Here is a 61,508-nt window from a genome sequence, read left to right on the forward strand (position 1 = left end):
TGGTGTAACATGTGCACAATTATTATGCAACTAAATGAAAAACAAAGATTTTTGCATCTCACTTGTTTATTTTTACCTGTTAAATTGAGAATAATAAAAAAAACCCTCAAAATTAACAAATAAACATTTCAGAAATGAAAAAAATAAAAAAATAAATAATAATAATGATGAGAGCAGGCCTTCGCTGAGGCTCAGTCCCGAATATTAATAATAAAAAAAACCCCAGTCACCAGTATAGCCACCCTTCTTTTCAATAACATTAACAAGCCTTCCATTCGCGGAGTTAGTCAGTTTCTTGATCTGGTCAGAATCAACTTGTTGTGCAGCCGCCGAAACACTGTTCAGAGAGGTGTACTGTTTACCTTTACTGTAAATTTCCTGCTTAAGAAGGGCCCAAAAGTTCTCAATAGGGTTTAAGTCGGGTGAAAAGGGGGGCCATGTCATTAGCTTTTCATCTTTAAGGCCTTTACTGGCCAGCCACACAGTGGAATACTTTGATGCATGTGATGGAGCATTGTCTTGCATAAAATCAAAGTCCTCTTGAAAGATTCAGACTTTTTACTGTACCACTGCTTGAAGAAAGTGTCTTCTAAAAATTGGCAATAGGTCTGAGAGTTGATTTTGAGTCCATTTTCAACCCAAAAAGGTCCAACTAGCTCATTTTTAACAACACCTGCCCATACCAGTACTCCACCCCCACCTTACTGGGATCTGAGTCCAAGTGGAGCTCTGTAGCCATTACTGATCCAACCACGGGCCCATCCATCTGGTCCATCAAGAGTCACTCTCATCTCATCAGTCCACAAAACCTTTGAAGAATCTGTCTCCAGATATTTCTTGGCCCATTCTTGACGTTTCAACTTATGTGTCTTGTTCAGAGGTGGTCGGGTTTCAGCCTTTCTTACCTTGGCCATGTCAAAAACACAATTTTTTATGTTTATTATTCGTGATTTCAATTGAAAATATTTGGAGAATTCCTAACTGTCACTCCATTATTACACTTCGGGGTTCTAGTGCATCACGCCAGGAACCCCAATGCCCACCCCCACCGAATTTCAGAAGATTACATTTTGGGTTATTGTTTGTGTTATTTTATAATAAAGCTAATGCAAGAATTGTCACCCTTTAATTGTATTTTCCTTGATTTCTGAAAATTAAATAATTTCATAGGCTTCAAAACACATCTACTTGTCATTTATTTTGTTCAGAGCTTATCAACTGTATTTTCACACATCGAAAATAAAAAATAGCAACAAGCATTATTTAACCTAAAAGTTGCAATGACAAATTAATAAAACAACAAACCAAAAACAGTGAACAATAGTCAACTTTAATACACAATAACACTATAAATATCTTTTGTATTCCACAAACTATTTACATGAACCGCAAATTTTTCACAAAGTCAAATAAATAACACATATATAAATATGAAAGAAAGTCAAACGTTAAACATCTCAATGACAGAGAGCACAATTCCATTCACTTTTTTTGAAGTTTTGTGTCTGACATTCCGAAAATCTTTTTCTCTGTCGTGTCCAGAAGGATGGTCAGCTTCCAATGGGAAAACTGCTACATCGACACAAGTTGTCAAAAAGGCGGGCTGCCAGGTTTCCCGGGTTGCGTCGAGCACGCATCCGTGATCTGGGAGCAGATACAGCGCGCTGAAAGAGAGAAGAGCGACCTACACGTGGTATGGCTCAACCTGGAAAACGCCTACGACTCAGTTCCACACAAGCTAGTAGAGTTTGCGCTGGATTTTTTCAACGTTCCTGGGTGCATCAGAGACATCATCGGCAAGTATTTTGACAACCTCCATATGTGCTTCGCAGCAGATGACATCATGACAGGATGGCAGCGATTGGAGGTCGGAATCGCCATGGGCTGCTCAATATCGCCCATTCTCTTCGTGGCAGCATTCGAAATGCTACTCATCGGAGCGAGGCAGATGGCCAGAGGCCTGAAATCTCCAACAGGAGGGAGACTCCCCCCTCTCAGAGGGTACATGGACGACGTAACAAGCATCTTACAAACAGCTCCATGTACAGCACGACTGCTGAAGCGCTTCGATGAACTGACAGCCTGGGCAAGGATGAAGATCAAGCCAGCCAAGTCCAGGAGCCTTTCAATCAGGAAAGGGGTGAGGGACGACAGGACTGTCTTCACAGCAGGAGGAGAGAAGATCCCACTCCTAGCAGAGCAGCCCATCCGAAGTCTCGGGAGGGAGTACACATCAGAGCTCTCGGACAGGCAGATGGGGAGGACGGTGCAGAAACAACTAAGAGAGGGCCTTGCCAAGATTGACAGCAGCCAACTGCCTGGGAAGCTAAAGGTGTGGTGCTACCAGGTCACAATCTTCCATTGGGTGATGTGGCCACTGAAAGTGGGAGAAATACCATCCTCCACGACCAGTAAGCTGGATGGCATCGCAAACAGTTACATCAGGAAGTGGTTTGGGCCTGCCCCGCTGTTTCTCAGACACCGGCTTCTTTGGCAAGAACGTCCTGCAACTCCCTCTGAAGTCCATCAGCACAGGATACAGGCAGGAGAAGGTTTGCCTCGTCCTCAAGCTGAGGGAGTCCAGAGACGAAGCAGTGAAGGGCGCAGCGGTGACCGTCCGTACTGGGTGGAAGTGGAGGGCCCAGGAGGAAGTGGACCAAGCTGTCTCCAGGCTGCAACACAAGGAGATCATGGGAAGAGCCCAAGTCAGCCGGGCAGGGTTGGGCTGGGGGCAACCAGTCCAGTTGTGGTCCGAAGCCACAAGGGAGCAGAGGAAGACCATGGTTGTGGAAGAGGTCTCGCAAGTGATGCAGGACCACTAGCTCATCAAGGCCGTGTCCCAGGGGAAACAGGGAGCTTGGACTCGGTGGGAGGATACTATCCACAGAGTCGTAACGTGGGCCGACATCTGGCGGACTCCTCAGTCACGGCTCAGTTTCCTCCTGAGGGCAGCGTACGACACCCTTCCATGCCCTCGGAACCTTGCCCAATGGTTCGGAAGCGAGGGAAAGTGCCCCCTGTGCAGCAAAGACAACGCAGGTCTCCAGCACATCCTGTCAGGGTGCAACGTTGCCCTAACGCAGGGGCGGTTCCGGTGGAGACACAATCAGGTGCTGAGGAAGTTGGCTTAGCTGTTGGAGAAGTGCAGGGTCGGGGCGAACAACTCCTCAGATCTCCAATGGCCAAACATTGCCTTCATCAAGCCAGGAGAGGTAGGGCAGAAGACGGCGGCAGGAAGATCAGCACGCCTGCTTAGCCCTGGAAAGAGCTGGGAAATGCGTGTCGACCTGGAAAAAAAGCTCATCTTCCCAACGGAGATCACACTGACAACGCAAAGACCTGACGTTGTCATGTGGTCCACGGCGGCCAAGAAAGTCCTCATCATAGAACTGACTGTGCCCTGGGAGGAGGGAATTCCAGTAGCACATGAGCTCAAGCGGTCCAAGTACAGCGGTCTGCAGAGGTGGAGGCTGGTCCACGACAATTCACCCCGTGGAGATCAGATGCAGGGGCTTCGTGGGGGGGGTCTGCAGTCCGACTTCTCCGCATGCTGGAAATGACCGGAGCAAGCTTGAAGAGGGCAACCAAGGAGCTGGCAGAAGAGGCCGAGGAAGCAAGTTTCTGGATGTGGCTACGGAGGAAGGACAACAGCTGGGGCTCAACACCCCAGTGAGGTCAGTTGCAGGGAGTGGTGTGGGGAGACGTCCCCACAAAAGCCACTGCCCCCCCACCGCGAGGTGTCCTGGCTAGGGGGCGAAATATCAGTGAACGGTGGCACCAGCTGACGACCCTGCAGCTGACCTCAAAGTGCACTGGAGGAGGTGCAACAGGCAGAGATGCCAAGCAGAGAAACCTGTACTATTCAAAATTTCTTTAATTCAAATAGTATTTGTCACCATTAAACAGCTATCACACAACATTTTCTTTGTTTGGCTATGAAGAGTTCGTGAATTATTATTCCTTGAATAAAAATTATCCATTTTTACAAACTATTCTATTGATCTACTTTACATAAACCATGATTGGTCAAAAAATTCTTATCAGGAAAAATCCTGTCATACAGTTTGTGAATTCAAAGTAATTCATCAAAATGAAACGTATTTCTAAAGCAATCGTTTTGATATGCAGATGAATTAAAAACACCAATACCTTATCTTTTTCGCTGCCAGGTCTGACACCTGTTTCTCAAGCGAATTTGCTGAGGGGTCCACCAAAAACACAGTGAATGTGACTGCGTTTATGTACTGGAACATATTTTAAAAGTACATGATTACAAGTTAGACATATGCTTTTAGATTCTAAACATGTTTTATATTAAAAAGCTGTGATACTGACCAAAAATTTCCGGGGGACATTGTTCACGTTGACAAAGGACACAATCCCCTTGTATTGCTCAAAATTGATCTATAAGGATGACATGCATAGACTCAGAAAAATATTTTATTTGGGTCCATTTGTTTGTAAAATGCACTATGTAATACACGCATTTCTGATATGACATTACATATACTACATTCATTATAAGTTAAATTTTAATATTACAATGGCCATTGCACTCAAGGACATATGTGATGTTGCTACAAAAATACTTCAATGTTGTGTTTCTTTGTCTTTGAAAAATATTTAGTGCCTTTATTGTGTTCTAACATTTTAACTTATCACTGATCACTTGAATTCAATTTACCTTTGCTTATGGTAATTGTTCCACAACATAGTCAAATTGAAAAAAAAAAACACAAAAAAATCCATTACGTTGCATTATGGTGTTCTTTACCCATCAGTTCAGTTGTTTACCTTGGAAAGACTCTGTCGGGCAACCTGCGTCCTGTCACCAAATAGAATCACACCTGCCGTGTAGTGATTCAGGACATACAGTGTGGTTTCCATGCCTAGTTGGGACACTGCGAGTTGGAAAAGACCTTCAATGACCTAGAAATAACAACAGTGAAAGTCAGACAAACTGGTGAAATGGGGACCCTAAAAAAAAACACAGTATCCACAGATTTCACGTGAAGGTCAAAAGCGGTTAAAATTTGGATGACATTGCCACGGCTGCACCAGTGGATTTAAGTATATTTTAAGTGATCATTTCATTGTATTACTTTGCACTCATTTCTGTATGTGAGTAAAATACCAGGCACTGTTAAGTGTCAGAACTGAATTTCTCCTCTCTGAAGACCTCATGAGGTGTGAATGACACAAGATATAGAAGTATGTATTTCACACAGGTACTCAGATGATTTAATTTGTACAATCTATAAATGTGTTTTTGTGTTTAAGCATTAAAATCATCACATCACAAAACAACACCTAAAATCTGAAACAAAAAAACTAAGTGGATGTGGTACGTGCAAAATGTCTTCACTGTTTCGTTCTTTCTTTTATACAATCATGCAATCTTTGTAGATATGCTACTTTTATTGTATGGCTGCTAGTTATCACAGTGCTCATCAGGTAAAACAACCGGAACTCAACTTCATCAACTCGTACTAGATGTCTCTACTTATTGCATGGACCTTGGCTGCCATCTAGTGGTTAACTCTCGTAACATCTCTTTTAACATATGGAAATAAAGCAGTTGAAAATGGACAATAGTGACCGGATGAGAGTTACTTGGCCAGCAACAACAACAGCTGGCTACAGGTTAAACAGAAATTACTAGTTCACTCTCCTAAACATTAGAAAAAAATGAACAGTCCTCATGAACAAAGTGGCACAGAAATAAACAAGAGATGACATTCCTTCTTCAGAAAGTTTAAACAACAAAGTCTTTGCGGTACCTCTCAGGAGGTTTTATGTTGGATCTGGTTCTGGTCTGCTTGAGGCCTAAATGTCCAGATTGGGGTACACTTGGCACATCAGTCAACACTGGAGCCCGTTCTGGTTCTGAAGCCCCTACCCTCCTGTCACCAACTATGTGCTTGAGTCTGCTGTCTGTTTGACTGTTGTCCCAGTCATCTTTCACCAGGGGACTATCAGATGGCATGATGAGACTTTCATCCACCGGGCGAATGTGCCTCCTGTTGCGCCTGTATACCTTGTTCTGTACAAGCACTTCATATGACCTGTTACGCAATTGGTTGGTGCAAATCCCATGTGACCAGGAGCGAGAGGGCCCATTTGGTTGTAGGAGGACCCGAACTGTGTCGCCTTGCATTATCATGGGCTTGTCGTGAGCATGTTGGTCATATCGCCACTTCGATGCAGTGACCCATGCCAGCTTACGAGGAAGTACCCCCTGTATTACAAGCTTCAGCAGAGATGGATGAGAGGGTAACAATATGCGTGTGTGTCTGGACAGGAGTCGCTGAACAGGAGAGCTATTGAGTCCCTCTGTGGGAGTGTTCCTCCATGCTAGTATGGCCTTCCATCTGTTATCACCAGTATGCACTGCCTTTCTCAGCAGGGTCTTGGCAATTTTGACAGTCGACTCAGCTTTACAATTACTCTGGCTGTGGTATGGTGAGGATGTGAGGTGTTTGAAGTCCCATACTGTTGAAAAAGTTTGAAAGTCCATGCTGGAGAACAGTGGTCCGTTGTCTGTGATGACAATATTTGGTATTCTATGCCGTCTAAACTGACGCTTGAAGCATTCTATGACAGTGGAAGCCGTTGTGTCTGAAAGTTCATCTAGTTCCCAGTAGTCAGAGTAGTAATCCACACTTATGAGTCCCATTCAGTGCAAACAAATCAATACCCAGCTTGGACCAGGGAATCCTGGGTATTTGGTGAGCTGTGAGTGTTTCTTTTGGCTGTTTCCATCGCAGGGTGTTGCAGGTATCGCAGTTGCTTACATAGGTCTGCACGTCACGAGTTAAACCTGGCCAGAAGACTGTTTCACATGCTTTTCTGAGACTGCCCTCAAGTCCTGAGTGCCCCGAGTGGATTTTTTGCAGGAACTCATGCTTCAAGGCATCAGGAATTAAAACTCTGTTGGCTTTGAAAATCAGGTTGGTGTCTGTGGTGAGCTCCTCCTTGTACGTCCAGAAAGGTCGCAGTTCCGGTGGTGAGGCCCATGGCATAGATGGTGGCAGGTGTATTTGGGCATACTGTGTGTTTGGCTGTGCAGTCCTCGACAGAAAATCTGCCACATGAAGATCCTTCCCTTGCTTGTACACCACCCTTAAGTGATATCTTTGGAGTCGCAGTAGCATTCTCTGAAGTTGTTTTGGGGCTGTGAGGAGGGGTTTTTTAAGATCACTTCCAGGGGTTTATGGTCACTATGTACAGCGATATAGTCTCTCCCGTGCAGATATTGATCAAACTTGTCACATGCAAAAACAATAGCGAGACACTCTTTCTCGATTTGCGCATATCTCTGTTCAGTAGGTGTTAGAGTTCTGGATGCGAATGCAACAGGTTGCCCATTCTGGAGAAGAGCTGCACCTAGGCCTGTCTCGCTGGCGTCACACTGCAGTGTGACTTCTTCCTGCAGGTTGTAGTACTTGAGTACTGGGTGGCATGTGACTAATTGCTTCACAGTGTCAACGGCAGATTCATGTTGTGATAGCCATGTCCACTCCACATCCTTATCTGTCAGGCGTCGGAGAGGCTCGCACACATCTGAGAGATGAGGAAGAAATTTGGCAAGATAATTTACAAACCCCAGGAATCTCTGTAGCGATTTAACATCAGTGGGTGTTTGCATGTGTTGCACCGCTGCCACCTTCTCTGGGTCTGGGCGAAGGCCCTCTGTGGTGAGAAGATGTCTCATGTATGGGACACTGGATAATTTTAGTTTCAGCTTCTTTTTGTTGAGCTTTAGATTGACCTCCCTGGCCCTCTGCAGCAAAGCAGTCAGGTTTCTGTCATGGTCAGTTAGTGCCTCTTCTAAAGTGTCTCCACAGCCGTAGAGAAGAATGTCGTCTGCAATGACACTTACACCGGTCAGGCCTTGCAACACCTCATGTTGCCTGCGTTGATTTTCTTCTGCAGCTGGTTTTATGCCGAAAGGCATCCTTAGCCACCTGAATCTGCCAAGCGGGGTCCAAAAGGTGGTCAGAAAACTGCTCTCTTCTTCAAGTTTAACTTGCCAGTAGCCGTCTTTGGCATCAAGCACGGAGAATACGTTTGCTTTTGCAATGTCTGGGAGTATCTCCTCTATTGTTGGCATCTGGTAGTGTGACCGCCGTAGAGCTTTATTGAGTGCGCTGGGATCAATGCAGGTGCGCAGCTTTCCTGGCTTTTCTATGACAACCATGTTGCTGATCCATTGTGTTGGCTCTGTGACTTTTTTGATGATGCCATTCTTCTCCATGGATCGTATGGCTTCAGTGACTTTGTGTTTGAGCGGAATGGGAATTCGTCGTGGCACCTGTTGCACAGGTCTAATGTCGGGGTCCACCTCGAGGTGTCGTTCACCAGGAAGACAGCCAAGGCCTTCAAACACGTTGTTGTATTTTGAGATGATGTCCTCTGTGGTGGTTGTGAAAAGCATATCTGTCCCTGTTGTACTGTGTGAGACCGCTGTAGATGACATATCTGTGTGGTGTATGACATATTTTTTATTTACTTTTAGCAAGTTGAGTCTTTTGCATGTTTTTGCAGAAAGCAGAGGCATTTGTGACGTGTCTATAACTTGAAACTTCAAGTCGTGTGTTTGTCCATCATGGTCAGCTTTGAGGTGACACAACCCAGCTGGTTTCACTTGTGACCCATCATACAGTTTAATGGTGGCTTCGCTGGCTGGTATGTCTGGATTACCATCTTGTGTGATGAGCTGTAGATCTCTGAAGCTTATGCCGTTGGTTGTGGCTCCTGTGTCCAATTGACATGTGATTGTATGGCTAGGGTCATATGATACTGGTTCAGTCATGTACGGTGTTACTTTGAGGTTGACAAGCCATTTCTCATTTCCCTGTTCCATAGCGTTTATGTTTGATAGGAACCACACCTCTTCCATTTCTTCTTCCTCCTGTACTCCGTCTTCTCCAAGAAAGTTCACCCGTGTCTTGTGCTGGGCTTGTTTGCACACTCTTGCAAAGTGTTTTTTCTTTCCACAGGCTTTGCAGATGACGCCAAATGCAGGGCATTTCATTCTGTCATGCACTGCTCCACAATAACGGCAGAGGTTATTATTTGGGCGTTTATCTTTGTTTGCATGTCCCATATGCTCTTTGTAATTATGCTGAGGTGCAAATGAGGGGTGCATCTCTGAGCGTTTGTCACGTGCAAAGTGTACATTCTCCTGTTCCACAGCAGTTATTATCTTATTTTGAACTTGTGCTTGTTCGCTGACTCTACACATGTCTATTGCTTTGGCGAGTGTGAGTTCTGATTCACGCAGCATGCGTGCTCGTGTACTTGCATTTTTAGTCCCAAGCACTAATCTGTCACAGATCAATTCATCTCGCAGGGGACCAAATTCACATTTGTCTGCTAGCTTTCTCAGGTTTGCAACATATTGCTCTGTTGATTCATGTTGACTCTGCTGTGCAGTGTTAAATACGTAGCGCTTGTAGATTACATTTCTGGAAGGGTCAAAGTGTTTTTGTAGTGCATCCAGAATCTTTTGTGGATTGTCTCTGTCCTCCGCTGACATGTGAAGATGTCTTTGTATTATGTGACATTCTTTGCCCATTACTGTAAGCAGGGTGGCTACTCTTACTTTTGCTTCTTTTTTGTCCAGTTCCGTTGCAATCTCATAGTTTTCCCATTGTGCTCTAAAGAATGTCCAGTTGTTATATACGTCGCCCTTCATGTCCATTGCGTCTGGGACAGGAATCGAAAAAGCCATGGTTCGTCAGGTATTAGCTTAGCAGTTCAGCTCCGTTGAAAAAACGTTCAGCCTTTATAGCGCCTTGTTGTTCTGTCTTCAGCCGGGGCGTTAAGTTTCCGCTTCTGACACCATGTTTCGTTCTTTCTTTTATACAATCATGCAATCTTTGTAGATACGTTACATTTATTGTATGGCTAGTTATCACAGTGCTCATCAGGTAAAACAACCGGAACTACACTTCATCAACTCGCACTAGATGTCTCTACTTATTGCATGGACCTTGGCTGCCATCTAGTGGTTAACTCTCGTAACATTCACAAATGCCAGTATTTACTGCTCTGCTCTTTTTTTGTGGATCTAGCCTGATGTGCACAAAAAATAGAATGAACACTTTTTGAAGCATTCACTACTTTATCTGGTGTCACTTTTCATGTAAAGCTCAGCAATAACCAAGTATTATGCACAAACATAACACTATTATTTAGTTATTTTCGTTTTAACTCGCCAATCAACCATTTGTGAGGTTGAAGAGTTTTCAACTCTGAATGGTGAATGACCGGTGAGTTTCCTCTCGTCTGGGTGGGGATGACGAACACCACGACCTCCGTGCTTTCTTTGCTTCACAAAGAAGTTAGCTGTGGTGCACAATTGTTCTGAGAAACATGGTGATTAAACACAAAATAAATGGAAAATTCCTTTTTAAATGTATTCATTGGGTGTCCTTGATGTGGATATTTCATAAACATGTCTCATGTTTCTGTCACTGATGAAACAACAGTTTACAGTTTTTCATATGTTTTACTTTTATGGCCTCTCTGACTCTGTTCCATTGTCATTCAGTATGTCAGTTTACCTGTACATTACGGAATGAAGTAATACATTATACTGCATTTTATTTTCTCTATGACTCTGAATATGAATTCAAGAATATGAGTAAATCTTACTGTTAAATATGTTTTGTGAGCATTTACAATTATATACGTTTAAAACAGGATTGTCAAACTCATTTTGGTTCGGGGCCGGACCGGTAAAATCATGGCATGGTAATAATAACGTACAAATAACAACAACTTCCAGTTGTTTTCTTTGTCTTACTTTGTTCGTGTTCTTTGAGCACTCTGCATCAATGTTGCCAACTCCTCAGTAAGGAAAGCCGCTATTGGCTGTCCTGAAAGTCACTCGGAGTCGCCAAATGACGTCATCGTCTTATTTGATAATTGACAATTTGTAGTTGATCGCAACGTAATAACACCAGGAAAAGTCGCTAGAGTTGTCGCTAGTCGCTTTTGACAAAAAAAAAGTTGCTATGGGGAGAATAGCGACTTTTTGGGGGGAGAAAGTCGCCAAGTTGGCAACACTGCTCTGCATCAACTTTGTCTGTTTTGACAGAGACATTTTGGGGCAATGAGGGTAGCCAATAGAGGACGTTCTGGGGCAATGAGGGTAAACAACAGGAGACGTGAGTGGCTGTACTTTTGCCAATTAGCTCAACCTCAGTATTGAGTTTGTTTGCGAAGCAGAAACGATATCGCGACACCAAGTGGACACATTTAGAACAGCACTTTCTTTCATTGAAAAACTGCAATTTTTATATATTGCAAAATCATCCGGATGCTACTTCTCTCTCTATTCAAAAATGAGTTGAAGCTGCAGTATGTCTAACTCCTCATAGGCAAACTCTAAATATTTATCATACCTCAAGAAGTAGGCCCTTAATTTGCCTGATCCTTGCTCCTCAAGCTCCTCCTCTTGATGAAACCCCATCCGTTAGTTTCTTGGTGCACTGATCAAGTTTGGGCATGAAAGTCGCCTCCAGGTTTACCGTAGTCATTCTTTTGAACTCATCATTTATCTGTGGAACATAACATGAAGAAATTAGCTACAGTATTTCCAATAGCGTTAATGAGGACCAAATAATTTTTTGTTCAAATAATAGGGAGTGAGTGAGTTTTTAACAAACATTTGTTCTTACCTGATGTAGAAGTTTCAAATCTACAAAGTTTGAACTCGCAACCCATCTTTCAAAACAATTACACATTTAACAAAATGTAAATCTGATTAAAGTCATTTCAGTTTACATCATTGCATTTACATGACTAAAATTTCCACCAGATTTTAAACAGGTTGACGAAATAAAATAAAGAATTTACTTACCACTTCGATTTCTCTCACAGAAACATGAGACCACCATTTGGGGGAAGAACACAGATGCACATGTGAATGAACAAACTATTTTTTGGCTGTGGCACTTGGGTAACAGTGCTGTAGCTAGCAGTTACACGGTTAAACTAGCTCAGGGGAAGAACACAACTAACATGTGGTTACAGTGCTATAGGCTAGCTATAGAGTCACACGGTTAAACAATAAAAGTCACTTGTGACAAATTTGAACCCATTACCACAAATTCAGAGCAAATAGAGCAAATAGAAATACATTTTCCTCACCATGAAATGTTGCTCCAGCCTCCTGCACTGTCTAATTAAGTTGTTTGGGTAGGAGATGGAACTTCAAATGGAAAAGTCAATGTTGAGAAAAAGTTATCAAGCTAAGTTTATTATTTTATTATTATTATTATATTAAGTTATAGCAACTTGAATTTTGTTTTAAGCTTACCAACAATGAAATTTGAGTGTACATGACATGCTAAATTAAGTTTGTGTAATTACCAACATTATTATTTGATCACAACAAACAAAAACACAAACAAAACACAACAAAATAAAGTTAGCAACTTAGAAAGTTTATCTAAATCAATTAATTACATTTTTTTTAAATTGCATGTATGTATTAAATCAAGTGGTGTCAACAGTTCCTCCGAGTTACTTTTTAGAGTGTATATAATATATATAAAATGGAGAATAGGACCAACTGACAGTCGTAATTTTACGTTCATACAGAATATTTAAAAATTAATCACTGCAATCGGTCACTCTTATTTAGACCACTATAAACACTACTAATAAAAAAAACATCTTGATTGATCGTGCTTCCCAATTTTTGTAGATAATGGTGAAGTCCCTCAGCGATTTTATTTCACCCCGTCGTTTTTGAATATTGCAGAAGTTCAACTTGCGCATGATTTGAGTCTAACTTTGTTCATTTTAAAATGATTTGGCTGTGCGTTATCTGCCTCGTTTTTATAACCTTTTCACTGAAACTGTTACTGAGCCACATCAATCAATTGCACAGCCGCAGTCCGGATTTCTGGTTGTTGTGTGGTATTGACGGGTGTACGGAGGAATATTGAGTGTATAACTCATTCTATCATCATGTAAAGAGAAGACACTCCAAACACCTTCAAAGCACTAGTCTAGGAGTTGACAACCACGCAACGCAACAGACACAAGAGGGAAGCCAAGAACTACTGCAGGTACAGTTGACTATTAGCACATTTTTTCTTAATAATTTATGGTATCCTTTTAGTTTTAGAAAATATATTCTTTGGCTTTAGGACCCTCTGACTGACTGATGACTTGTTGCTTGTGACAAAGAGATGATTTACAATCGGAAGTTTGTCCATTTTCATTTGGAAATTTACCGGGTACCCTGTGCTCTTGACTTTCTGCGTCAAGATAATCCTAGAGCGATTATGACTGGTTTGTCCGTGAAGTCAAACGCACAGAGCATTTTCAACATTAAATACAACGGAAACGCTCCCGATGGTGTTAAGTTATCATCGCTTTGTCAACATCAGTTTCAGTTGCTGGCACAAACTACCATCGTCAATCAGTCAGAGGGTTCTACAGGTAACAGAACGTCATGAACAAAGAAAAAATTATTATATGTATGCTTGATTTATCCAAAAATGTGGTGCTTGGTTTGCTTGGAAATATTTAAATATTAACATAAATGAAATACACCTGTGACTTTAAGTAAAATGACATGTCATTGGTTGCTTGTATGATACAGCACAACATTCAACCTGATTAACTTTTACAGGATTGCAGCAGCAGCTCCCCACTGCTCCCTACAACTGACACAGATGAAGGGCAAATGGACAATAACCAAGACAAAGTTGTGCAACAAGTAAGTCCTGGTGATAGTCCACTGAAATTGGCCATAAAAGAATTACAATGGATATTGAGTCCAATAAATTCTTAGCAATTTCATATCAGGTTGAGATCCCACAGGTTGTTGTTTGTTTTAGTATTACTTGGCACCTCATGAAAAGAAAAAATGTTATTTGACAGCTAAAACATGCTAAATGTAGCGAGCAAAGATAATTTGACATTTATCAGGACTATTCTGTGATCAACATTGTGCTTAACATGTAAATGTCCGATAAAATCAGGAAACTCAATACAATTTCAACTTTTTTAGAATCTTACTACACAAGCCACTGCCTTTGTGATAAATGCCCGGGCCAAGCAACGTCTCTCACAGGTAAAAGATTTTTTCAAAACAGACTACAATTATTAATTGCTCATTTACAGTTACACACAGTTAAGTATAGATTGTTGAAAAGGTCCTGTTATGGTTGGTGATCAGTCTGCCTGCCGTGTTCTTCTATTCACAACAGTCATTCACCTATGATAATGTCCTTTAGTCCGTCATAAGGAAAACTGTTTGTTACAAGCATCATGAAGTTGTGTTACTCTTCTCATTTTCAGAGAGGCATGAATGACATTGTTGCTGGAGTGCAGCAGTACCAGTCATCACTGGTGAGCAACCTGAGGAGCCAGATAGAGGTGGTGCTAAAGAAGCATTTGGAAAACACATCAGGACATCTCCAAAAAGAAGTAATGGATGTATTTGACAGTTTTGTTGACCCATTCACAAGTGTTACCACAACATTTCGACTGAACAGTGCTATGAGGAAGCAGTTAAGCATTTTGGATGCAGACGAAATTCAAATTTCTCAAACTTTAAAGAGGAAACGTGCAGCATTAAAAGATTATTTAATTAAAGACAAAGTCTTCCATTACGTACCATTGGTCAAAAGTCTCGAGCAATTCTTATCACACCCGAAGATATTCTCTATGATTGAGAAGGGACCACAGAGGTGCAAAGAGGGATTTTTTCAGGACATTGTTGATGACTTCTTTTTCAAAACACATCCATTCTTTTCAGAGAAACCAAATGCATTGCAAATTATTCTGTACACAGATGAAATAGAGATTTGTAATCCACTTGGATCCTTCACGTCAAAAAATAAGATGTGTTATATTGATGGTATATTACACCCTAGCAAACATTAATCCAAAATACAGGTCTAAACTGGCTGCTATTAGATTACTTGCCATGGCTAGATCGGTAGACCTCCGTCAGTGTGGTATAGATGTAATATTGAACAGAGTCAAAGAAGATATGGATGCATTGTACCATGGCGTGAAAATGCAAACAGTTAATGGACAGAAAACTATTTTTGGTGCTGTGGTCTCCATCTGTGGTGACACTGTGGCACAGCATGAACTGGAAGGGTTCAAGGAGGGTGTTGGCTTTGCTTACAGTAAATGCAGACACTGTGAGTGTTCATTTGAGGACATGCAGTCACACTTCAATGAGGACACATTTACTAAAAGAACATTAAAGAGGCATATCGTGCAGACCCATGAAATAGAAAAGGCAAATACAGAGTTGCTTCGCAACAATTTAAGAACAACATATGGGATAAAGCGAAGGAGCAAATTAGTTGAATTCCCTGTCTTTGACATTATACAACAAACTCCTCAAGACATTATTCATGTCATTCTGGAAGGTACAGCTCATTTGGAAATCAAGAGTGTGTTGCACCATCTTGTTCAGTCAGGAGTGATGGATCTGGACTCTGTGAATTCTGCTATTCTGGGCTTTCCTTATTCCCCCCTGGATGTGAGAGATCGGCCATCCCCAATTTCACTAACTACATTAATGTCTGGTGATCGTAAATGAAAACAGTCATCTGGGCAAATGCTTGTCTTGCTAAGGACATTACCATTTGTTTATGGGAGCTTGAATGACAATGTATATAAGTATCTGTAAATGTTGTTTATAAAGGTTTGGTATTGAGCATAATTTAATTACATAAATAAGTTTAATAATTTCATTCAGCAATAAATAAATAATTGTAAAGTAAAAATAGAATTTCAGGTTATGGTTGATTAATTTCTTGTTGAAATACAAGAAGGAACCAAAGTTAGTTTTTTGTTGTTCTATGGGGGAAAAAACCTTTTGACGTGCATTTTTCTTGTGAACGCATGGTGGCCTTACCGACAGCAGCAAGTGTCTTTTATTTTTATTTTTTTTGATATGACTGTTCCTCCAAGGCATACTTAAAGCCTCTATTCATAACTAGCAGCCCAACAAGGTAATGTGTTTGTATATGCAGTTTTGATGTTGACACGTTGCGCTATTTTGTCATTTATTCTCTTGATGTGCATTATGTGTTAATTTGTTATATTTCAGTTCTCACGGCGTGAACATGCTGATCCGTCAAGAGTATGAATAAATGCCCGTTTTAAAAGAATTGTCCTGCGTCAGTGTTATGAAGAGAGCTACAGTATCTAATAAATGAGCTAATAGAGATTGTTCACATAGTGTTTGCACCAGTTCTTACTGCTGCAACCGTTTCTAGATTGAAGGCACTGATTGAAACTCCCTTGAAGCATTGGAAAGAGCTTTTCCCGGAACGCAATATTACACCGAAACAGCATTACCTGATACATTTGCCATCACAATTTAATCATTTGGTCCAATGGTTAGACATATGTATATGCGGTTTGAATCTAAACATTGCCTCTTTAAACAATGGGCTTCGAAGCTCAATTTTAAAAATATTTGCAAGTCTTTAATCAGTCAGAACCAACTATATGAAAGCTCCCAAAATGTTGACCCATCATTATACCCAATCTTTTCAAATGAAAGAGAGATGGGACCTGTATCTGAGATTGAAGACCTTCAGTATTTACAAGGAAAACTGAGGGACTTCTTAGGTTATGGTGAAGTGAATCATGCTGTGTCTGTCAAGTGGCTTATGATAAATGGCAATAAATACACAACACAGAAGTCAATGATCCTTGCCATAGTTGGCAAGCCTGAATTTGGACTGGTCAAAAACATATATCTTGTTGATTCTAAGTGTTATTGTTTGGAATACCAACCATTTCCAACTATACACTTACAAGCGTCATGGCCTATCAAGTTGAGATCCCACACCTTGCGCAGGCTACTGAGTTAGTCAATGCTGAGAAGTTGGTGGATTTTACTCCTTATTACACAACTAGTTGCAAAGACCAAACTTTTGTACAAATGAAATACTATCTGGGAGATGTAATAAAACTGTACAACAGTGAAAAATAACTCATGTCTCCCCAGATACAGTTTCTTGTAATTTGACTTTGCGATCAAATTATTGTCTGTATGGTCTGATGAAAACAGTTGTTTCTGAATGTAATAGTGACAAAAAATAATGTTTAAAATCGTTTTAAATGTTACATATTAAATGTTTAAATATTGACGAGTGTTAAGTGTTGCTTTACATTTTTTTTGCCAATGTACTGTATGGTTAAATACATTCTACTGTTTTATTAATAATAAAACATTTGATTGCATCTGGCTTCTTATTTTAAGTATGTGAATGGATAAAATTATGTCAGTTACGATTTCTTGGTTGTGCTTAAAATAAGAAATTATTACTTTTAAAAAGGAGTTTCATACTTCCAAGTGTTTATGACAAAGCTGGGTAAAGGTTGATGTTCTAGTTTCAAGCATCACTTACTCAGAATAGGTCATAAAATCTCAGTTACAAGCTGTAATATCTTATTTAGATAATTGAGGCCCAAAACACTTAAAACGAGGGAAACAGTCTAAACACAAAAACTGCTTAGTAAGAAGAATTCTCTTATCAGATAAAAAATAAGCATATTTCCCCTGATCAAAGATATGGCATCTTACTTTGATTACAGTTTTTGTAGTGAGTGACCTTAGGTTTAGGTGTGGGGTCCAGTGGGTTAGGTTTAGGGTTAGGGTCAGGGTCGGGGTTAGAAAAAAAGAAAGAAAGAAAATGTAAGTATGTGGATGTGCTTGTGAGAGAGAGAAGGAAAGGAGAACAGAAGAGTGTGTGTGTGTGTGTGTGTGTGTGTGTGTGTGTGTGTGTATGTGTGAGAGAGAGAGCCGGAGAGGTCCAAGTCCACAATGTCCCGTGGTGATGCTGTGTGTCTCTGTCACAAGGTGCTAGGTCTGTATTGCAGGTTGAGGCCGTGTGGATCTCTGGTGCCCAGGCGGAAGATCCACAACCTCTCAGAGGCCCTCCTTTCTCTGTCCGACCAGTGTCAGTTCTTTTGCAGCCCCGCGACCTTGAAGGCGGACCAGTCGTGGAGGTGGGCGTGGAGCATCAGGGGGGTGTCTGTCTGCTGACCGTGGGCAGCGTTGTAGCGGTGCTGCCACAGACGGGTGAGGATGCTGTTTTTCGTCTCCCCCACATACTGTTTGCCGCAGGTGGAGCAGAAGAGGAGGTACACGCAGTTGGTGTCCCCGGGGCCGATTCTCTGGGCAATTCTGAAAAGAGTCTGAGAAGACTGGTTGCGTGTATGGGAAATGTAGCAGAAAGATGTTTTGAGGTGGTCTAGGCTGATGGGTGTACGTGGAGGCACTATGGGGGGCAATCTAGCTCTGACCAGGAGATCCTTTAAGTTCTTGTTTTTGCGATAGGCCGCAATGAGTTTAAAGTTACTCAGGACCCCTGAGTTGGGAATGAGGGTGTTAAAGTTGTGTTTGAGTGTTTTGTTAAACAGTGTGCTCATGGTGGAGAAGGTGGATGTGAAGGGAATAATTTCCCTGGTGTCTCTAACCTTTGTCTCTCTGAAGGTCCTCAGGCAGTGGCGAAGGAAGGACCGGGAGTAGCCCCTGGGCCTGAGGGCCCGGAAAAGGAGGAGTTGCGACTTCACTATGCCCCTGAAGGTGTGTTTGGGGTGAAAACTGGTTTTGAAAAGAAGGGTGTGTGTGTCTGTTTTCTTGAAAAATATGTTTGTTTCCAACTGGGTGGTGTGGGAGGATGTTTGGCCTTTGAAAACTGTGGTGTCGAGAAAGTCAATGTGGGAGGGGGAGATTTCAAACTTCATTTGGATGGAGGGGTCCTGTTGGTTGAGGAGTTGAATGAAGTTGTGGAATTCCTGCAGGGAGGAGGTCCAGATCCCCCAGATGTCGTCCAGGTAATGATAGTAGTGGAGGGGGGCTGTGGGGCAGTGGGCGAGGGCCTTCTCTTCCCAGGTGGCCATGAAGATGTTGCCGTAGGACGGGGCAAAGGATTTGCCCATCGCTGTCCCTTTGATCTGTAGGAAGTACTTCTGATCAAAGACAAAGTCATTTCTGGTTAGGTTGATTTCTTTCTTTTTTTTTTTTTTAACATTTTTTATTTAAGAATGGCAATAAGATGCAATACAGTGTATACTCTCAGATGGTACAGTAAATATTTGCCACTCACAACATTTTTCTTTTCTTTTTTAACAAAACTGAACAAAATACAAAACACCAGGTATGTTCTTTTTGAAAACTTCTAGACCAACGGGAAATACAAGTATGCATGACATTGGAAACAAAAGAGAAAAGTCTGTCAGTAAGATTTAACAAAGTATAAGCATTAGGCTCACCAAAACAACAAACAATTGAAAACAAAAGCAGCTGATACATCCTTTCAGCTCTTCAAATTACAGGGCACCAACATATTCAACCCACTTGGTCCAACGTTTAGTGAAAATGCATTTCTGAAAGCGCAGGGAGAAGGTAATCTTTTCCATAAGGTAAATGTCATTCACTATGTTGATCCATTCCAGTATCGTAGGTGGCTCAGGGTGCAACCAATGCCTAGTGAGGGCTTTTTTGCCAGCGTTTGTCAAGATACCAAATAAATATTTGTCATTTCGTCTGACCTGTGAATCCAAAATCCCTAAAAATAAAGTAGAAAACTGCATTGGTAGACTAGTGTTAAAAAGGCCTCTTAGTATTTTGTGAAGTTCTGTCCAGAAAGGCTTAACCGCTGTACAATCCCCAAAAATATGCCAGTAATTGGCTTCCTGGTGTCCACACTGTCTCCAGCATACAGCTTTTCCTCCAGTAGAGAATGCCTTTTGTTGTGGTGTAATAAAGAAACAAAGCAAACACTTTCATCCAAACTCCCGCCACACATGAGAATTGGTGCATTTCCACTGGGATTGACAAATGCCAAGCCAATCTTCTTGTGATATTAATAAATTACCCTCCCTCTCCCATTTGTCTTTAACGTATTTTGTACTGAAAGGACTTCTTTGACAATAAACCTTTATAGATCCTGGAAATAACACCTTCATTTGCTCTACTTTGGTAAGCATCAATAAAGATAATCAGTATCGGGTCATTTAAATCTGTTTGCTTTTTGATATTGTTATCAAATCGGTTGCGGAGTTGGAGAAATCTATAAAAATCATTTTTTTCAAGATTAAAATCTTCCCTCAACTTTTCAAAGTTTTTAAGTTGTCCCTTTTTTGTGAGAGAGTAGTATGTTGTTATTCCCTTTGAAGTCCATGACTTAAAGCCCTTGTCTATTTTATTCGGTCTAAAATCAGGATCAAATGTAGCGGTCGTCTTTTTGCGTTGTGTGTTTTTTTTCTTTTTCCTCCTCAAGTCAGATGCACACAGGAGTCAGTCAGGTTTGGGAGTTTATTGATCCCGGAACACTCTTTAAGAGAAAAAAAAATAAATACATCAGCCGGCGTCACACACGGTGAATCATGAAACTCTCTCCACATCCCGGAGCACGCACGCCTCTGTGCCACCGGGTGGTACAACGCCGGAACAGCACCCCCAAGGAACACAGGGCATTCTAACTTTTTTTTCCCACTTTTGCAAAATAAAAAAAAATAAAAATATAAAAATTAATTTTGGGAAGTTCACAATAATAAAAAAAAAGGTTTAATGGAAAACAATTTTAGAAAACAACATAAAGAAAATTAGACTTGGCTACATAGGCACACCATTGAATTATCTGCAACTTATTGTTCAGTTTGTACTCATCTCTTATCATATTCCAAATCTTCAAATGCGTTTTGATCCAAGGATTCTGTACCGTATCTATTAATCTTCCCAGATTTTTAAAAGGTAAAACAGCTTGTATTGGTGGGTCAACCAGAGTAGAAAGTATGATGTCCTTCCATCGGGCACCATCGGGTTTCAAGAAGCGTTGTTAATGTTGGAAGCGATTTAGTAGGGTTATTTAAATAAACTAAAACATCATCTGCATACAATGCCACCTTGTGGACATCTTGATTAACACAAATGCCCTCTAGAGTCTTGGTTTGTCTTATCCATTGAGCTAAAGGCTCTATATAGAGTGCAAACAACAGGGGTGAGATCGGACATCCCTGTCTCGAGCAACGTTCTAATTTAATGCTATCTGAGAGATATCCATTTACTTTTATTCGAGCCGATGGTTGGCTGTATAATGCACAAATCGATCTAATAAAAAAGTGGTCCATGCCAAATCTTTCTAAGACTTTGTAAAGAAAAGGCCAACTCACAGAGTCAAAGGCCTTCTGAGCATCTAGACTAATTAAACAAGCAGAAATATTTTTCTGTCTGATATGATGTAGTATGTGGAGGGATCGCTCTATGTTATCATGAGTCTGTCTTTGTGATACAAAACCTGTCTGATCTTTATGTACGAGCTGGGGCAGGATCTTATCAAGTCTTCTGGCAAGGATGGTTGTGTAAAGTTTGTAGTCAACATTAAGTACAGAAATAGGTCTGTACGAACCACACTCTAGTTTATTTTTATATTGGGAATAACCAAGATTATTGCCTCATTCCAAGATGGAGGCATTTTGCCATCTGCTAATGTTGTATTACAAGCTTGGAGGAGGACTGGCATCAATTCAGCCTTGAAAATCTTGTACCACTCAGAGGGAAAGCCATCTGGACCAGGTGATTTATTTGTCTTCAGAGTAGAAATGGCACCATTTAGTTCAATCTCTGTTATTGGAGCTGATAATGCTTCATTTTGTTTTTTTGATATAGTAGGTAGGTTAAGCGGTTTTAAGAGATCCTCAATTTTCTGGACACTTTACAGTCCAGGTTGTGTATATAGGCCTTTATAGTATTTACTGAATGTTTTTTGTATTTCATCTTGTTTATACCATACGGTCTTGGAATCTATATCTCTTATTTTTATATATTGTATGATCTGCACGTTGTTTTTGCAGTTTTCTCTCAAAGATCTTTAGCAATTTTGCTCCTGATTCGTAATAAGTCTGTCTTGTGAATATCATCTTTTTTTCAATTTTCTGTGTATAAATTATATTTATTCCGTCCCTAGTTGCTTTTATCTTAGTTAGTATTTCTGGCTTTTGTTCTTTTTTATGTTGTGTCTCAAGGTCTTTCAGTTTTTTAGACAGGTCTGTCAGCCTTAACTGCTTTTGTTTCTTTTCATAGGTGCAGAACGATATAATCCTCCCTCTAATAACAGCTTTTAAAGTATCCCAAAGTACAGTTGAATCAACCTCTCCGTTGTCATTTTCTTCTAAATACCTTTTAAATTCTTCTTTCATTTGGGATTTGAATACTGAATTATTCAGGATACCTGTATTCAACCTCCACAAAGTTCTACCTGGGTTTTCATTAATGTCTACAACACAAGAAACAGGGGCATGGTCTGAAAGATCAATGCATCCAATATCACAACCCCGTATTCTGTGACGATCCCTCTTAAGTACATAAAAAATTATCTATTCTTGAGTAGACATCATGAGAGTGTGAATAAAAGGTATAATCACGACCTGATGGATAGAAATCCCTCCAAAGGTCAAGATACCAAGCTCTCATCAGAGCCTTTAGTCTCTGATGTAATTTTGTCATTACTGAGTTTTTAGATGAGTCCTGTTTTGGGTCAAGACGAATATTCAAATCTCCTCCACATATAACAACCCCTGCACCCCCAATCATCAAATCAAATACATTTCTGTAAAAAGAAAAATCACTTCCAGTAGGGGTGTAAACATTACATTGAAAATTGTTATATTAATATCAAATATTTTCCCTCAGACTACCATGTATCTCCCTTCTTTGTCTGTTATTTTAGAAACAAGTTCAAATGGTATTTGCTGTGAAATCAAAGTTGCTACACCTCTTCTGTGGCCTGATTTATAAGATGAGGAATATACCCTTCAAAAACCGATAATTTTTAGTTTTTCGTGTTCCTGAGCGGTGAGATGTGTCTCTTGCAAGAGTACAATCTGCGCATTCTCCGTTTTCATTTTTGCCAATATCTGCCTTCTTTTAGTTGGGTTTAAAATCCCATTTACATTGAAAGAAATTACCTTAAGGGTTTGCCTATTCATTGTACACCTCTATAATTTATATTAATTGACACATATCCATAAACCTTTCTTGACATCTTTAGCCATACATACATATAACCTGTCTTTCCCGAAAGACACAAACAAACGTAATATAGAACAGTCTGTAACAGAACCTCAAAAGAACAATATTGAACAGTAACTTCCGAAGTCGAGGCTCGCTTCAGAAGAGCCTTGTGGGACTCTGAAAAGTCAAAGTCCTGAAGAGGGAACATCCCACACCAAAGTAGTGGGGCCCTAATATGTGGCTGCATTCGGCCAGAGTCCAAAAAACAAACAAACAAGCAAAATAATAATAAAAAAAAAAATAACAAATAAAAATAAAGGAGAAAAAGAGAGAGGGACAGAGAGAGGGGAAAAAACAAACAAACAAAAAACAAACAAGGAAGTCGAGGATGGCCACCTAACAGTTTGTTTTGTTCAGAGCAAATTGAATAGAAGTGTTACGTTACGTTTAGATGCGGATGTGAACGAGGCAGAAGAAGATTGAATGTTTTTTTCCCTTCTTTTCCCCCCTTCCTTATGGGTGGTTAAAGCAGGATGGAACACAAACTTTACACCATAAATTCAAGTAAGACTTATCTGGGAGTATGAAAGGATGATCCATCAATTATCAGACATCGTCTTGTGAGGATTTTCTTCTAAACTCCTTAAGTCTGTCTTTAAATTGAGAGCGTCGGTTATTCGATTGTACACTGCTGCTCGCGGCGTCAGGGTCCCGGTCTCCGGCCCCGTCTGCCGTTCTCCGCGTCACCCGCCATGTTGACAGGCGTTGGATATCCTCTTGGTCCGGTGGAATGGGCTTCTTCACCACAGTAACTGGAAATCCTTGTTCAAACATATCCCTTGTAGCCTCTGCAGCATCCTGGAACAGCCGGGTGCCGTCTTCGTAAAAATTATGCATCCTTGCAGGGTACGGCGTCTGGAACTTTATTTGTTTTTCTTTCAACACTTTTTTGGCTTCCGCATATTCGACATGTTTCTTTAGCACTTTGGGAGGAAAGTCATGGTGGACGTAGAAACAAACATTGTCGTAGAACACATTATTTTTACGCCATGCTCTCTTTATCACCTTCTTTGGTTTTCCAGCTGCCGAACTTGACCACTATGGATCCACTATGGGTCTTGCAAGGGCTCGATGAGCCCGCTCAATTTTGAGGTCTCCGTCTTGTGGAAGCTCAAGTGAGGTTTTCAACAGACTATCCAACAAACCAGTCATGTCAGTGCCCTCTTTGTCTTCAGGGATTCCATAAATCCTCAGGTTCTCCCTGCGCGATCGGGCTTCGTGGTCAATTAGCCGTGCCTCCAAGCTCGCCTGTCGTTGCGTTAGCCACTTGATTAACATCGACGGTGCCAGAAGCACGTTTTCAGCTTCATCTATTCGCTCTTCTGCTTCATCCAGTCTGTCATTTGCTCTCTGCAGCTCTTGTTTAATATCGGAGAGTTGAGCTTTATTGTCTTTTCATAGGCCGAGCTTCGGTGTTTGGTTCCTCCCGAGGGTGTTACTCCGGGGAGCTGCTTCGGCTGCGATTCGAGTCGGGATCTTCTTCTGTCAAACCCATACTTAATGCACTTCTAGTAGTAACCCCTTTCCTCATTGTTTTATAAAGTACTCCACAGGTTTGAGAAAAACACATTTTTGAGGGGTTAATTGGTACAACCTTCGGGGAGCTAAAGGATTAGGCTGCCATTCTCACTGCGCTGGAACCGGAAGTCCCCTAGGTTGATTTCTAACAGTGTGAGTAATTCGTCGTCTGGACGGGCGGGGTCGGGGTAGCGGTCCAGCATGCGGCGCACCGCATCGAGGCCAGACGGGGTCTCGATGTTGGTGTAGAGACTATCTACGTCGAGGGAGAAGAGGAAGGAGGTGGCGGGGACCTGGAGGCCCTTCACAATCTGGATGAAGTGGTAAGTGTCTTTGTTGTAGGCTGGGTGTTTGATGGAGAGGGGGTTCAGGAAGAACTCGATGTAGTCAGCGATCCTGTCAGTGTCGCTGCCGCAGTCAGACGCGATGGGACGTCCCAGTCTGGACGTTCGGGTGCCCACCGAGGGGACGAAGGTGAGGCCCCGGTTGAGGAGGCTGGCTTGAGGAGAATGATTTTGCCAGGATAACAATGTTTTTGTGTTGTGAGGGGGGTGTGTGGTCTGGCTGGAGAGTGGTGAGCCCCGGCCTGGAGGGGTTTATGGGGCCAGAAAGTTTAAATAAGTAGACCAGTGGGTAAAAATTGCCTTGGCCGTGTCTCTCGTCCATAGGAAGCCACTGGTGGTCTCGAACATCTCATCGTCAACGGGTGGGATGTGGGGGTAGGTGCGAGACACGTACTTATTGATTCTGATGAGTGCGGTCCTTTCTCCGGCAGGGAGACCCTCGGGGAGGTTTATGAGGGGGACGAAGATCTGGAGGCCAGGAAGGAGGGTCTGGGCCGTGTGGACCGCCGCCCGGAGCTGTTTGATCCCCGTCTCTTTGACCTTCTGTTTCCTGCAGGCCAGGCTGAAAAATAAAATCATACATTTTTCCACCATCGTGTGTGATGTGGCTTTGATTAGTACCTCTGTGATGTGCCTGTAGTTGCCGTCAGGAAAGCAGTCCACTTGGAGGTCGGCGATGTCATGGGTCGGGAAGCGGCCCACGTTGGAGTCGCCCAGGATCACCCACTTTTTGTTCAGGCTCAGGCCCCAGTCTATTAATTTGTGCTTAGAGTAAAGGTGTTTTGTTACCTTGCACGGTGTGGTGAAGGTGTGGGGTCGGACAGGAGACTGGAATTCCTCAAAAGACATGAGGAATCTGTCCTGGTCCTGATCAGAGAACTGCAGGTCCTCTGGAGCGTCAGCCGGGGACTGGAGCCTGTGGACCATGGCCTGGAGGACCACGACCAGGGCTTGTGGGGTGGCGGGGAGCTGGGTCTCCTCCACTGTATGTGGTGAGGTGGCGGTGGTGGGTGGAGTGGGGTGGGCTGAGGTGGCTGTGAGTGCAGCCAGGGGTCTCCCCCAGTTGGGGAGGGAGCGGGGGAGTTGGTCTGGGGCTCGTGAAGAAACCACTCCTGTGTAAAGGGGGCAGCCAGGGGTTCTGGCGGCATGGGGGAGCGCCCGAGGTTCCTCCTGGCCCACCTCGTGGCCACTTGGAAGAGGTGTTTCCAGTCCTGTGGCAACTCAGGTAGGGTCAGCAAGGGTCAGCAAGCACACAGACTTGTGCGTCTTCGTAATGTTCACGGAGGATTTGGAGGGTGATGACGCCCCATTGTCGCGCATTGCCGTTTAAAAAGTCAGTGGTGTTGGGCGTTGGCGCAGCAGGCTTAATGAGTGCGCAGAGGTGGTCGAGCGCGTAATCACGCGGGGGCCTAGGTCGAAACCCGTCGGGGACACATTTTCTAGGTGGTGGGTGAGTCTAATTATTAGGTGCAAGTTGCGCACCAGCTGTTGAAAGCGCGCATCTGGGGCTGGTAGACGCAGTGGGTTAGGGTTAGGGTTAGGGTCATGACCCTGGGGGTCCTTTCCCAAAGTGGACGTAGCACTTATGAAGAGACTTTACATGATTGTGTGCGGGGCAGGAGGATATGACTCGTGGGTTAGCCAATGTGGCTCCCACATTCCCGTTAATTTTTCCATGGTGGGCGCGTAAAGTATGGTAACAATGTTGGAATTTTCACACTTTGGGTAAAACGTTTAAATGAAAATATGGCAAAAATAGGGCGGGATCCTGTGAACTGGGAGATCCCCAAAACGTCTTTGGAGGGTTTCTATCTCTCCGTGTTTGTTGAGTCTGTTCATTGTATCTTTGCAGTTGTTTATTTCTTCCAGGTTGATACTGAGGGCAAGCTGACAGAGGATGTGGCAGTTTACAATGCCAACAGTGAACTGGTGGAGTAAGAGGTGAGTAGTTAGACTGGGAGAACTGAAGTACAGGGTCAGTTTTTGCTGGCTTTTGTAGTTGTTTTTCCTTTACTTATACTGATGTTGATTTTTCTTGTCCTTCTCCAGCTGCTGCCCAAGACAAACCATTGCCTCCACTGTGTTTACATTGCTGCTCCTTGGCTGGCTGGCTAGTGCAGGGTTGATGCTTTTCAGCATCATTTTCATGACCTCTGGTTCTGTGATTGCTGGTTCTGGTTCTCTTGCATAATGACCGATACATATGTGCTTTCATTTTCACCTTGCACACGGGCTCTAATTCTTTCAGTGAGCTTGTCCTGATCATCTCCAGATAAAAGAAACAGAAAATAATCACTTTTTAAACTCAGTCCATGTTGTGAATTCCAGGCGAGCAACATCCCACCACTCGTGGAGTCCTCAATTTTTCCAAAAGTGGGAAATTACAATTTCAATGAGCTACTCCTGCAAAATGCAGCTCTCAGTTCATTTTGAATGACAGTTTGTAGTTGTGGGAGGAGTCCATTCTCTGAACAATCAGGCAACATAGTGGACTGAAGATTTTGCCTTTGTCTCTGCACAGGGTCACTGGGTTGTGGTGTGTGCGGCGAAGGTGTTTGCACTGAGGCATGGACCTGTGAAGTGGCCTGTAGAGAGTGTGCGGAGCTGCGCTGGTTTGCTTCTGCCAGAGCATGAATGCTTACTGCACTATGTTGCACTTCCTCTTCCTCCACACGTTGTATTGTTGTTACAACCCACTTTGTGCCTAGTGGAGATGGCTTGTAACAAGGGACAAGCAGGAGGTGCGTTTTTCACAGGTAACATGGATTCTTGCTGTTCCAGAACAGGACTTCCAGCAGCTGCAAGGCACAAAAAGAAGGCGACTAAGGTATCCTTACTTCAGTCAGACAATGCACACGTTAAAGGTTAAAGGTTAACATCAGTTCCACTGATTGTCACATCCTGAAGGATGCAAAATTCATCCTCCACTTTTAACTATTCCCCTGAGGGAGCGGTGAGCAGCAGCGGTGTAGCAGCACATACATGTTACATGTTTGGTGTCCAGGTTCCAATCTTGTCACTGCCCACTTAGTTAACATCAAGATATTTGGGAGTGATAAGAAAGAGCCTGTGTGGTTGCTTGAATTATTAAATTAAAACCATACAACAATTAGATCACTTGGCATGTTTAAGGTTTACGTTGATTTTGTTGAATTGACTTTTAAATTGCCTACAAAATGAAATAAATTTAGATATCATTGGCTTGTCAAGGAAGTTTAGGTTGTTTTCCGTACAAAAACTGAATTGGAGTCATTTAACTGTAAGTGTCACACAATCATGTTTCTTCACAGAAAAAAATCAAACCACTTTGATATAAAAATGTATGAAATAATGTTTCGGAGTAAAACTGGACCATGACCGTTGTCAGATTTGTCGAGTGTTCTATTCATTTTGGCCATTTCTGTATATCATATTGAGCAGCTAGTGAATATTAATGTTGTTTTTCTCCTAAAACAGCAGAACAGATGAGGAAACTTCAGGCATTGAAGTTGTAACAGAGAAAATAGAAGAGCTTGTGCTGGCTTCACAGAGCTCAACTGAAGTCACTGCATCAATCTGAGAGCTCACCAATCTAGATGTCAGTAGAGTCATCCTGAGTTCTTCCCAGCTACAGACCATCAAACATAGGTTTTGCTGTGTTGTTTGTATGAGTAAGTATACAAAAGGCAGTAATTATTCACCATTCACCAATTGACTACAACCAATCATATGCACTTATGCAAACCTTTTTGTTACGGTTCTGAGTTATGACAAAATAAAATAATTTAATGTAAAGAACAAAACAGTGTCACTTTGTTAATCTAAGATTTTCCTCATCTTGTTTTTCTAGAGTTTATTGAGGAACCGGTCTTTGCCCAGTGTTGCCGAAGCATCGTTGGCTGCAAGTCTTTTGTGAAGCAGTGGCTGTGGACCTCTGTGCATTGTCCAAAATGTAGAGGAGACACTGTTGGGAACAACATTATTGAGATTTATGGCCTCTCAGAGGTACTTTCTGTTTTGAAATCCCTTTTTCCAGAAGAATAAATTTTGTACCTTTTCATTTATTTCACAGACAAAATTTATTTAATTGTTCTGTTCAAACACAAAACCAAAACACCTGAGTTCAAACTGGAAGGAAGTTTGTGCTCTGTTCTAATGAATACGTTGCTGTTCATGCTGCTGTAACCAGCATGAAAAATAGGGTCACTAACTCTGTTTTTGTTATTTAAAAAGTATTTGTATTGTCCAGTAGATGGCAGTGTTCCAGGTTTCTCGTCAGTAATCCCCCGTGATCTAGCCAGGTATCACGTGAAGTCAGCACCTGCAGTAGACACCATTTCCTCTGACACATGAGGCAGACAGCAGAGCAGACCAAACACAAGGAAAGAATGCAGAGATAAACAGCAGACTACCGAAGGAGACATCCGAAAGCAGTTATGGTTGTCATAGACGAGTTCGGGTTTTGTCCGATACCGGGAGTGGTAAAGGGAAAAACCCGTATGAGAGCGAGGTAGCCTGAGACTCCGGTTGGTTTTCAATTCATCAGCCTGTCCCTGTCCAAGCGCTAAGGGAGAGAGAGAGCTGACAGAGTTGGTGAGCCCAACCCAGCGACCCTGAGAGAGCGAGTGATCAGGAGACGCAGTGTGGCCAGCTGCAGACCCTACCGTCACATGACTTCAGATCATCTGAATTTCGTTCTGGAAACAGATAAGATACAAACTTCTACACTATTGAGTAGCACTTCTAGCAACAGAGTGTGAACATAGACGACAATGACTGACTAGACTTTGACATACTGATTACACACATACACACACACATTGGACTCTCTTTTTTATTTTATTTTATTTTTTGAGCTGAATTGAACTAAAACTGAACAGGAGAGCTCAGTTTTTCAGATTCTTATTTGTTTTTTCTCTTCCTTTTTCCTCCTTTCTCTTTCTCTTATGTTTTTGCCGCCTTATTTTGATTATTAGCAGGAAATTTTTTTAATTGTTATGTTAATTGATGTTTTGCAGACATTAAAGTGTCATCTGTTCAACTGCCAACACTTGCTCCTTATTGAAGCTTCATTTGTGCAACTCCTATCGAACCTAGAGCGATTGTTAGCTCTCCTCAGCTTAAACAGCTAGGCTTAAAGGTGCTACAGCTGCATGAACTGATGAGACTGCGTTCATGCAGCGGCAATGGATGTAACTAAGTTGCATTAGCTTGGTTTGCAACGTTACAGGAAACGCACCTCAGCGAATAACTACCACCGACACCACAAATATTGTATGTGAACAAAATACTAGTTTGTCCTGAAATAGCTGTTGGCTAAACTTAACTGAAGATATGAAAATCTTAGTGGTCTCAGTCTTATTAACTTGTGCAGATAGGCTGCCTTAGCACATTATGTTTGTTTTTTTCTAATAGAAAGCTGCACTCTCAACATGTTCAACCATCCAGAATTATTGCTACGTTATTAACGTTTGTAAGAAAGCAAACCGTGTGTAAATCCGTCAAGTTTTCAGCGAGATCAGAGTGTTAATGTTTGTTCAGATCACTCACGTTCCCTCACATTCACTACATCAGACCGTGACTGCCTGACTGTGGAACGATGGCGGCCAGTGCGGACGTTGGATTCTGCGCCGTGAGACATCTAGCCTTCTGTATATATCTATGATCGCACCTATCAATTTCAGTGAATGGGCCGCACCAACTGTTAATATTCCAAAAGTTGATCAGACAGTGAGAATTTGTGGAGATTATAAGGTGTCAATAAACCCGTGGCTTGTGGTAGATCAGTATCCCATACCGAAACCCCAAGACTTGTTCACAAAATTTACCAAGCTTGATTTGTCACAAGCTTATCAACAAGTAGAGCTAGATGAAGGTTCTAAACAGTATGTGACTATAAATACACACAAAGGGCTCTACCAAGTGAACAGGCTTCCTTATGGTGTAGCCAGTGCACCTGCTATATTTCAAAAATGAATGGATCAAGTTTTGCAGGGTATAGATGGTGTCATTTGTTATTTAGATGACATACTGATCACAGGACTGAACACTGAAACTCACATGAAACACCTGGAAGAGGTTTTAAAAAGACTAAAACGCCACAACCTCAGGGTTAACAAAGGAAAATACACTTTCTTTCAACATAGCGTGTCTTATTTAGGACATGTCATTGATGCAAAGGGGATTCATCCTATGCAAGAGAAATGTGAAGCCATTTCTAAAGCAGCCATTCCTAATACAGTTACAGAACTAAAATCATTCTTGTCACTGCCAAGTTATTATGGGAAGTTCATTCAAAACCTTTCTTTCACCAGTAGGTGTGGGTGCAGTGATTTCACACGAAATTTCTGATGGTAGTGAAAAACCAGTCGCTTTTGCTTCTCGTATGCTTACCAAAGCTGAGAAAAACTACTCTCAAATTGAAAAAGAAGCATTAGGCCTAGTTTTTGGAGTGATGAAGTTTCATGAGTATTTGTTTGGTCGTAAGTTTACATTGATAACTGATCACAAACCACTACTGAAGATCCAAGGTCCCAAAACAGGAGTACCACCATTAGCAGCAGCGAGGATGCAACGATGGGCCCTGATATTAGCTGCATATACTTTTGAGATACAGTATAAACCATCTGAACAACATGGAAATGCGGACGCATTATCCAGACGTCCAGCAGTCGATGACACTTTTCCCAGGTCAAATCCTGTATTCAGAGTGTCTTATTTAGACAGTCTGCCCTTAACCGCAAAAGATGTTGCTCAAGAAACTCAGACAGATCCAGTACTGGCAAAAGTCAAACAGCATATTTTGTCAGGTTGGCCAAAACATGTTCCTGATGAGACTTTACAACCATATGTAAGACGCAAATTTGAACTCACAATGGAAAATTACTGTGTACATTGGGGTTTTAGAGTGGTCATTCCGGAAAAACTGCAGAGCAGGTTACTGTCCGAGTTGCATGGAAGTCACTGGGGAATGGTAAAGATGAAGTCTCTGTCCAGAAGCTTATTTTGGTGGCCTCCCTTAGATGAAGACATTGAGAATGTGGTAAATTCTTGTGACATATGTAAACAACAGCACAGCATGCCAGCCACAGCACCTGTGCATACATGGAAATGGGCTTCATGTCCATGGGAGAGAATTCATCTCGATTTTGCAGAGGTCAATAAACAAATGTTTCTTGTAGTTATGGATGCTGGCCTGAAATATTCCACATGCAAACTACCACATCCAGCAAGACCATAGAAATTCTTAGAGGTCTTTTTGCAGCATATGGGTTACCAAAGGAAGGTAGTGACGGATAATGGACCTCAATTTATTTCAAGTGAATTTGGGATGTTCCTTAAAATGAATGCTGTAAAACACATTAAAACTCCAGCGTATCACCCAGCCTCAAATGCATTGGCTGAACGACTGGTCCAAAACTTCAAAAGGTCTTTAGCTAAGAACAAAGCTGTAGGTGGCATGACATTGCAATATTGTATTGCTAATTTCTTATTTAGCTATCGAAACATGCCACACTCAGCCACTAAAAAAACACCAGCAGAGTTGTGTTTGAAGAGGCAGGTCCGTACTAGACCTTCTCTAGTGAAGCCAGACCCGTCTCAGGCTTTTCCTACTGTGCGTTCAAATCAGTCAGCCGGGAAGAGAAAACTCAGGTTTTCCTCTGTAGGTCAGGCTTTGCTGGTAAAGAACTACAGGGGAGGAGAGAAGTGGTTGAATGGTGTAGTAACTGATGTTTTGGGTACTGTAACATACATGGTGTCTATAAATAGGGCATGTGTAAATCAGATGCTTGATGCAAAGAGTGAGAGAGGAGGAGGGACTGTGATTAACACTGATGGAGACTCTGATTACCATGCGGATTCGGGAGAGGATCGGAGAGACATTGAAAGTGTTACTGAAAATACTGGTGAAACACCAGAAGAAACACCTGAAGAAAAGCAAAGCTCAGAGAGGCTGGACAATGCTCTTGAGGAATCATCAAGTTCAGGTTGCAGGGAGCGCCCTAAGATTGTGTCAAATCACTATTGATTCCTTTTTTCGTTGACAAGCAGCATTGGTGTACTAAAAAATTACGTTGTCATTTTTTGGGGCTTGTTTGATGTTTGGTGCTCATTTAGGAATAAGAAAAGAAAAAATATGTACATTTAAAGCTCCAGGGGAGGAGTTGTGGTATTTGAATATAAAAAGCACAGCAGAGTGATGAGGTTCACATGATGAACAGTGTCCTGCTGTTCAGGGTGTTGTACCATGTATTGCCTCTAGAGGGTGTGATGTTTTTTGATCAGACGAGTTATGCTTCTCCCTGTGTCACAGAAGAAATACGAGCAGCTGGTTGTTAGTTCACGTGCCTGCTTACAAATAAACGGCTGTTGCCAGCTATCCTACCAAGTAGTCGTTTTTCACCGCCTTTCCCACACAGTCTGACGACACGACACAAACATCTACACTAAACACAATAAAACCTTCACCCCCACTAGAAAATGCTCAATCCTGCAGTCCTGTCTTTACTGTTGTATTGTATTTGGACTGTTTATGCACAATTTCGTTGTACATGTTTACGTGTTACAATGACAATAAAGACTCATACATACCAAAAATAATCAATCAATCAATCAATCAATCAATGGAATTTTATTTATATAGCACCTTCCAACAACCAAATGGTGCACAAGGTGCTTTCCAGAGTGAAACACATAAAATCAATTGCAATAAAAACAGTTAAAATACAGCAAAACAATAAGAATGTATGGAGTGTGAGAGTCGGTGTGTTGTCAGTAATGCCTGTAGGTGTGTGGATGGAGTGAATGGTATGAGTGCGTGTTGTCTGTGTGCAACAAACAAAAAGCATGACGGGAAGTGAAAAACAAAGCAGCTGCTGCGGTGGAAGCCAGGTGTGAGAGGGGCCAGTGCTGAGGGAGGCGGTCCTAAACAAGCTGTGCACCGGCCAGGTGCACCTGGTTAGTCATCAGCACCTGAAAGAGACACACAACCAGTACACAGCAACAACAGGGCAATAGCCAAGGCACCCATGGCCATAACAGGGCCACACTTCACAGCACACTGAACCTACTCACATAGATTTTTCGATCTACATACACATCAATCTGCTGAAACATGCAAACGGAAGCAGGTGGAGATTTAATTATGTTGGTCAAGAAAAAAGGTGCATTAAACATTTATTAAACAAATATATATTTATTAGTGGTGGGACTTGATTAAAAAAATAATCTAATTAATTATGGTCTTTGTAGTTTGTGAACCCTCTAACCTTTGACCTCTGGTCAGTTCACTCAGATTATTCTGTCACAACCTTTTAATTTTTTTCGAATATGAATCAAATTTTTTGTTTCATTAATGGCCTCAAAAAGTTTTGACTTCACTTCACTTCAGAAGCTGCACTATGAGTAAAGGAGTTGATTTTAGACAAGTATCTGTACAGCAGTAGAGAATGTGAATCATTTTACTTCATCTGATTGTCCACGCTACTTGGTTGTATTCAGCGCTCTTACTTGTTAGCTCTGTTAGCTCGTGCTAGCTGCTAGGTGTCATTCCGGTGCTACTGGAGGCTGGAATGACTGCACTGGAATGCAAACTGCTTGTGGCTCCGTTTGCACAGAGCAAATCTCTCCTCACACCGTGGGCCGCCCAGTAACAAGAGCTCAATGCTCTATATATGGTCCATACACTGTAGCATTGACAATAAAGCTAGCGTGAAGCTTCAACCTGGAGTTGCTTGGTCAGATCAGCTGATGAGAATGAAGCCTGTGGAAAGTCCTGCTGGGGGAACAACACCATGAAAGTGACTTTGCTTCCAGTCGGGCTCAGTCTCTGATTAGTGTCCAGTCATTGGAGTGTTTGAAGGCTCCACTCCCAACAGAGATCAGATGGTGAGAGGATCTCACCCACAAAGGTTTTTCATGACTTTTAGATGGGAAGTGAGATTGTGGTGTCCAGAGAGGAGGAGAGCAGTCAGTCATGGTTGACCTCCAGTGCTCACGCAGTGGTTCACTGGAAGGCCAAGAACAATCCAAGAGTCCATATGTGGCACTGCAAGGTCCACCAGTGGCTTCTGGGACGTCTCTGCCAGTAACCACAGCAGCTTGTAGGGAGAACCAGTCTGCCAGCCACCAGGCTCCACTGGGGTCAAAGGTCGTGACACACCCACACACTGTGCAACACTGTGGCTGTGTCTCAATTCAGGTGCTGTGTCTCAATTCGGGGTCTGCATCCTTGAAGTACGCATTTTGAAAGGAAGTTGCGTCATCGCACTGCGCGAAGGCTTGTCCCAATTCCCAACGGTGCTTAGGATGCTCAAAATGCGTACTCGGAAATACGCACTCGTTTTAGCCGATTCCAAGGATGCACCGCTACTATCCTTTGCGTACTTATGTATCCCATGATGCTTTGCGTGCTGCTGCAAAGCATCGTGGGATCCTGGGAAGTCAGCTGAAATTAGCGGCATGTACTGGTAAAGACACAACATATAAATTTAAGTATTGAAGTTTCACATAAAGTATCCAGTTTTTAACGTAGGATTTTACTTATTTGATCATCCAACGGCATCATTAGATGTCTAACCAATGCTTAGCTTGATACTATAAAAATGTCACTTCCGGGGTTGGCCAGCCGGAGGGAACGTCGGTGACGCAACACGGAAATATGCCGAAGGCCAGACCGTCCCGAGTGGTTACCGGGGAGGCGGGGTTTGGTCCGTCCTTCTAGGCTGGGAACTCTAAGAACGCTTCCTTCAGACGGAGGACACTCGGTCTGAAGGGTGCAGACCCTGAATTGAGACACAGCATATGTGTGCGTGCAGCTTGCTGTTTAGCTCCACTTATTGTAGTTCTGTCAGCCACCACTAGATGGAGCTCTCCTCTTCACTCTCCTCCTCATCCTCCCTCACCACCAGCTGCAAAGAGAAGAAGAGACAGCAGGAGTCAGGACTCACGTTCCTTGAACGCATCATCACAGAGACGTTGACTGTTGATGAAGATGATGGAGTGACTGGTGAGAAGAAGCAGACTCTCACATGTCAAGTATGGAACTTATGAAGGTCATGTGACCATGGAGTGTTGATCTGATACTGAGGCCTGATGAAGATGAACTGATCAATAATTGAGTGGTGAACTGAGAGAAGAAGCAGTTTGGCAGCAGATGTTGGATGAATGAGGAGCAGCTGGACGTCACCATCCTCCTCTCACACTGTGACTGGGAACACTGGACCTCTGCTGTGAGATCAACTGGCTTTGGTGCTGGAACCATCATCCAGTGGTTCCAAACCAGTACTGACCTCAAACTCTCCAGTTGATAGTCTCTGCTGTGGACAAGATCCATCAGTGGCTTCACTGATGATTCCTTCAGCTTGTTCTGACCCAGGTCCAGGTGTCTGAGGTGGGAGGGGTTGGACTTCAGAGCTGAGAGCAGCCAATCACAGCTGAGCTCTGACAACCTGCAGCTCCACAACCTGAATAGAGAATAAATGATGGAGAGTTTATAATGATGGAGAGTTTTTCCAGGGTGTCATCACTCTGAAAATCAAAGTGAAATGTCGACTTCAGAATCTGACACTACAGAAAATGTCACCTTGAAATGAAATCCTCAGTCCAAAACTAATGTGTGTTGAAATGATGTTTGGTCACATGACCACTGATGGCCCTTTTTTTATATATATACTTCAAACATGAACAGAATGAAGTTTTCATATTTCTGGATGTCATTTTGATATGAAACAACCTTCAGTTCAATGTTTATTCAAATGTGTGATGAACTGTGTTTGGTGCTGAAACCATCATCCACTGGTTCCAAACCAGTACTGACCTCAGAGTCTCCAGTTTACAGTCTGGGCTCTGCAGAAAACCACTCAGCTCCTTCACTCCTGAATCCTGCAGCTGGTGGTTGTCACCCAGGTCCAGGACTCTGAGGTGGAAGGGGTTGGACTTCAGAGCTGAGAGCAGCCAATCACAGCTGAGCTCTGACAAACTGCAGCCCCACAACCTAAATAAAAAAATTAATGATGGTGTGAGTGAAGTTTTAATCACTATATGAAAATAAAAAACATTAATGTCGATAACACTGTAATGTCCATTAAACCAATCAGAAGCACAACAATAATACTGAAATAATGAATCACCACAATAAAATATTTTATATCAACCTGTTTAGTCATGTGACCACTGATCAGCTGTTAACAATATTGGAATTCATTGATTAATTTTGCCTCAAAGGTTCAGTGTGTAAAATCAGTGCAGATTTATTGCTGAAAGATATATATAGAACCATCAATATAGCTTGAAGTCTTTGATTAGTAGAAAATAGAAGTCCTCTGCTTTTCCTGCCGTTAGAACGCTTCTTTCTAGAAACAGACAGAAGGTTTAAAGGTCGTGGCCATCTTGCACCACCATGTTTGTAAGCGGCTGGTTGGGAAGATCAGTTTGAGAGACAGTTTCATATTGAAGGTTGGAGGCTGGAATCCTCAAATAAAGCAAATGTGAGAACAAATGGTTATTAAGTGACTGAAATGCAGTGGAATCTTTCCTGCATCTTGCTCATCAATACTGAACTGACTGAGATGATAGAACCTGCATTGACCCTTGACCTTCTGCTGAGTCCAGCTGGATCTATCTACAGTATCTAAGTGCTCGTACAGGTGGCTAATGCTAGCGCTAGCTTGGCCACTGCTGGTGGCAACAATGGACTGTCTGCTGTAACTATGACTGCTTGTGATGCTAATAGATGGTTGTAATATTTGTTTTGATGCAACTTTATCATTATACAGAGAACTAGACACCTTTGCTGTGAACCACTTCCTTTATGATGCTGAAAGGCCACCGTAGTTCACTGGCAAGAAGGGGAGAAGGAGGGCCATCAAGTAAGCACTGCAATCTGAAATCTGACCACTAGATGGCAGGATTTAACACACTGTACCTTTAAACCCACTTTCACTCATTTCAAAAACAAAGCAGTGACTGCAAACTGAATTTCCAACAGCAGTGAAGTGAAAATCATGACAACAATAACAAGAGTGATAGAAGTTGTAGAGTGAAGAGGGTGAACTGACCTCAGAGTGTCCAGTTTACAGTCTGGACTCTGCAGAAAACCACTCAGCACCTTCAATGATGAATCCTGCAGCTGGTTGTCACTCAGGTCCAGGTGTCTGAGGTGGGAGGGGTTGGACTTCAGAGCTGAGAGCAGCCAATCACAGCTGAGCTCTGACAAACTGCAGCCCTCCAACCTGAATAAAGAATCAATATTTGATTTCCTCCATGGTGTAAATGTCATATTAAGAGTAATTTCTGATCCAGATGTGCAGCTGTTGGGATCACTGAGTCATTCCCTCAAACGAGTCATTGTGCCAGTGTGTTGTCAACACAATAACAACAGCAGTGTGTCAGTCAGCGTGCAGCCAATCAGCAGTGAAGATGGAAAATAATCAGTGAGTCATTTGTGTGCTTGCGGCTGTTTTCAGTCATCAGAGTCTCGTTACAAGTCAAACACATTCAAAGGACAAGATGAAGAAATACTGCTGCACTATTAATCTGCCTCATATATTTCTTCACAGGATCTTCTGCTCAGTCATGTGACCTTCATCACCAATCAACAACTTCCATTGAGCTCCAAAGTGACTGGAGACATTTTCCACACTTTCTTCCACAATCCAAAGTCTTTTCTGGCTGCAGATTGTTGACATGAAAATATCAACAACATCCACTTTGTCTAGATGAGTGTTTAATATCTGCTTCAAAGTCTTCACACTGAGCAGCATTACACACTAGTTGTCATCTGCTGACACACACTGTCCACCAGTAGAAAGCAGGAACTGACCTGAGAACTTCCAGTCTGCAGTTTGGACTCTGCAGTCCAGCACAGAGCAGCTTCACTCCAGGATCCTCCAGGATGTTGTCACTCAGGTCCAGCAGTGTGAGGTGAGAGGGGCTGGACTGCAGAGCTGAAGACACCACTGCACACTCAAGCTCTGAGAGTTCATCACCATATCTGCAATGAAGGAGAGCAGAGTGAGAAGTTGTGGTCGACAAGCTGATCAGCTGCTTCCATCACCATCATCATCATCATCATCATTATCATCATCATCATCATCATCACCATCGTCATCATCATCATCATCATCATCATCATCATCATCATCATCAATGATTGAATAGTTGATTTTGGTTGACAATGTAAATTCAATCAATCTTGCGCAATCAACTGACAACAATGAAAATGAACCTTCCAAAACAAATGTGCACATTATAAAGACTCACAACAACAAAAACACAACAAGTGTGTGAAGGAAAAAGCAGCAAGCCCAAGCTGATTCTTGCCTCTCCTATACAGTCCATAAGATTAGCTGGAATAATTAGTCAGACAAAATCAAAAAGGAAAAAAAGAGAAACGTAACCCAACAAAATATGCTTGACATTATTCTTCATCATTGACTCACAATTCAATCATTTATCCTCATCATCATGAAGTATTTTGCCCTTCAAGATTTTTTCAACTCAACAAAGAAGCACACATTTTCAAATGGTCACTGATCCCATTCCAAAATGGAACTCCCAAAAAAGAAAGACATCTATATTTAACAATGCTTCTCACCTTCCATCATTCAAAGACACTCAACCCTCTGAACATGGATTGATTTTCTCTCACTTTAAAAAACTTAGAATACTGAGCGCAAGATTTTCATTCTTTCCAGGAAATAGTATTTTTAATGTTTTCAAGTCCACTATATCTATGAATTGGAAGATCTTTGACTCTATCAATCATTTATTTGTGCTTTAGGGAACTTTATTGATTATTCTGACAACTCTTTTCTGTAGTTGAATTATTATTTGAACTATTTAACCAGGTTTGTCCCTTTTGAGACCCAAGATCTCTTTTACAAGAGAGACCTGGCCAAGAATGACAGCACATAGAGTTTCAACACACACACACACACAGGAGCAGATCCTCAAAGAAGGGCGCGCAGCGGTAAAATGCGACGAGATTGCGGCTGCAATCTGCACCACAGATGCGGGTATCCACAAAGGTTTTTGCAATAATGACATGCAGGCGCAAACACGCCCACAAATGCAGCACCTGAACCAGGTGCGAATGTTGCAGTCTGGCAACCTGAGAGCAGTTTTCGCCAGAGGTTGTTCGTGAGTGCATGTGTTTGGTTTGTGTTCATTGATGCACGGAAAAGAAAACAAAAAAATTCAGATCGTGAGCTGGCTGCCCCTCTGCTACGATAAACGCACTCCTGTGCGTGCCGGCATTACGATGCCTCCTCTTTCTACCAAGACTGCTGCCACAATGGAAAGAAAGTCAAGACGTGTTAGTAACCAACACCTGAGTACCATTTGTATTTTTCATAGCCGATCTAAAATATTGGCATATATACTGTAGTCTATAGTCTATATTTCAGGCTTTTCAGAGAGGAAAGTTTCACTCAGAAACCAGAAACACTTTGACAGACAGGAACTGCGCCTGGTTTTGGGTGGCGGTGTTTCCGTCTGTCAAACTGCGTGCGGACACGAGCGCAAACTTCCTTCTTCCTGGATCTGCCGCTGTTTGAATGAGGCATATTTGCATAGAAGGGGGGTGTTCTTTTGCGCGCAATGACTCATTTCTTTTTTTTTTTCTTTTTTTTTTCCCCTTGTCCGGTCTGGCCATAATGACAAGCAGAAGTGTCTCTGAATGTCTATGATGGCTGACAGATTTTATTCTCAGAGGTAGATCTTGAGAGTGTGAGCCACGTGGGTGGTTTCAGGAGCTACCTCTTCAGTGGTTTTATTATAATGTTCTTGGTGACATTCTGGCCATGACCGGACTGAGGGGGATAGATAGGGGGGTGAGTAGAGAGGGGAAATGAGTGTGTGTGTGGGGGGGGGGGGATGATGAGATGATGAGAGGGATAGAGAGAGAGGAGTAGGGGAGGCAACTGGCAACAATATACAATTGTGTTAGAAGAGAACAAAACAGATCGTAAATATGCATAGCTAATTGTCAGATAGTGCATATATACCCATACAAACATACATGCGAGTTCATACAGTGATGTTAATAATAATAGCGATGATAATAATAGCAACGTTAATAGTAATAATAATAATAATAGTGATAATAATAATAATAATAATAATAATGATAATAATAATGATGATAGTAATAATAACGATGATAATAATCTACTCATGGATAAATAAGACAATAAGCTATGCAATAGTGTACAACAGTGTACCCGCGCTTGTGTATATTTGTGTGTGTGTGTGCGTGTGTGCGGGTGTGTGTGTATACTTGTGTGTGTGTGCATGTTTGCATCTGTGTATACGTGTGTGTGTGTGTGTGTGTGTGTGTGTGTGTGTGTGTATGGATGTGGTGGTGTGTGTACCTGAATGTGGGGGTGGGTGTGTTTAAGTACGTCACTGGAAGTAGGCTGCCAATTAGTGCGGTCTCTGAGGCCGCAACCGCCCCACGCCAGCGACGAGCCGGGGGGGGGGCCCCGGACACGGCATACCCACCGCAAAGCCGGCCAGGAAGAGGCCCGGAGCAGCAGGCCCCCGGGCCAGAGGGCACCCGCCCCACGAGGAGCCAGGGCAGGATGACAGGGAGGCAGATACCCCAAGGAGAAGGGACACCACCCAGGGTGGACAGGCAGCAGAGCCCGGCCCCCGGACGGGGGCCCCCCAGGGCAAGCGAGACCAGACTCATCCCCATGACAGGACCCAGCCCCTTCACCTACCGGGAGGATCGGTACCCAAGGCAGGCCCGGGCACCCAGAGCCCCCCCCCCTACGGACCCAGTATGGCGCATCAACCGGCCCCCTCCACCCCCCACACCCCCCAGCCACCCCCACCGCCCCGGGACCCCCCGGCGCCAGGGGACAGCCCCCCCCCGGCCCCCAGGGCCACAGCCGCACCCCCGCCCCCAACGCCGGCAAAGCGGGCCCCCGAGCGAGAGTCCCCCCTGGTTCCCCCTGTGCCCTGTAAAAGAAGAAGTTAAATAATTAAAAAGATAAAATTGAATAATCAATCCGTGGACCCCCGCCCACCATTGTCAGACCCCCGTGTCTCAGGTCGTCGCCGCTCACCCGCCCCCACTCGCACCTCGGGGGCACCGGACTGCACAGGGCCCATCCAGGGTGGGAAAGATATCGGGTCCAGCCCCCACTAGCAGGCCGACCCCACTGTGTGTAGGAGTGTCAGTGTGTGTATATGTGCACTTGCTGGTGTGTTGGACTATGGTGCGTTTAAAATGGAAGGGTGGTAAGGCCCTGGGGCAACCACACTGCTGCTGAGCAGGGCGGCGGCCGCAGTGCACGAACCCCCCCCCAGGCCCTAAGTGTCTATAATGCTATAAAAATTGGAGAGGGTCTCGGATGGAGCGGTGGCCGGCCGATGGAGACCCTCATCCAAAGCCCTAGTGATAATGTCAGTGGGTCGTTGGCTGCGTGGGGGCCAGGTCCTCGCCAACGAGGGTGCAGTCGGTGCCCCATGCAAGGGCGAGGAGACCGCACCGGGGGGAGGCCCACCGGGGACCTGGTCGCCGCCCATATCGAGTCCCCCGCGGCGCCCGGCCAGAAGGCCGGGCAGCGACCACCCAAGACACAAATCCCCAAAACAGAAGGAAAAAAATAAATAAATTAATTAATTAATTAATTAATTAATTAATTAATTAATAAAAAAAAAAATAAAAATAAAAAAAATAAAAAAAATAAATAAATAAATAAAAAATAATAATAAAAATAATAAAAATAAAATAAATAAATAAATAAATACACCCATTATGTGACCAGGGGGGACTCCCGGTTAGGGCGCCCCCTCAGCGACATCGGGGCCGGGGACACCACAGGGATCCAGGAGCCAAAGGAGGCCCACCCCCCACCGCCCGAGGGCCCCGGGGCAGCGGCAGCGACCAGGAAGACGGAGGGCGAAGGTGGGGCTGAAGGCACCACCCGGGCACACAGGAGCGGTAGCCGCCGGCCGCGCAGCCCCACCCCAGGCATGTGACCCCACCGCATACGATCCAGCGCCAGTTCCCAGACACAGGGACGGACCAGCCCCCCCACCAACAGGGCCCAGAGCCAGGGACCGCCGCCCCCCACCCCGTGGCACCACCCCCCAACCACCAGGCCCAGCCCCCCGCGTGGAAGACATCCCCCGCCGGGGCACCCAACCCCCGACCCCCCACCAACCCGCAAAGCAGCCGAGCACCCCCCCCCCCCCCCCCCCCCAGACCGCACCTGGCCCGCTGCAGCACAACCACGGCCGTCCACATCAACCAGCAGCCTCAGCTATTGATTGTTTACTAGTTAGTTATAGGATGAAGCAGACACTCCTACCAAGGAGTTTGGTCTAACAGTAAGTTCCTATATTGTGCAATGTGCAGGTGTTGTTTTGTTTTCCAGTTTATGAGGAGTGTTTTCTTAGCGATAGATAAGGAGGTGATCAGCATGCGAGATTCTGCCTTATCTGAGGTGATATCACTAAGGTCTCCTAAGAGACAAAAAGAAGGAGTGGCTGTGATGGTGTAACCGACCTGTGCTGATAGATCATTGCATACTATGTGCCAGAATTTATTTACTGGTGGGCAATGCCATACAGCGTGTAGGTAATTATCTGGAACATTAACTGTGCAGTGTGAGCAGGTTTGAGTGGCGGTCATGCCCATCTGAAACATCCGCTGTCCAGTGTAGTGGATCCTGTGGAGTACTTTAAATTGTATTAATTGTAGATTAGGTTGTTTTATCAGTGAAAAGGTGTTCAGGCAAATTGTTCTCCAGAAATTAGAGTGGGGCTGGAGAGACAGGTCTCTTTCCCACTTAACAATGGGGATAGAAATAGTGCGATCTGTGTTTGTAAGGATTTTATATATCTTGGAAAGTAGTTTAGGAGGTGAGAAATTAAGGACCGACTGTACAGCCGGAGAGACCTCCATGTGTGTTTGTTCAAGTTTGAATCTTTTCTTAATTATGGACTTAATTTGCATGTATTCTAAGTAACAACTACTGTTAATTCCAAACTGTGTCACAAGCTCTTGAAATGGTCTAAAATTATTATTCTCTCTTATGTGTTTTACGTGAGTTATACCTTTATCTGCCCAATGTGTGAAGTTAAGTGCTTTTTTATTTTGTAGTAAATCAGGATTGTTCCAGATGGGCATACGACCGCACGGGAGAAGGGAAGAACCTGTGATTTTCAGAAATTCCATCCAAGCCGTCAGAGAGTGACTTATATTAACGCTTTTCATGCAGCTGTGGTGTTTTGGTGTGCTGATAAATGGCAAGTCTGCTAACTGAATATCACCACAATAGGCTTGTTCTATGACATGCCAGGATACATCATGTGGGCTAGGGTTGAACCACTTATGAATATACTTTATTCTGTTGGCAATATAGTAGTAATAAAAGTTTGGCAATTCTAGTCCCCCAGGATCTTTCGCTTTTTGAAGCGTCTTCAGACTGATACGGGGTGGTTTGTTTTTCCATAGAAATATTGTGACGTTTGAGTTCAGGGTTTTAAACCACTGAGCAGGGGGTTGATGTGGAATCATTGAGAAAAGGTAGTTTAATTTAGGTAAAACCATCATTTTTACTGTTGCAACTTTCTCTAAAAGAGATATGGGTAAGTTTCTCCATCGAATTAGATCATTTTCTATCGTAATGACTCATTTAAATACATTCAAATGAGTCTGGCGCAGCCCTGCCGCTACTTGCGCCTCGGCGTATATTCCGCCGATTTTCACGTTTGCGTCCCCTCTGTGGATCGGAATCACCGTTTTTGGCGCTATTTACACGGATTTTGTGGCGCAAAAGCCGCGCAAACGCTTTGTGGATCTGCCTCACAGTGTTTACGCACCTTTCTAAACGTATCACAGCCTTCCTGCAGTTCCTCACAGCTGGAATCAGTCTCAATCTTCCCTCCTCTGTTGTCTTGTACTTCCTGAGGTCCAACTCCTCCAGAACCTCCTCTGACATCTGCAGCATGTAGGCCAGAGCTGAACACTGGATGGCTGAGAGTCTCTTCTCTGATCTGTTCTCTGACTGCAGGAACTCTTGGACCTCCTGATGCACTGACTGATCCTTCACCTCCAGCAGACAGTGGAAGATGTTGATGCTTCTGTCAGGAGAAACATAATCAGTGTTCATCTTCTTCAGGTTGTTGATGACCTTCTGTAAGGTCCCTGGATGGTTGTCAGTGAGACCCTGCAGGCCTCCTAAGAGTCTCTGGTTGGATTCCAGACTTAGTCCATGGAGAAAGCGAACAAACAAGTCCAGATGACCTTTTGGACTCTGCAGGGATTTCTCCATCATCCTCTTCAGGAACTCATCCAGAGATTCTTGGGGAAGAACATCTTTTCTTGTCTTCTTGTTGGTGTGACAGTGGAAGCTGTAGACTGCAGCCAGAAACTCCTGGACGCTCAGATGAACGAAGCAGTAGACGATTTTGTGGAAGATCACACTCTCTCTTCTGAAGATCTCTGTACAAACTCCTGAGTACACAGAGGCGTCAGTCACACTGAGACCACACTTCTCCAGGTCTTCACTGTAGAACATGATGTGTCCACTCTCCAGATGTTCAGATGCCAGCTGGCCCAGCTTCAGAAGAAGGTCCCTGTCAGCCTGCGTCAGCTCCTGTGGACCTCCTCCAAACTTGTGCTGCTTCCTCTTGGTCTGGACCAGCAGGAAGTGTGAGTACATGTCAGTCAGGGTCTTGGGCAGCTCTCCTCTCTGCTCTGAGCTCAACATGCTCTCCAGAACTGTGGAAGTGATCCAGCAGAAGACCGGGATCTGACACATGATGTGGAGGCTCCTGGAGGCCTTGATGTGGGAGATGATCCTGCTGGACACATCTCCTCTATCTCTGAACCTCCTCCTGAAATACTCCTCCTTCTGGTCATCGGTGAAGCCTCGTACTTCTGTCAGCCTATCCACACATGATGGAGGGATCTGATTGGCTGCTGCAGGTCTGGTAGTTATCCACAGCAGAGCCGAGGGAAGCAGATCTCCTCTGATCAGGTTTGTTAGCATGACTCTGACTGACTTCTTCTGAGTGACGTCAGTCACCACCTGGTTCTTCTCAAAGTCCAGAGCCAGTGTGCTTTCATCCAGGCCGTCCAAGATGAAGAGAAGTTTGCAGACATGCAGCTGCTCTGCTGTGAGCTTCTCTAACGTTGGATGGAAAACATGGAGCAGCTCCAGAAGACTGTAGTGCTTCTCTTTGACCAAGTTGAGCTCCCTGAATGAGAGAGGAAGCACCAGATGAAGGTCCTGGTTCTCCAGGCCCTGGGCCCAGTCCAGAGTGAACTTCTGCACTGAGAAGGTTTTTCCAACCCCAGCGATGCCGTTGGTCAGCACCACTCTGACTCTGAGTCCCTGCTGCTCAGGTGAGGCTTCAAAGATCTGGCTGAACCTGATTGGACGGTCGTGGAGGCTCTCCTTGGTCTTCTTGGTCTCTAGCTGACTGACCTCATGGTGTCTGTTCACCTCCTCACTCAGTCCCTCAGTGATGTAGAGCTCAGTGTAGACGCTGTTGAGGAGGGTTTGACTTCCTGCTTCTTCACCTTCAGTCACACGTTCACATCTCCTCTCCAGACTGATCTTCTGCTGCTGAAGAAGCTCCTGCAGACCATCATCAGCCTCTGGAGCAGAGAAAAGGTTGGAGAAGAAAACATCAGTGTGACAGTGTGAGCATCATTTTCTCTCCACAACTTTTCAGCTGCTGTGGTGAAGCTGCTGTGTGACTGTTTGCTCTCAACGTCCCTCAGTGAATCTTCTCACTGGAGGTCCTGACATGATCTCAGAGGGAGAAGTGCAGGTGCAGGTGCAGGTGGACAGTCTTACTGTGATCAGTCTGGGTGTGACTGGCAGGTTGCAGTGCTGCTCCACACCCACCACTCTTCTTCCTCCTCCTGTGGATGGAGACACTTTGATCAACTCGTCACTTTTTAATCTTTCTTTATTGAAATTCTTCATTTTGTCTTTGACATGAACTTTATTTTAATCTTTGCCTCTAAATCAGCTCTAATTCCCATGATGCTCTGCTCCCAGTCTGCCCTGTAGAAATTATTTCATCAGCTATGGTCAGTTTTGAGGTCAACACTGGGTTGTGTTTCTTTCCAATTGATGGTTGCTGGATTTCAACACTCTTAAATGTGAAGGAGCTGCGCGCGCGCGCGCACACACACACACACACACACACACACACACACACACACACACACACAGTGTTCTTACTGTGTCTCAGGAGGTCCAGGTTCATTACTGAAGTTGTAAGGTTCATCTTTGGACCAGTGACTCTTCAGAGACTCCCAGCTGGACCCTGTAGACTCTGCTCTCTTTCTCTTGTATTGAACTCTGCAACACAAACATTGATGTCTGTGTTTAAAACATGATTCTTTCATCAATGATCTGCTGAGAGTCATTAATAAATCTCCACACACTGCTGTTTCCAGTCAGGATGAAGAAAGAGGGTTGTTCCTCTCACATCAGCTTACAGTGTTTACAGACCACCAACAGTTTGAACAGTGTGTCAAACAGCAGTTCCAGTTACTGAGTCACGCTTAGTGTTCTTACTGCGTCTCAGGAGGTCCAGGTTCATTACTGAAGTATGGAGGTTGATCTTTGGAGTGGTCACTCTTCAGAGACTCACAGCTGAACCCTGGAGACGCTGCTGCTCCATCTTCCTCTTCCTCCACTCGAGCACTCATCCTCTGAGCTGGAGGTCAAACAGGAAGTGAGGCAGTGAGCTCAGAACACACTGACTTCCACTTAGGAGCGAGAGGACAGGAAGAAATCAACCAGACTGAAGTCACATTGTTGACTAGCGTCACATTGAATGAGTTATTCAGTCAGCCAGGACTCACCTGCTGCTGCTGCTACTGCTGCTGTGGCTCCTCTGTCTGTTTCTGCTCCTGCTGCCTCAAAATGGAGTCGGACTGAAAACTCTTTTGCTTTCAGTGTCTTTTCCTGCTGCAGCTGCTGCTCCTCCCACCACTGCTGCTGCTCTGCCCACTGGAAGTCACATAGTGCGTCAGAGTGGCTGTGGGCATGGCCAAGAGTGTTTATGTGACTCCATAGTCTCTTCTCATTTTATTCCAGAAGCAGCAGTATTTTGTTCCAACACTGACAAATGTGTTTATAATAATAATATACAGAAGTGTTTCACTCTAAAGCTACAAGAAGGAACCAACTCATTGTTAATAAAAAACTGAATCTGTTGATGGAATCATTTGAGTGGGTCAAAAGTCGAACTTGGAAGAAAAAAAACGTTTCTTAAATGTGTTTTTCTGTTTCAGAAAAAATATAATATATGTAGCTGACTTTGATCAAATAGAATAAATAAGATAGTATTGGACTATTGGTTGATTTACTTTTTGTTCTTTCAATATTCCTGTTTTTGTTTTGTCAGTCTTTGTACGTACGTTTACGTTTGGATGCTTGGAATGTAATATAACAACAAATATAATAATAGGTTGAGTGAATCAATGAGAAAAAGATCAATAAAATGATTGCATATTTCTTATTCAGTCAGTCACGACTCACCTGCTGCTCCTCTCACTTTCTGTTTATGGCTTCAAAATGGAGTCGGACTGAACACACCTTGACCTTCTGTACCTGCTGCTGTTGCCGTTGATCGTTGCAGCTCCTCCCAGAGTCTTTTATCAGAACCAAAGTTCAGGCTGAGGGCGCCATCACCTCAGTCTGCTGGCTGAGAGCCTCAGTGGCTCTGGAAACTCTTCACTTTGTCACTGATGATGTGTTGTGTGTGTGACTGCCTCTGACAACTGACACCTCAGAAATATAGATGACATTTCAATAGTGTTGGAGGAGGAGCATCTAAACATCAGGGGTCATGAAGTGCAGTGATGTCATCATGAGCAGGCTGTTGTGTTTTCACTGGGACAGAATCAGTCTTTGTGGTCAGTGGCAGGTGAGACTGGATCAGTCACGTGAAGAAGGTTCATTAACACACAGTCCATTTGAAAATATACATGAGAAAATAAATGGATTTCAACAGACACTGTAAACTTCCTGCTCCATCACTTCCTCTTGTCTTTCACCAGACCACAGAGACTCTTTCCACTGACTGATAAAATACAGACATAGAAAATCAACAGACACAGAATGTCCAATTTTTTTCCCCTCATGTTCAAACATTTTTTAAAAATGCTTTAATTTGCCCAGATTGCATCGTCACCAACATCTCATCACAGCTTAGCACAAGACAGAGCTATTCCAAGCAAAAGAAGAAGAAGCATTTATTAATCCTCCATTGGGGAAATTTGCAGTGTGTCTTTTTTTTCCAGGACCAAAAAAAATTCAAAAAGTCCTTGAATGAGCCTTAAATTGAGGTCAATGAGCGTCCTCCAGAGGAAGAGCTTTAAATGTCAAGGTTGCTGGTTCAAGACCCGACGTAGGAACACTAGTGTTTTGAATTCAAGAGGAGCAGAATTGAAGGGTCCAGTATTCAGAGACATTTTGCTTTTCATGCTGAGTTACGTGAAAACTCTGTCACTTGTACTGATCTTTTGGCGCCATTGAAGCTAAAAATGGACGTCTAGCCGTGGTTGGGACTCCAACCTCCAACCAAAGGAACAGTCAGCACTCTTCTACCCTGAGCCATCAGCTGACTGTTGAAGCACATCCACTGCTACATTTATCCTTCGTTTTGGAGCCATTGACCTTCAAAAAGGCTCTCAGTCCATAGTGGGACTTGATCCAACAACCTTCTGATTCACAGTCAGTCGTCTTATCAACTGAGCCGTCTGTGGGCCGATGTCATGCAGCTCCTGGAGAACTAATTTAATCTCTTTTCTGAAACCCTGACCAAATCTACATACAATGTTGTTGTTTTGCAAGAACAAAGAATTTTAAATACTTTATTAAAATACTCTAGTCAGTCCAAAATGCACCGAAATGAATAGTTCTTTGGTAGCTTAGCACGAGACAGCGCTACTCCAAGCAAAATCTCAACATATCTGAAAAAAACACATACTATAGTACATATATATATATACATATATGTATATATATATGTATATATATATGTATATATATATGTATATATCCAAACATACATAGTAAAGACCTGGTCATGTGGTACCAACTGGGCTTTAAACACACATCTCTTACAACCACAGTCAGAGGTTTAGCCTACTGAGCTAACCACCTTGTTAGCGTGAGGACTGTGGAGGTCAACAGGTCACGCTGTCCATACAGCCTATTATACAGCCCACTGCTTCTGGTATAAATATAAACTGTGTCATTATATTATACAGTGACCTATATATGATTGATTTGATGCTGATGATCTTCTATTATTCATCACTGATGAGGAAATGAGTTGAAGAATCTTTGGTTTTAGTAACTTATTGTCCTTTGTTGAGTATCTGTGTCACTGCTTGTCAGTGTGTGTCAGTTGCTGTGTCTCAATCCAGGGTCTGCATCCTTTAAGTACGCATTTTGAAAGGAAGTTGCGTCATAGCACTGCACAAAGGCTTGTCCCAATTCCCAAGGGTGCTTAGGATGCTCAAAATGCGTACTCGGAAATACGCACTCGTTTTAGCCGATTCCAAGGATGCACCGCTACTATCCTTTGCGTACTTATGTATCCCATGATGCTTTGCGTGCTGCTGCAAAGCATCGTGGGATCGTGGGAAGTCAGCTGAAATTAGCGGCATGTACTGGTAAAGACACAACATATAAATTTAAATATTGAAGTTTCACATAAAGTATCCAGTTTTTAACGTAGAATTTTACTTATTTGATCATCCAACGGCATCATTAGATGGCGAACCAATGGTTAGCTTGATACTATAAAAACGTCACTTCCAGGGAGAATACGCCGAAGGCTAGACCGTCCCGGGTGGTTACCGGGGAGGCGGGGTTTGGTCCGTCCTTCTAGGCTGGGTACTCGAAGAACGCTTCCTTCAGATGGAGGACACTCGGTCTGAAGGGTGCAGAACCTGAATTGAGACACCGCAAGTGTGTGTCAGTTAGGGTGACCAGATGTCCCAATTTGTCACGCATTACAAAACTTTTCAAGCGTCCCACAAATTGAGACGATGTCCCGCATTCTGATCGACTTGCGGCAGTTTTAAATTGCGTATATACATTTTTGTCTGTGAGTATGAAGACCGCAAGAGAGGAGCAGAGAGGGAGGCTGTCAGACAGAGACAGGGGGCGGGCGTAGCCGTGCGTGTGTGTATGTGTCGGCCTATGGTATATGTGTGTGCTTGCTTGTGTGCGTGTGGTGAGGATCCAATCAACAGCCGAGCTCACACCGGCGCGGAAGTCAGGTGCAGGAGCGAACGCGCACCAAAACCTCAACAGCTGCATACAGCCTGCCTTTAGCGACGCTAACATTGAATGAATGAAACATGGGCTGTGTCTCAATTCAGGTGCTGCGCCCTTGAAGTGTGCATTTTGGAAGGAAGTTCCGTCATAGCACTGCGCGAAGGCTTGTCCCAATTCCCAAGGGTGCTTAGGACGCTGAAAATGCACCCTCGGAAATACGCACTAGTTTTAGCCGATTCCAAGGATGCACCGCACTATCCTTCGCGCACTTGGGTATCCCATGTTGCTTTGCGTGCTGCTGCAAAGCATCGTGGGATCCTGGGAAGCCAGCTGAAATTAGCGGCATGTACTGGTTAAGACACGACATATAAATCTAAATATTGAAGTTTCACATAAAGTATCCAGTTTTTAACGTAGGATTTTATTTATTTGATCATCCAACGGCATCGTTAGATGGCGAACCAATGGTTAGCTTGATACTATAAAAACGTCACTTCCGGGGTTGGCCAGCCGTATGGAACGGCGGTGACGAAACAAGGAAATACGCCGAAGGCTAGACCGTCCCGAGTGGTTACCGGGGAGGCGGGGTTCGGTCCGTCCTTCTAGGCTGGGAAGTGTAAGAACGCTTCCTTCAGACGGAGGACACTCGGTCTCAAGGGTGCAGAACCTGAATTGAGACACAGCCATGGAGGAGGATGAAAGGGCGGAAAACGCAACCACGGCAAAGAAAAGGAGATGCAGTTACAACAAGGACTGGGAAAGTATTTACACGTGGGTGAAGTCCGTGCAGGGCGAATTTGTTTGTCAGAGCCGTTTCTCCGTTGCACACGGAGGCGAATACGACGTGAAGCGACACAGAGAATGCGAGACTCACAAAAAGCGTGCTGCTTTAAAGGAGGCTTCACGTTCTATGGACACCTTCCTACTACAGCTGCTGAAATAACTAGTGTTTATCACACAGTATCACACTTCCAGTTGTACAGGTTAGAAGACTGTGGATAGTAAGCTATCATCAGTTATATTATATAAATTATATCATACTACATTGATTATAATGCACTTGCTGCTTGATATTGACTAAGCGGTGCCTCAAGACATGACCGTTTGTTACTGTACATAGTGTAAGACAGTCAAATCCACATCCTGAAGTGTTTTCTCTAACAATGGAAGTTCTTCAAAGACAGGGGTTACAACTGTATCAATCTCACCTATTGTAATTAACTAACATGATTTACATGTCGTGGGAAAGGAACCCCCGAGGGCCAAAAGGTATCTCCTTGTGTTTGTTGGATTTGCATTCAGGGACCGTCTCTGCCTTTTGTTTAGAACTTTCCTTTGAAATGTTGTGAGTGTCAGTGCGAGAGGTATGAAGGTCTTGGTGATCTATTGTTGCTGTGGAAAATTACCCCTGATGACCAAAAGGTTCCCGAGTAGGAAGAGTTGATCTGATTTGAATCTTTTAAATATGCATTTTAGCAGTGTCTCTGTTCTGGGAGGATATTTAAGGGAAGGAACAAGAATCTGAAGTTCTTCTTTTTTCTCTCTCCTTTTCTGGGACCCACTCTCTCTCTCTCTCTCTCTTTTTCCTCTTTTTCACTCTCTCTCTCTCTCTCTCTCTCTCTCTCTCTCTCTCTCACTCTCTCTCTCTTCTTCTTCTTTTTCTTTGACTTCTTGATTTTTTTTACCATCATTTTTACACAACCGGTCTGTTACATTTTTGCTGCATGTTTACTCTGGACATCGCAATAAACTGGTATGTTATCCATTCCCCTTCAATATTAACTTGTTGAGACTTTTGTTTCTATGTGGAGAGCAATCTGACATCAGATATTGATTTAGTCTTCAGTTATATGGTAAATTCATTTGAGTAATGCTTGTACTCTTTACCTCTGAGTTGAATAGAAAAGATTGAGTGTCATGTTTTTCTAACTATTGAGTTGGAAGATATAAACCTCTGAACATCTCAACCTAGATGTCTGGGCTGTTCTTCTATGTTAAGAAGGTCACTGAATGCTTTGTCTATATCTGCCATCACTGAACTAAGATAGGGATTAATCAGAATCCCAAAGACCTTAGTTATATGGTAAGTTTCACTGGACATTATTCAAACCCTTAACCTCTGAGTTGGTCAGATAAGATTGGGTATCATGTTCAATAACCTCTGAATACTCCAACCCAGACATCAGGCTATTCTTCCATGTTTAATGAACAAACTGAATAGTTTTGTTAATTTATAGAAGCCATCCCTGAACTGAAGACTAATGTCAGATCACGAGAATTTAATTATTATTGAGTCTATATTATTAATTGTTAATCAAGTCTTTCTCTCAATCAATGTATAAAAGTAAAGTTATTATTATCAAATGGAGTCAGATTAAATTAATTATTATGTATTTTACTTTGAAATTCTCACCTTGACACCGGAACGACGGAATACGTATTGGGGAGATATTACTATTTGTGTCTAGATATTTCCTCCCCTACAATAGTTGTTTTGGCCAAGTTGGCCACAATACTGTGAAAACTGTAGACATTCTTGAGAGCTCCTTTATTGGTTGTAATTTTTTTTGTCTTCACAATCAAATCAAAGCCTCTTTCCTACCAAGAAGCTGTATTGTCCAGTAAATACAGATATTTCAAATATATTTCTGTTTTTTATTTGTATAGTAGTTCTATTAGTTATTATCATAGTCCTATGAATCAAACAGGTGGCAAACTCATACTATGTGCAGGGGCGGAATAGAAATGTATATATATACATATAAATATATACAACTGAGAAAAAATACAGGAAAAATCAGTCAGGGTTGCATGCACAGACATGAATTAATGAGGTGCACCTACATGGTGACAAATATACACCATAATAACAAATATACAATGGCATCTTACCATTGAGAAAGTCGATGAAGATCTGGTCTTTTTTCTCCTCCAATTCTTGCCGAGCTTTTGCGAGTTCTTTCGTGAGAAAACAATTTATGTTTTCTGCTGCAACCCTTTTTCTGATTTCTCTGCATAGGATTGAAAGCACCTTTCCACAGGCGTCTGTGGAGGCCTTGCACAGTTTGTCAGTTGTCTACAGGAGTACTGGAAAACATAGAAGAAAAACTGTCTCCATGAATGTTGCTTTGTGAGGAATAACTGGACCAAAACTCACAGTTAAAAGTTGCAGCGCCACCCTGAGGGCTTTAATTGCAGGATCATCCAGTAAAGAAACTTTGTCAGGGCTAAACATGGAACAAAGAAAAATAATACAAAAAGTGATGACTATACATGAAAAGGTTGGAGATGAAAGATGAAAATGCTTGATTTCTTCAGGTCTGCTGCCATCTACTGCCATTGTTAGAAAGTGCATATAAATACTTGAATGACTGCGCACAGGTGAACAGCCTGTATATGTTTTTCAAGGTTGCTGTAGGTGTGAGTGTGGTTAATTCCAATGTATTTGATGTATTTATTATTGATTTCTAATGACCATGAATGTCAGTTTCAAGGCAAGGTAAGGCAGCTTTATTTATGTAGCACATTCCATCCAGAAGGAGTATTTTGCATATTTGACTTTTCTAACACGTGCCCTATGACAGCTGGTCCAGGCTCCAGCACAGCCCCACAACCGTGTTCATCAAAGCTTCTCTACAATAAATGCAGCATCCTGAATGCTGCTCATTGAGGTGTGTGTGTGTGTGTGCGCGTGCGCGCGTGTGTGTGTGTGTGTGTGTGTGTTTGTCCAGCAGGGGGCAGTGTTACTGCAGCTTGGAGTAATTTTCAGCCATTTTCAAAGCTGTGGCTCCAGTGCTTGGATGTTTCCCACAAGCTTCATTTGTCCATCACTGCTTTGTCCTGCAGTGTGTTCTGCTCCTAGTGCAGTTTATGCCACTGTTTTCCTGCCACTGCTTCTGACACAATTTTTGCTGCCCTTGTCTTTTGATGGAGTGAGCAGCTCCTTGAGGACAAGACCATCTTCACCTGTTGCACTCCAACTGCTCCTGGGAGCCACAGCCACACTTGATGCACTCTGGCAGAGAGGGACGTGGCTGCACTTCAACTCAACACAGCGTCATGTGATTTCAGGGAAGTGGGAGCAGAAACACTGATCAGAGAATCTAAGAATGAGAAAATATCACAAGAGCAGCTCAAAGTCCAAGTGCTTCTCCGTCAGGCTGCATGTTGGCTGGAGGCAGCAGCAGCAGCAGCAGGAGTCCTCCTCTCTGTTCAGAGAGGGTCACTCTAGGTGGACACAGGTGGCTTCTTTCACTCCTCTCTCAAACCATCTGTCTTCTGTGTCTAAAATCTGGACCTTTGAGTCTTGGAAGGAGTGTCCTTTGTCCTGGAAATACAGATGAACCGCTGACTCAGCAGAGGTGTTGATTACAACACCTGCTTGATAATCAACACCTAATGTTGAAAAATCAACACCTTGCGACACGGTGGCGCAGTGGTTAGCGCTACCGCCTCACAGCAAGAAGGTCGTGGGTTCGATTCCGGGGCCCGGACCTGAGACCTTTCTGTGTGGAGTTTGCATGTTCTCCCTGTGTCTGCGTGGGTTCTCTCCGGGTTCTCCGGCTTCCTCCCACAGTCCAAAAACATGCATGTGAGGTCAATTGAACACTCTAAATTGTCCGTAGGTGTGCATGTGACTGTGAATGGTTGTTTGTCTCTATGTGGCCCTGCGATGAACTGGCGACTTGTCCAGGGTGTCACCCTGCCTTCGCCATAAAACAGCTGGGATAGGCTCCAGCAGACCCCCGTGACCCTGACCTCGGGACTAAGCGGGTATAGAAAATGGATGGATGGATGGATGGATTTTGGTTATGGGATTGGATGGAATCTTGAAAACAGGTTCAAAAGGGAAAGAAGGATTCTGAAATCAGATTAGATGATGTAATCCAATCCTAGTTTTAATCTGGACCAAACCTTCAGTTTGTGTTGTTGAAAACATTTCAGTAGGATGTAGATATAAATAATAAACAAATAAATAAAATAAATATATGAAGATATAAAATAAACAGCATGTCCACCCTCAGCCTCTACTTTAGCAGGGTGCTTCAATATTATTGTGCCTTGTTAACAGGTTGTAATTCTGTTCCTTTGAATGTTGGATGTCAGCTTGAAGTCACCACTACACCTGCAGCCTGAGGGGGAGAAAGGCTGATCAGACAGAACAACACTGTGCAGCAGCAGGAAGTGCAACGCTGATTTCTAGCTTGTGCTCCAGATGCGGCCAGGCAGTGGACAGTTTGTGCAACAGACTGGTGTGATGTGGCAGGCAGGCAGGTAGCAGTCATTCAGAGTTGGAGCATTTCTATCTGGCTGTACCCCAGAGAAACAATGGAAGGCCCCAGATGACTGGAGTATTGATTTGAGAATCCACGTATTGGACGGATCAATATTCTAGTCCTGATCTGCTCAATAGTGTCATTTCCCATCATGCACCTCTCACCAGTCAAGCCATCCCGCTGCCAAGTGTAATAATATAATAATAATAATAATAATAATAGAACATAAACATCAGACAGGGTCATCCACAGTCAAACAAATCCCAGACATTATTGCCAGATTAAGGGCCAATTCCAATTCCTCCCTTAATCCTCAATCTCAACCCTCGCCCTTAACCCTCAATCTTTGGCCCTCAAAAATAAGTGTAAGGGCTTAGAAATGGGACACCCCTTGCGAACTCGGAGACCGCACTAATTGGCAGCCTACTTCCAGTGACGTACTTAAACACACCCACTCCCACATTCAGGTACACACACCACCACATCCATACACACACACACACACACACACACACACACACACACACACACACACACACACACACACACACACACGTATACACAGATGCAAGCATGCACACACACACAAGTATACACAAGCGCGGGTACACTGTTGCACACTATTGCATAGCTTATTGTCTTATTTATCCATGAGTAGATTATTATCATTGTTATTATTACTATCATCATTATTATTATTATTATCATCATTATTATTATTATTATTATTATTATTATTATTATTATTGTTATTATTATTATTATTATTATCACTATTAACGTTGTTATTATTATCATCGCTATTATTATTATCATCACTGTATGAACTCGCATGTATGTTTGTATGGGTATATATGCACTATCTGAAAATTTGCTATGCATATTTACGATCGGTTTTGTTCTCTTTTAACACAATTGTATATTGTTGCCAGTTGCCTCCTCTACTCCTCTCTCTCTATCCCTCTCATCATCCCCCCCGCCCCCTTACACTCATTTCCCCTCTCTACTCACCCCCCTATCTATCCCCCTCAGTCCGGTCATGGCCAGAATGTCACCAAGAATATTATAATAAAACCACTCAAGAGGTAGCTCCTGAAACCACCCACGTGGCTCACACTCTCAAGATCGACCTCTGAGAATAAAATCTGTCAGCCATCATAGACATTCAGAGACACTTCTGCTTGTCATTATGGCCAGACCGGACAAAGGGGAAAAAAAAAAACGTCCAGTCTGTCAAGAAGACGACGACTACGGCGATGACGAAGAAGGAGAAGAAGAAAAAGACGACGAAAAAGAAGAAGTCCTCTGTTGCTACACGAGGTATACAAGTAACGTGAAGCCGGGACCGCCGGTCCGGCTGACAAACATCGTAAAGTAAAAAAAAAAAAAATGTTACGCAACAATGATGTCAATAATCCATAAAAAAGTCTTAAACTAAGACAATAAAATGGTTTCGTAATATTTATATCTTTATTAACTAAGAAAATACTTTCATTTGTAGCTTGCTTTTTTGATCGCCATTTTTCGAAGATGTCTTGGTGAAAATACACAATGCCTTCTGAGTAGCCCTTACTGCCAAGGGTGGTGCCGGAGAATCTCAATATTGAGGGTGATACAGCCCTTAATCTGTTCCCTCAATTTGACGTTCTGAGAATCGGGACAGCACTTGCACTTCGCGGGAGCGCGCATTTTTGAGATTGAGGGTTGAGATTGAGGGTTAAGGAAGGAATTGGAATTCACCCTAAAGGTTCTCATTACAGATCAAAGGTAAGATAATCTTTTAAAGAAGATTGAAGATTAAAAACATTTGTCCAGTCAACATGTGATTAGTGATTGCCTCCACTCCTCTTTCAGTGTCATGTCTCAAAGAGAATGTTAAATTTTCCATGCTGTGAATTTCTTCAACTATTCTTATCAAGTCTATTATTGTTGGACATGCGCTACTCAGCCATTTCCTGCTTATTGCTTTTTTTGCTAGCTGCTAATAGCAGTTGTAACAGGTATCTGTCTGCTTTATTTAACTCATCTGGAAGGTTTCACAAATATATCATACTGAAGCTAAGATCACACTGTGAGTTAAACATTGATTTGATCAAGGTTATTTTGTCTGGCCAGAATGAGGAAATATTAGGACAATCCCAGAAAATGTGAAACTGACAAGCTGACAACTGACAAATGACCACATCCTCTCCAACACCGTCCATGGTCTGGGTTGTTGCTTTGTAAACTTTGGATTTTTGGAGTTGTAAAGAATCTTGCTCTGTTTTTCCAGCTGAATTCTCTCCATAGATCTGAGCTAAAAGTGGTGGATGACATCTTACAACTATTAAGACAATGCTCTTCCATTAGCTCTATATTGGCCTCTGTTTCCCACGGTAATTTAATATACATAGTAGAAAAACTTCTGTCCATTTGTAAAGTTGAGTAGATCCTAGAGATCAGTTTTCTGTTAGTTTCCTTTATATGCATTGATAAATATCTCTATCAGTCGTTCCATCCTCTGATGGTTTTAATGTTTTTGTTAAAATAGTTTCTGAGTTGAAAATATCTAAAGAGATCCTGTTTTTTCTTGAGTTGTTCAAACGACTAGAAGAGACCTTACAATATGAGGTAATGCCCAAATTTGTCCAGTGTTTGAATCTACTGTCCGCTCCCTCAGGGGATGATGGTCAAATGCTGAAGACACATTTCACATCTTTGGGGTTGTGACAATCACTGGGACTTTGACTTGACTTTAAAATTCACATTCTTTGTTGTTTGAGAGAAAAGGTTCTAACAGACGGTCATGTTACTTAACCTCTGACCTCTGAGCTCCAACCCCTCTCGCTCTGAAAGTTCACCCCAGAAAGGAGTGCTCTGGGTGGACACGCCCCCCCAGGAACAGCCCTTAGCCTCCATGGTGCTAACTTAGCTTGTGGTGCTCAACCTTTCTGAGGGTTGTTAAAAATGCTGCTGCTCTTTAAAGCCTGGCAGTCGCTGAGAATAATAAAGTGCTTCAGTAGGAGGAGGAACTTCATTGGAAAATCTGACCTTGAAAATGAAAGCGGTGTAGTCAGAGGGGGCGAGGAGCCTTTTTGGAGAAGCCTTGACAAATAAACCAGACAAGCTTTGACCTTGGAGGTGGAAATCTGCCACAGCAACACTCATACTGGCTCCTGACATCAGTCAGAAGATCAGACGCACAGGGAGGCTCAGGGCCCGACAGAGAAGTTTCCAACAAAATGTGGGACCATTTGTAGACGACTGAAAAAGTAACTATGATAGGAATGCAGTACATTAGTAGCAGCCCCCCCCCCCCCCGCCCTCCCCTGTGTTTCTCTAAATGTCCCATCACCATACACTGCTGATGAAAAACAAGATGCAACTGCAACTCCATGTATGTGTACTGTATTAGATACTGTACCAGATACTATATTCAAATTTATAAATATTTTTTTGTTGCTACGCTGTGATGTGCTTTTAGCCCACTAATGTACATTTAGCTCTATTTTAATGCATAATAACTCAGACAATAATATTATTTATGTATACTGTGTTGTGATTCTATATTTAGTTTAATGCATTATAGCTGTGAGAGTTAGTATATTAGCAAAGAAAAATGTATGTATGTGTTAGAAGTATTACAGTTAGTTAAATGTTTAAATGTAATGAATGTCAATACATGTAGTCCTCTTATAATCATTTGCCCATTGTTATCAGTACCATTCAGAACCTCGGAGTAAAGACAGATACTGTTTGACTGATTAAGCCTCAGGAACAGTGACTTGTGGTGATCAAAGTGGGGGTGAACACAGAAACTGCATTCGTTACCCCCCATAAAGTTTGTGACCCTTTCAGGCACGGGAACACAAACTTTTCACCTCAGGGTTTAAGGCAGGAAAGTTTTCAGCAGACCAGATCGAGAGGAGGATGGACCATTTGGCTCCCGGCCAAATAAGGACTTGTTTCCTGCCACAGATTAGCCTAAAACGGGGAAGGCTACACCACCGGACAGCCAATAGGAGGACGACATGGAAGAAGACATCTACATATTTTATTACTGTTTGTTTCTGTATTTAAGATGGCGTAAGGGACAGATAGATCAGACTTGGCATCTGATAACACATTGTTGTTGTTAGGGTTAAGCCTCCGGAGCTCTGTACCAAGTATCTTGTTTTTTCCTGTTACTAAAACTTCTTAAGAGTTCACTTGTCTACTACTCTCTTCATTCAACGAACACGCGGTTTGGTAGCATGAGATTGGATAAAAGAACCAAACCAACAATTGTCATGTTTACATTTGTGTGTATCATGTGTCCTTAAGTCCTTCTGTATTTCCATATTTGAGTTATTTATTTATATTTATTTATATGTCTAAATTGTGAGAGCTTTGTTGTTCACCCTGCAACTCACTGTGGCCTCCCTCTCCCTCTCTCTCTTCAGAGTGATGACACCCTGGAAAAACTCTCCATCATCATAAACTCTCCATCATTTATTCTCTATTCAGGTTGAGGAGCTGCAGGTTGTCAGAGCTCAGCTGTGATTGGCTGCTCTCAGCTCTGAAGTCCAACCCCTCCCACCTCAGAGAGCTGGACCTGACTGGTAACCAGCTGAAGCCATTGATGGATCTTGTCCACAGCAGAGACTATCAACTGGAGAGTGTGAGGTCAGTACTGGTTTGGAACAAGTGGATGATGGTTCCAGCACCAAAGCCAGTTGATCCCACAGCAGAGGTCCAGTGTTCCCAGTCACAGTGTGAGAGGAGGATGGTGACGTCCAGCTGCTCCTCATTCATTCAACATCTGCTGCCAAACTGCAGTGCAGCTCAGTGCAGCCTGGTGGCTGGTGGACTGCTTCTCCCTACAAGCTGCTGTGGTTACTGGGAGAGACGTCCCAGAAGCCACTGGTGGAGCTGAATCATCAGTGGAAGAAGCAGGACTTGGAGCAACTGGTCAGTGAAGGCAGCAGCTGTGTATTATTTTGGCCACGCCCTCCCTGACGCCTATGCAAAGATGGTGACTGAGAATAAAATCCATCTTGTGGACTGT

At 43.1% G+C, this 61,508-nt stretch overlaps 1 protein-coding gene across 10 annotated transcripts; it reads right to left on the bottom strand.

Moving 5' to 3' along the window:
- Window positions 1-3,417: 3,417 nt before the first annotated feature.
- On the bottom strand, window positions 3,418-47,661 carry LOC142881249 (NLR family CARD domain-containing protein 3-like). 10 transcript variants are annotated; one of them, XM_076015403.1, is made up of 11 exons: window positions 47,484-47,642; window positions 47,145-47,264; window positions 46,752-46,819; window positions 44,767-46,549; window positions 38,750-38,920; window positions 37,986-38,159; window positions 36,746-36,922; window positions 36,219-36,392; window positions 35,198-35,837; window positions 34,831-35,045; window positions 33,533-34,702 (listed from the first exon to the last, which is right to left on the bottom strand). In XM_076015403.1, the coding sequence occupies exons 1-9, from the start codon at window positions 47,615-47,617 to the stop codon at window positions 35,828-35,830; spliced, it is 2,811 nt and encodes a 936-aa protein (XP_075871518.1). In that variant the 5' UTR covers window positions 47,618-47,642; the 3' UTR covers window positions 33,533-34,702; window positions 34,831-35,045; window positions 35,198-35,827. The 10 variants fall into 10 exon arrangements, with proteins under 10 accessions (XP_075871519.1, XP_075871518.1, XP_075871516.1 ...); XM_076015401.1 differs by having other exon boundaries at window positions 33,533-35,045; XM_076015405.1 differs by lacking the exon at window positions 47,145-47,264 and having other exon boundaries at window positions 33,533-35,045; window positions 47,484-47,661.
- Window positions 47,662-61,508: the final 13,847 nt, after the last annotated feature.

The sequence above is a fragment of the Nelusetta ayraudi genome, unplaced genomic scaffold, assembly GCF_046127955.1.
Source record: "Nelusetta ayraudi isolate G7.1 ecotype Tasmania unplaced genomic scaffold, CSIRO-AGI_Nayr_v1 ptg000189l, whole genome shotgun sequence".
Taxonomy (NCBI): domain Eukaryota; kingdom Metazoa; phylum Chordata; class Actinopteri; order Tetraodontiformes; family Monacanthidae; genus Nelusetta; species Nelusetta ayraudi.

Coding starts and splice junctions, on each gene's coding strand:
- LOC142881249 (XM_076015403.1), bottom strand. CDS start 47,617: ATGAGTGCTCGAGTGGAGGAAGAGGAAGATGGAGCAGCAGCGTCTCCA. Junction 46,820..47,144: donor CCTGGACCTCCTGAGACACA/GTAAGAACACTG, acceptor CTCCATCCACAG/GAGGAGGAAGAAGAGTGGTG. Junction 36,923..37,985: donor TGTAAACTGGACACTCTGAG/GTCAGTTCACCC, acceptor TTTTTTATTTAG/GTTGTGGGGCTGCAGTTTGT.